Genomic DNA, 72,089 nt, shown 5'->3' on the forward strand with positions numbered 1-72,089 from the left:
AGGTGTGAGTGGGGTATTAAAGTCTCCCATTATTATTGTGTTATTGTTAATTTCCCCTTTCATACTTGTTAGCATTTGTCTTACATATTGTGGTGCTCCTATGTTGGGTGCATATATATTTATGATTGTTATATCTTCTTCTTGGATTGATCCTTTAATCATTATGTAGTGTCCATCTTTGTCTCTTTTCACAGCCTTTGTTTTAAAGTCTGTTTTATCTGATATGAGTATTGCTACTTCTGCTTTCTTTTGGTCTCTATTTGCATGGAATATCTTTTTCCAGCCCTTCACTTTCAGTCCGTATGTGTCCCTTGTTTCGAGGTGGGTCTCTTGTAGACAATATATATAGGGGTCTTGGTTTTATATCCATTCAGCCAGTCTTTGTCTTTTGGTTGGGGTATTCAACCCATTTACATTGAAGGTAATTATTGATAAGTATGATCCCATTGCCATTTACTTAATTGTTTTGGTTTATACATCCTTCTGTGTTTCCTGTCTAGAGAAGATCCTCTAGCATTTGTTGGAGAGCTGGTTTGGTGGTGCTGAATTCTCTCAGCTTTTGCTTGTCTGTAAAGCTTTTGATTTCTCCTTCATATTTGAATGAGATCCTTGCTGGTTTCAGTAATCTGGGCTGTAGGTTATTTTCTTTCATCACTTTAAGTATGTCCTGCCATTCCCTTCTGGCCTGAAGAGTTTCTATTGAAAGATCAGCTGTTATCCTTATGGGAATCCCCTTGTGTGTTATTTGTTGTTTCTCCCTTGCTGCTTTTAATATTTGTTCTTGATGTTTGATCTTTGTTAATTTGATTAATATGTGTCTTGGAGTGTTTTGTCTTGGGTTTATTCTGTTTGGGACTCTCTGGATTTCTTGGACTTGGGTGATTATTTCCTTCCCCATTTTAGGGAAGTTTTCAACTATTATCTCCTCAAGTATTTTCTCATGGTCTTTCTTTTTGTCCTCTTCTGCTGGGACTCCTATGATTCGAATGTTGGATCGTTTAACATTGCCCCATAGGTCTCTGAGATTGTCCTCATTTCTTTTAATTCTTTTTTATTTTTTCCTCTCTGCTTCATTTATTTCTACCATTCTGTCTTCTACTCACTTATCCTATCTTCTGCCTCCGTTATTCTACTGTTGGTTCCCTCCAGAGTGTTTTTGATCTCATTTATTGCATTATTCATTATATATTGACTCTTTTTTATTCCTTCTAGGTCCTTGTTAAAACTTTCTTGCATTTCCTTGATCCTTGTCTACAGGCTATTTATCTGTAACTCCACTTTGTTTTCAAAATTTTGGATCATTTTCACTATCATTATTTGGAATTCTTTATCAGGTAGATTCCCGATCTCTCCCTCTTTTGTTTGGTTTGGTGGGCATTTATCCTGTTCCTTTACCTGCTGGGTATTTCTCTGCCTTTTCATCTTGTTTATATTGTGTATATTTCTGTATTCTGGCAGTTGGTGGTTCCACTTTATTGTGGAGGTTCCTTGCTGTGGGTGGGGTTGGACGGGTGCCTTGTCAAGGTTTTCTGGTTAGGGAAGCGTGTGTCAGTGTTCTGGTGGGTGGAGCTGGATTTCTTCTCTCTGGAGTGCAATGACGTGTCCAGTAATAACTTTTGAGATGTCATTGGGTTTGGTGTGACTTTGGTCAGCCTGTATATTGAGGCTCAGGGTTATGTTCCTGTTTTGCTGGAGAATTTGCGTGGTATGTCTTGCTCTGGAGCTTGTTGGCCCTTGGGTGGTTCTAGGTTTCAGTGCAGGTATGGAGGCGTTTGATAAGCTCCTATCAATTAATGTTCCTGGGATTCAGGAGTTCTCTGGTGTTCTCAGGATTTGGACTTAAGCCTCCTGCCTCTGGTTTTCAGTCTTATTCTTACAGTAGCTTCAAGATTTCTCCATCTATACAGCACCAATGATAAAACATCTCGGTTAATGATGAAAAGTTTCTCTACAGTGAGGGACACCCGGAGAGGTACACAGAGTTACATGGAGAAGAGAAGAGAGAGGAGGGAGATAGAGGTGACCAGGAGCAGCAAAGGGGGAATCAAAAGGGGAGAGAGCAAGCTAGCCAGTAATCACTTCCCTATGTGCTCTCCACAGTCTGGATCCCTCAGAGATGTTCATGGAGTTACACAGAGAAGAGAAGAGGGAGGAAGGAGACAGAGGTGGCCAGGAGGAGAAAAGGGGGAATCAAAAGGAGAGAGACAGACCCAGCCAGTAATCAGTTCCCTAAGTGTTCTCCACAGCCTGGAACACACAAAGAGATTCACAGAGTTGGGTAGAGAAGAAAAGGGGGAGGGGGTAGATAGAGGCGACCTGGTGGAGAAAAAGGAGAGTCAAAAGGGGGAGAGAGCAATCGGGCCAGTGCTCTTGCTCCCAAGTAAAAATGGGTACTGAAGATTGGGTTCCTAAAGGTACAAAGTTGATAACAAATACCAAAAAGCAAAGATTAAAAATCTCGAGTAGAGGTTAGGTTCTCAAAAATGCAATATTGAAAAATAGAAAAAAAGAAAAGAAAGAAAGAAAGAAACAAAAAAAGAGCAGTCACAGAAATTATAAAAATTATATATATGAAGTTTGCTTTAAAAATAGGGTCTTTCTTTCTTTTGCAAGGTAATAGGTTATAAAAATGAAAATCAAAGGAGTAATGGGGACTTAAAAATTTAAAAAATAAAATAAAATTTAAAAATTTTTTAATTTAAAAAATGATAATAGTAAAAATATATCTAAGACTTTCTCTGGAGCTGTTGTGGACAGTGTGGGGTCAGTTCATTTGCAAATAGTTCCTTGGTCTGGCTTGTACTTCTTAAGGTCTATAGCTCCCTTCCTATGTAGTTGGTGCTAACTCTAGGGTTTTAATCTATTGCACCTGTCACTTCCAAAGCAGTTCCCTCTGTTTATTTTAGCTTCTGTTTGCTGGTCTCTTCAGTGTCTAATTTCTGCCCTGACACAAGGGGCGTGGTGGTGGTCACTTTTTTATAGGCTCACTTGTTCAGTCGTGCCTTGGGGAGGGAGGAACACTGCGAACAGATATCACTGGCATTTGCTCACAGTGATTCAGCTGCACTGGGTTTGCCCCCGCAGGATAGCTGTCCCACAGTCTGGATTGCTATCTCAAGCTAGTTCCCTCAGATTGCCCTCAGGGCATTCAGGCCTGGTCCTTACCCTAAGCAATGCAGCCTGCGCCTCCCTGTCCCTCCCCCGCTTGCTAGTGGGGGATGTGAGCGTCTGGGCTGCTGCTCTGCTGGGAGTTGCTGTTAGTCACGTAATCTGTGGGTTTTAATTATTTATTTATTCTTCGTCCTGGTTATGTTGCCCTCTGAGAGTCCAAGGCTTGCCACAGACCCGCTGGAGAGAGTGTTTCCTGGTGCCTGGAAACTTCTCTCTTTGTTAACACTCCCTTCCTGGGACGGATCTCTGTCCCTACCTCTTTTGTCTCTCTTTTTTATCTTTCATATTTTGTCCTACCTCCTTTTGAAGACAATGGGCTGCCTTTCTGGGTGCCTGATGTTCTCTGCCAGCATTCAGAAGTTGTTCTGTGGAATTTGCTCAGCGTTCAATGTTCCTTCGATGAATTTGTGGGGGAGAAAGTGGTCTCCCCATCCTATTCCTCCACTACCTTAGGAGTGCCTCCCCCAGCCTTTTCTTTAGTTGTGAGGGGTGGGGACCACTCTCTAACTGCAGTATGCATAGAGGTGACCTCCCTTGATGCAGAGCATGGTTTCCAGGGCACAGGCTCAACAGTTGAGGCATGTGGGCCTAGTTGCTCCTTGACATATCAGGGATCCAACTCGCATCTTCTGCATTGGCAGGCAGATTCTTCACCACTGAGCCACCAGGGAAGACCTAGTTTTATATATGCTGCATGGGATATACTGGGGATCTTAATCTGAGGAGTGTTACCTTTCACTTCTTCTAGGAAGTTCTTAACCATTATCTTTTCAAATTCTACCCCCCAAAGGAAAAAAAACAAACAACCCTCATACTATTTTTTCATTATGTATTTCATGTCTCTTAACTTTCTGTCTCATATTTCTACCCTTCTCTCTACTGTGTCCTGGGTAATATCTTCAGATCTATATCCTATTTCACAGCTACAGTCTTTATCTCTAATTTCCTGTTTAACTTATCCACAGAATTTCAATTTTAATGACTGTATTTATATTTTTCACGTCTAGAGGTATTGTTTACCTCTTTTACAAATCAGTGTGATGTTTTTGTTGGTGACTTCTTCCTTTTTCATGTATTTGATTCTATTTTGTGCACCTTTAATAATTTTAACTGCTTATAGCCTTTAAAGGTAACTCTCATCTGAAGTTCTTGGAGGTCTAATCCTATGATTTCTTCCTAATGTTACATGGTTTTCTTGTGTTGTTGTGTAATTCTGAATGGTGAATCATTATGAATGGGGACTTTACAGTGGGAATTCTGTGTGGTTTAGTTTGAGTTTGTGAACTCAGAAAGAGCTTGCATTTGTTTCTGTCAAGTTCCCCCAGGGAATTAGCTCCAGCTTGCTTGTTTATTTATTTACTTAATTATTGGATGAAAATTTCCTGAATTGAGCAGGCATTATGGATTAGGATTTAAGATCTTTATCAAGGCAGGTCTGTGCTTACTAACTCTTAAGGGGAGATTTCACCTTCTTTATTAGTCTAGGACAAAACAGACAAGCTTCCTGTCATCTTTTGTCATCAGAACTATATATATATATAGTTCTCCATTTCTCTGGAAGTAGCCCTTTGAAGGCTAGGCTTATGCAGGAATTTCAGGCCCCTTGTCTCCTGTTTGAAGGAAAATAAGAAACTAGTGAGGCTGGAGGGTAATGAATGAGGGGCAGTGATGGTAGAACATGATACCGGAGAGGTAATGAGAGGCAGGAACTTGTAAAACTTCGTGAATCATGGCACGATATTTGGCTTATACTCTCAGTGAGATGAAAAATCTTTGGAGGGTTTTGAGCAAAGGTATGACATTCAAGAATGTGACTCATATGAATGTGATTCATAATTTAAATGGGTTTGTCTGGTGGCAGTTGGAAAATAAACTATGGGGTCCAAGGATGAAAGTAGGGAGACAAAGTTGAAGACAACTGTGGTATTGTGGGTGAGAGGTGATGATGGTGTGCACTTGGGTGATTATGGTCAGAAATGGTAAAATTCTGGGTATGGTTTGAAGGTGTTGTCAGTTCTTTTGGATATATAAATGTAAAAGAGGTATTGCTAGGTCATTTGGTGATTTTAGTTTTAATTTTTTGAGGAACCACTATACTGTTTTCTATCATGGCTACATTATTTTACATTCCTGTCTGTTGTGTACAAGGATTCAAATTTTTCCACAGCCTTGTGAACACGTGTTATTTTCTTAAAAAATTTTTTTTTCTATAGCAGCCATTCCTAATGGGTGATATCATTGTGGTTTTGATTTGCATTTCTCTAATGTTTAGTGATATTGAGCATCTTTTATATGCTTGCTGGCTGTTTGTATATCTTTTTCAGAGGAATGTCTTTTCAAGTCCTTTGTTCATTTTAAAAATTAGGTTCTTTGGATTTATGTTGTTACTGAGCTATAGGAATTCTTTATATATTCTAGATATTAACAGATATTTGATTTGCAATTATTTTCTCCAGTTCCATAAGGTTGCCTTTTTATTCTGTTGATTGTATCTTTTGATGCATAGAAGTTTTAAATTTTGAAATAGTCAGATTCACCTATTATTGTTTTTGTTGCCTGAGCTTTGGGTGTTATATCCAAGATGTCATTGCCGAATCCAATGGCATAAAACTTTCCTTGTTTTCTCCTAAGAGTTTTATAATTTTAGATCTTATATTTAGGGCTTAGATTGATTTTGAGTTAATTTTTTTCATGGTGTAAGATAACTTCATTCTTTTTGCATATGAATATCCAGTTTTTTCAACATTTTTTGTTGAAAAGACTGCCCTTTATCCATTAAATTGTCTTGGCACCCCTGTCAAAAATTATTTGACTATATATGTGAGGATTAGAAGTATATTCTTGATCCCTCCATCTCACTGACTCTCCATTAACTACATTTGCTCTATTTTGTCTCCTAAATACCTTATGAATCTGTCTGCTTCTTTTTATTTCTGTCACTGTCACCCTGGCTTATATTGCCATTCAGGTTGTAAGAATAGCCTAAAAACTTGTTTCCTCACATGTACTTAAGAAAAAAAGCAAGCAGTTATATTGTGGTATAATTCACATACCATTAACTTACCCATTTAAGGTGTACAATTCAGGAGTTCCCTGGGGGCCTGCTGGTTAAGATTCTGGGCTTTCACTGGCAGGGCCCAGGTTCAGTTCAGTCCCTGGTTGAGGAACTGAGAGTTGTGGCCAAAAAAAAAAAAAAAACCAAACAAAACAGAAACGTGTACAATTGAATGGTTTTTAATATGTGCAACCACCACTACAATCTAACTGTAGAACATTTTTCTTCTGCCCCAAATCACGAATACTCTTGACCCCTTCTATCCTGTTATCCAATTTATAGCTAGATTGATCTTTTTTTAAAAAAAATCTTATCTGATTATGTTCCCTTTCCCCATTGTCCAACATAAAAGCGTCAGTGGTCTACTATCTCCTTGAAAAGTGAAAGTGAAGTCGCTCAGTCATGTCAGACTCTTTGCGACCCCATGGACTGTAGCCTACCCGGCTTCTCAGTCCATGCGGTTTTCCGGGCAAGAGTACTGGAGTGGGTTACCATTTCCTTCTCCAGGGGATCTTCCTGACCCAGGGATCGAACCTGGGTCTCCTGCATTGTAGGTAGACGCTTTACCAAAATCTTTGATGTGGCTTTGATTCCACACCCCTCCGCCCCAGATCTCTGTATCTTCATTTCATATCACTCCTGTAATATGGCACTATGTTATAACCACAACCATGCTCTTCCATTTTCATGAGTTTTTACATGCTTTGCTTTTTCTCTGCTCCAGTCCCGTCTCTATCATCTACCAAACTTTTCTATCTCAGCTCAAATAAAGGCTCCCATGAATCCTTCCCCTCCCCCTACCCCCACATACCCCGATGAGCTTAGGGTCCCTCTGTTTGCCTTGGATTCCTCCTTTGGAATATAGGCTCCATGAGGCCAGGTGCTGGCTCACTACTGTATCTGCATTGCCTCGCATGATGCCATTTTTCAGACATTTCATTTATTCAGCTGGTATTATTGGGTGCCCACTATTTGTCAGGCATCCTTCTAAGTAAAGACATGCAAAAGAGCATGGCTGGAAGTCCGAGTCCTTGACTGTAACTACTTCCAGAAACTGCAAAACACGGGCTGTGCATCAAGTCTGGTGTGGGAAGGAGGGTAGCTTTCCCCGTGAGACCTGTTAGATAAAGTCTTTGTAATTACCTATGGTTGGGCCTGAAAGATCACACGTAGGATTTTGGACAGGAGCTGGATCCCTCAGAGATTAGAGAATGTTTTTCTCTTGAGAAACTGAACAGGCCAAGAGAAAAACTTTCAGATACTGGTATTTGTCTGTGTGTGTATTTCATTGAATCGGCCTGTTTGCTACCTTATCGCTGCACAGTGAGATTGCCTTGTTGACCAGCCCCGTCCATGCATCTCGAGCATCCATGTCGGTTTTTAAAGTGCACGAAGAAAAGATATGATCAGACATCTAAGAATGTCAGGCATGTGATGAATACTCCCTACTTGAAAGAGAGACTGAATAATTGCACAGGTAAGAGAAACGCAGAATAAACAGAGACAGTGTAAAGAATGAATTAAACTTGAAAAAAAATTATCACATAATAATAATCTGAATGTTTCCATCATATAAGAGAAAACATGGCACCCAGGAAACAATGGGATGCTGTGAAAACTCATCTCCAGAGAGAACAATTAGGAACTCTAAAAGGAAAAAGAAAATATGACTGAAGGAAAAATCAACAATAGGTGTGCCAAAAGATAAAATCAGGAAAATCTTGCAAAAAATATGGCAACAGATATAGTGGCATAAAATAGAAAATTTAAGAAGTTTAGAACATAAATCCTTGAGATGTAATATTAGGCTACTAGGAATTTTAGAAGGAATATAAAGAAAATAGCAGGGAAATACAATATTTCTGAAATTAAAGAGCACTTGTCTCCAGTTTGAAAAGATCCAGGGTGTGTCTGACACAATAAATGAAAAAAATTCCCTACTCCTACCCACCTAAAATCGAATAATCATAACACCAGGGTATAGAGATGATTTGAAGAAAAGGGATGAGAAGAGAGAAACAGATGACACAGCAAATGTTATGAATCACAATGGCACCAAACTCTGTAGTTAGAGAAAATGGGAAAATAATGGACTTTAAAATTCTAAAGGAGAATCAGTGTTAGCTCAGAATTCTAAATCCAGCCAAACTATCCAACTAATGCCAAGGTAGAAGAAAGCTATTTTAGATATGCAGGAAGTAAAACTTAAATTTTCTTTTTCTTTTCCAAGAAAGTTTTTGAAAGATAGGCTAGAGCCAAATGAGCAGTAAATTCAGGAGACAGAAGATGCAGTACAGGAAGTGGTGAGGAGCTTCCTAGGTCATTTTCTTCCCCGTACAGCAGGTGGAAAAGTCATTTCTGACCAGAGTAGATGGACAACGGGCTCTGTGCAAGAATTCTGCAGGGATAAAGATGGACTTGAAACCTTATTTGCTTCTGTCAGTGTTTTGAAAATAAGAATGGAAGAACTTTGACAGTTATTATGGAGGATGTGGACGAATTAAAGATAAATACCTAGAAAACTAAACAAATGAAATTTCAGCTAAACCAAAAAGAATTGTTTTCTTTCTTTCTTTCTTTCTTTTTTTTTTTTAAGGAGGAAGGGAAGGTGTACTACTTGGCTGAGCAGATAGCAGAATTTAATTAGCCATACCAAGCACTACCAAGTTAACTTAAAATGCCCTTGTGTGTAGTTAGACAAGATAGTAAAGAATGAGCTGTGATGTAAGAGAACAAAATCTTTTACAGCCAACTCAAGGAATTAGTATAAAATGCCAAAATGGAAAAAGCGAGGCATAGCAGTGCTGCAAACACTGCTAGAGACCTACTGGGGCCCTTTCTTCTCCTTTCCTTCCTAACAAAACATAGGATAGCAACATGCTTAGCAAAAAAATTTTATTACCTTACCTTTCTTGTCAGTAAGAGTGGCCATTTTATACCATTCTGGCCAGTGATACACGATTAGAAGTCATAGGGTGGCAGATGCAGCCGAAATGTGTTCTTTGCCCTTTTTTTCTTGTCTGGAATACAGTTGAGTTGCTGGAGATGCAGCATCCATCTTGAGACACTGAGGTGACAAGGATGAGAGAGAGAGTCACATGCTAATGAGGGAAGGCAGAGCAGAAAGATCTCAGATGGGTCTTTGCTGGCATACTGGGTCATGTGATAGCCTGGCTTTGCCTCTGGGCTTCTTCTACCTGAGAAAAATAGATCCCTTGTTTGTTCTGAAAATGCACAAGCATAGTATTTTTAAAATATGGTGGTAAGTAGAGTTTAAAACAGTTAAAAAATTTGGAGTGATTGTTTCTGGGGGTGGTGGGGAATGTCATAGAAATTTCTGGATTTTGGTATGCTTGATACTGTAGTGAGCTCAATCTGATGTTTTGGACAGTGCATATGCATAGTTTAATAAGCTTTTTCATTGTTCAGTTGCTCAGTTGTGTCCAACTCTTTGCGAACCCATGGACTACAGCACGCCAGGCTTCCCTGTCCTTCACTATGTCCCAGAGTTTGCTCAAACTCATGTCCATTGAGTCGGTGATGCCACCCAACTATCTCATCCTCTGTCATTTCCTTCTCCTCCTGCCCTCAATCTTTCTCAGCATCAGGGTCTTTTCTAGCATCAGGGTCTTTTCCAATAAGTTGGCTGTTTGCATCAGGTGGCCAAAATATTGGAACTTCAGCTTCAGCATCAGTCTTTCCCATGAATATTCAGAGTTCATTTCCTTTAGGATTGACTGGTTTGATCTCCTTTCTGTTCAAGGGACTCACGGGTCTTTTCCAGCAACACAGTTTGAAAGCATAAATTCTCTGGCCCTCAGCCTTCCTTATGGTCCAGCTCTCACATGCATACATGACCTCTGGAAAAACCATAGCTTTGAACTATGTGAACCTTTGTTGGCAAAATGATGTCTCTGCTTTTTAATATGCTGTCTAGGTTGGTCATAGCTTTCTTCCAAGGAACAAGTGTCTTTTAATTTCATGGCTGCACTCACTGTCCACAGTGATTTTGGAACCCAAGAAGATAAGGTCTGCCACTGTTTCCATTGTTTCCCCATCTATTTGCCATGAAGTGATGGGACTGGATGCTATGATCTTAGTTTTGTTTTTTTTTTTTATCTTACTTTTTTAATGGTGAGTTTTAAGCTAGCATTTTTACTCTCTTCTTTCACCTTCATCAAGAGGCTTTATTTCCTCTTCACTTTCTGTCATTAGGGTGGTATCATCTGCATATCTAAGGTTATTGATATTTCTTCTGGCAATCTTGATTCCAACTTGTGCTTCATCCAGTCCAGCATTTCATATGATGTACTTTGCACATAAGTTAAATAAACAGGGTGACAACATACAACCTTTATGAACTCCTTTCCCAATTTTGAACCAGTCCATTGTTCCACGTCTGGTTCTAACTGTTGCTTGTTGACCTGCATACAGGTTTCTCAGAAGGCATGTCAGGTGGTCTGGTATTCCCATCTCTTTAAGAATTTTCCACAGTTTGTTGTGATCCACACACTCAAAGGCTTTAGCATAGTCAATGATAAAATACAGATTGATAAAAAAGACAAGTGTCTTCTTGCATGGAACACCTTGATAGCTTCCCATTTTACTTAAGATAAAATCCATCTTAGGGCTTCCCTGTGGTCCAGTGGTTAAGAATCTGCCTGTCCATGGAAGGGGACAGGGGTTTGATCCCTGGTCCAGGAAGATTCCACATGCCATGGAGCAACTAAGCCCAAGCACCATGAGTACTGAGCCTGTGTTGTAGAACCCACAAGCCACAATTACTGAAGCCTGTGTGCCTCAGGCCTGTACCCCGCAAAAAGAGAAGCCACCACAGTGAGAAGCCTCACACTGCAGTGAAGAGTAGCCCCTGCTCGCTGCAACTAGAGAAAGCCTGCATGCAGCAGTGAAGACGCTGTGTAGCCAAAAATAATAAATACATAAAAACCTCTTTTAGCAGATTCTTTGTGATATGGCTGGCACTGGCCACCTTCTCTCTTCAGCTTTCATCCCCTTCCTCCTTGTCTAACCCCTAACCACATTATCTTCTTTCCATTTTGTGGACACCCTTTTGGTAAATTTGCCCATGGAGTTTCCTCTGGTTCCATCAAGAGCCCAGGAGAAAACATGGCAGGTGCAAACTTGGTGATCCATGATAGTTTAATAAAGGGTGAGATTTAAGGGAGCCAACCAGGCATGCTGCAGGGAGCCACCCATTTCTGGGCCCACAGGACCTGTGTGGAGACAGTTACTGATAGAACCGTGGCCTTTGGAGGTCAAAGATGGTAGTAGGTATGTGGACACTGAGAGTGCAGTGCTCCCTATTCGTTAGGATGACTGGAGTGGTTAGTATAGGGAAATGTGTCATTGCACATTAGCCTGAAGGCTTGCTTGCCTTATGTAAAAATCTACCCCTCTTCAGAGTCACTGTTGATCTTGTGGTCAGGACCTCACAGAGCATGTGATGAGGCCTCATATAGTAAAAGATTTCTTTTTTAAAAAAAAAATGTTATTGAAGTATAGTTGATTTACAGTGTTGTGTTAATTTGTGCTGTCTAGCAAGATGATTCAGTTATATATTCTTTTTCGTTATGGTTTATCACAGGGTATTGAATATAGCTCCCTGTGCTATATAGTAGGACTTTGTTGTTTTTCCATCCTAATTTTAATAGTTTGCATCTGCTAATTCCAACTCCCAATCCTTTCCTCTATGCCCCTCATCCCCCACCCAATCAACCACAGCTCTGTTTTCTATGTCTGTGAGTCTGTTTCTGCTTTGTAGATAAGTTCATTTGTGTCATATTTTATATCTCTCATATAAATGATATCATATGGTATTTGTCTTTCTCTTTCTGACTTACTTTGCTCAGTATGATAATTTCTATGTCCATCCATATTGCTGCAAATGACATTATTTTGTTCTTTTTTATGACTGAGTAATATCCCATTGTGCTGTGTATGTATGTGTGTGTGTGTGTGTATACATTTACACATGTGTCTTGGCTATTGTAAATAGTGCTGCTATGAACATTGAGGTGCATGTATCTTTTAAAATTATGACTTTATCTGGGTATGTGCCCAGGAGTGGGATTGCCAAATCGTATGGCAACTCTATTTTTAGTTTTTTGAGCCAACTCCTTGATTGTTTTCCATAGTGGCCACACCAACTTACATTCCCACCAATAGTATAAGAGGGCTCCCTAACTCCACAGTCTCTCCAACATTTCTTATTTGTAGACTTTAGTAGAAAGCTTCTTGGTCTCGGGTATCCAGGTAGTCACACGATTAAATTTTGTATTTAAAACCAAGACACAGGTGATTTAGTGGGTAAAGAATTCGCGTGCAGTGCAGGAGACGCAGGTTTGATCCCTGGGTCAGAAAGATCCCCTGGAGGAGGAAATGGCAACCTACTTCAGTAATTTTGCCTGGAGAATCCCATGGACAGAGGAGCCTGGTGGGCTAAAGCCTATAGCGTCACAAAGAGTCAGACGCGACTGAAGCAACTGAGCATTCATGCACAGTCAGTACTGACTGGGGAGGGGCCTCTGTTAAAGTGGCCTGTGAAGTTCACCCTGTCGTAGCCTTGGTTCCTGGCCCTCCAGAGAGCCGACACCCCTTCACTGGGGTGGATGAGCAGGACAGACACCCGGCCCTCCCAGAACAGGGTGAAGCTCACGAGGTAGGTGCCGTTGTTGAAGTCTGTCACCTTTCCTGAAGCACCCGCCTTCAGGGCTGGGGAGGACATCCTGGCCCTGAGGAAATCCCCACCATATTCCTTCCTGCGTCCCAAGTGGTCCCTCATCTCCAGCAGGACGTCCAGCCGGTCCCCCCTGCAGTGTGTGTCTCGAGGGCTGAGGAGGGTGGCTCTGCTGTGTGTGGCGCTGGTGGTGGAGCTCACGTTGGTGAAGGGTCTGGGTGGGATCAGCTGGTCTAGTTTCTCCACGATCCTCTTTATCCTCGGCTCAGTCTCTGCTGGTGAAACTATTGGATTCAGTGGTGCTTCATGGTGTCAGACCATTTTGAATGTATTTCTGTGCTGCACAAAGGTAGGCAGCTCTTATTCACACCAAAATTGAAATGACAAAGGCAGCACACAACTGAACTTGTCTCTGTTAACCTTAAGGGTGGATTTATATCTTTATTAATATAGTGTCACCAAAGAGTCAAATCCAGGAACTTCTATAATCAAAGTGCAGAAAGCTTTTGGTAAAACATATGTGTCAATTATTCCATTTTTAACTTCTGTCACTTCTACCCATAGGATATTAATGCCCATTAAAAATTAATGATCCTAGGTACATATACACAATGGAATATTACTCAACCATAAAAAGGAACATACTCAAGTCAGTTCTAAAGAGGTGGATGAACCTAGAGCCTATTATACAGAGTGAAGTATGTCAGAAAGAGAAAAACAAATATATTAACACATATATATGGAATCTAGAAAGACGGCACTGACGAACCTATTTGCAGAGCAGCAGTGGAGCTGCAGATATAGAGAACAGACTTATGGACATGGGGCAGGGCAAGGGGGAAGGAGAGGGTGGGACGAATGGAGAAAGTAACATGGAAACATACACGCTACCATATATAAAACAGATAGCCATTTGGGAATTTGCTATATGACTCAGGGAACTCAAACCAGGACTCTCTAACAACCTAGAAGGGTGGGATGGGGTGGGAGATAGGAAGCAGGGTCAAGAGGGAGGGGACATAGGTATGCCTATGGCTGATTCATGCTGCTGTATGGCAGAAACCAACACAGTATTGTAAAGCTGTTATCCTTTAATTAAAAATAAATAAATTTAAAAAATAATGGTCCTAAAATATGTATGACTAAGACATTTTGATTAAGAAGTGGTTACAACTGTATATTGAAAGAAGTAAATATTAAGGAATATTTCACTATGTCCAAGTCCTAATAAAATGAAAGGAAAAATCATAATAAGCAATACATTAAAAAATTTTTTTTCTTACAATAAATATTTTTAACAGTGAAATATCAAGCTTTTGTAAAAATTTTCTAATTTTTAACTAGGTACCATGTAACCATGGTAGCAGAGTTGGTAAAGAATCTGCCTGCAGTGCAAGAGACCTGGGTTCAATCCCTGGGTCAGGAAGATCCGCTGGTGAAGGAAATGGCAACCCACTCCAGTGTTCTTGCCTGGAAAATCCTATGGACCGAGGAACCTGGCAGGCTACAGTCCATGGGGTCGCAAGAGTTGGACACAACTTAGTGACTAACCCATCACCAAACATGGTACAAAATTGAAAAGATACAAAGTGGAAAGAGGTATGAAAGAAGCCTTCCTCTTTCATTCCTGTCTCCTGTCACACAGTTTCACACCCAGCATTAGTCACTCTTATAAATATCTTTCCAGAGCCTATGTATATATACACATGTGTGCACATGCAAGCACACTACATATATTCTCTTTTTAAATAAATGATAGTATTATATGCATTGTTCTGTGCCTTGCTTTAATGTCAGGATGTATTTTGAATCTTCATTTCAGAACATATTGAGCTATGTTCATTAAGATGGATGCAAAATATTTCATTCATTCATTAAGATGGCCACAATATCTTTCATTGAATGGATGATGGACACAAAATATTTCATTGAATGGATGTATCATTCTTTAACCAGTTGCCTGTTGGTGGACATATAGATTTCCCCAAATTCTGCTAATATAGTGTTGAAATTAATAATCTTGCACATATATTCTGGAAATGGAGTTACTGGGTTGAAATTTAAGGGCATTTTTTTTTTTCTATTTATTTATTTATTTTTTTTATTAGTTGGAGGCTAATTACTTCACAACATTTCAGTGGGTCTTGTCATACATTGATATGAATCAGCCATAGATTTACACGTATTCCCCATCCCGATTCCCCCTCCCACCTCCCTCTCCACCTGATTCCTCTGGGTCTTCCCAGTGCACCAGGCCCGAGCACTTGTCTCATGCATCCCACCTGGGCTGGTGATCTGTTTCACCATAGATAGTATACATGCTGTTCTTTTGAAACATCCCACCCTCACCTTCTCCCACAGAGTTCAAAAGTCTGTTCTGTACTTCTGTGTCTCTTTTTCTGTTTTGCATATAGGGTTATCGTTACCATCTATCTAAATTCCATATATATGTGTTAGTATGCTGTAATGTTCTTTATCTTTCTGGCTTACTTCACTCTGTATAAGGGGTTCCAGTTTCATCCATCTCATTAGGACTGATTCAAATGAATTCTTTTTAATGGCTGAGTAATATTCCATGGTGTATATGTACCACAGCTTCCTTATCCATTCATCTGCTGATGGGCATCTAGGTTGCTTCCATGTCCTGGCTATTATAAACAGTGCTGCGATGAACATTGGGGTGCACGTGTCTCTTTCAGATCTGGTTTCCTCAGTGTGTATGCCCAGAAGTGGTATTGCTGGGTCATATGGCAGTTCTATTTCCAGTTTTTTAAGAAATCTCCACACTGTTTTCCATAGTGGCTCTACTAGTTTGCATTCCCACCAACAGTGTAGGGCATTTTTATATGTACTAAAAAATGGAAACATTTATGCTTTTGTTCTAGTATTGTCTTTAACAAATATGTGCAGGAGATTTATGTAAGGCATTTAATCTTCTTCAACAGTATCTCTTGATTTGTGACCCCCAAAATTGTAGCCTCCCAGGCTCCTCTGTCCATGGAATTTTCTAGGCAGGAATACTGGAGTGAGTTGCCATTTCCTACTCCAGGGAATCTGCCTGACCCAGGGATTGAACTCAAGTCTCTTGTATCTCCTGCATTGGCAAGCGGATTCTTTACCACTGTGCCACCTGGGAAGTCTATGTATTATCTCTAATGGGTAGCATATCATACTATAGTTTAGTTCAGTTCAGTCACTCAGTCGTGTCTGACTCTTTGAGACCCCGTGGACTGTAGCACTCCAGGCTTCCCTGTCCATCACCACCTCCTGGAGCCTACTCAAACTCATGTCCATTGCGTCGGTGATGCCGTCCAACCATCTCATCCTCTGTCGTCCCCTTCTCCTCCCTCCTTCAATCCTTCCCAGCATCAGGGTCTTTTCCAGTGAATCAGTTTTTTTAATCAGGTGGCCAAAGTATTGGAGTTTCAGCTTCAGCATCTGTCCCTCCAATGAATACTCAGGACTGATTTACTTGAGGATTGACAGGTTGGATCTTCTGGCAGTCCAAGTTACTCTCGAGGGCCATCTCAAACACCATAGTTCAGAAGCATCAATTCTTCAGCACTCAGCTTTCTTTATAGTCTAACTCTCACATCCATACATAACTACTGGAAAAATCATAGCTTTGACTAGATGGACCTTTGTCAGTAAAGTAATGTCTCTGTTTTTTAATATGCTGTCTAGGTTGGTCATAGCTTTTCTTCCAAGGAGCAAGTATTTTCTAATTTCATGGTTGCAGTCACCATCTGCAGTGATTTTGGAGCCCCACAAAATAAAGTCTGTCACTGTTTCCATTGTTTTCCCATCTATTTGCCATGATGTGATTGGACCAGATGCCATGATATTAGTTTTCTGAATGTTGAGTTTTAAGCCAACTTTTTCACTCTCCTCTTTCACTTTCATCAAGAGGCTCTTTAGTTTTTCTTCTCTTTCTGCCATAATGGTGCATCTGCTTATCTGAGGTTATTGATATTTCTCCTAGCAATCTTGATTCCAGCTTGTGCTTCATCCAGCCCAGCATTTCACATGGTGTACTTCGTATACAAGTCAAATGAGCAGGGTGACAATGTACAACCTTGATGTACTCCTTTCCCAACTTGGAACTGTTGTTCCATGTCTGGTTCTAACTGTTGCTTCTTGACCTGCATGCAGATTTCTTAGGAGGCAAGTCAGATAGTCTGGTATTCCCATCTCTTGAAGAATTTTCCACAGTTTGTTGTGATCCACACAAAGGTTTTGGCATAGTAAAAAAAAAGCAGATATAAATGTTTTTCTGGAACTGTCTTGCTTTTTCGATGATCCCATGGATGTTTGCAATATGATCTCTGGTTCCTCTGCCTTTTCTAAATTCATCTTGAACATCTGATGTTCATGGTTCACATGCTGTTGAAGCCTGGCTTGGAGAATTTTGAGCATTACTTTGCTAGCGTGTGAGATGAGTGCAATTGTGCAGTAGTTTGAACATTTTTGGCATTGCCTTTCTTTGGGATTGTAATGAAAACTGACCTTTTCCAGTCCCGTGGCCACTGCTGAGTTTTAAAAATTTGCTGGCATATTGAGTGCAGCACTTTAACTGAATCACCTTTTAGGATTTGAAATGGCTCAACTGGAATTCCATCACCTTCACAGCGTTGTTTGTGGTGATACTTCCTAAGGCCCACTTGAGTTCACATTCCAGAATGTCTGGCTCTAGGTGAGTGATCACACCATCATGGTTATCTGGGTCATGAAGATCTTTTTTGTACAGTTCTTCTGTGTATTCTTGCCACCTCTTCTTAATATCTTCTGCTTTTGTTAGGTCCATGCCATTTCTGTCCTTTATTGTGCCCGTCTTTGCATGAAATATTCCCTTGGTATCTCTAATTTTCTTGAAGAGATCTCTAGTCTTTCCCATTCCATTGTTTTCCTCTATTTCTTTGCATTGATCACTGAGGAAGGCTTTCTTATCTCTCCTTGCCATTCTTTGGAACTCTGCATTCAAATGGGTATATCTTTCCTTTTCTCCTTTGCCTTTAGCTTTTCTTCTTTTCTCAGCTATTTGTAAGGCCGTGTTAGACAACCATTTTGCCTTTTTGCATTACTTTTTCTTGGGGATGGTCTTGATTCCTGCCTCCTGTACAGTGTCATGAACCTCCATCCATAGTTTGTCAGGCACTCTGTCTATCAGATCTAATCCCTTGAATCTATTTGTCACTTCTACTGTATAATTGTAAGGGATTTGATTTAGGTCGTACCTGAGTAGTCTAGTGGTTTTCCCTGCTTTCTTCAATATAAGGCTGAATTTGGCAATAAGGAATTATGATCTGAGCCACAATCAGCTCCCGGTCTTATTTTTGCTGACTGTATAGAGCTTCTCCATCTTTGACTGCGAAGAATATAATCAATCTGATTTTGTTATCGACCATCTGGTGATGTCCATGTGTAGAGTCTTCTCTTGTGTTGTTGGAAGAGGGTGTTTGCTATGACCAGTGGGTTCTCTTGGCAAAACTCTGTTAGCCTTTGCCCTTCTTCATTTTGTATTCTGAGGGCAAATTTGCCTGTTACTCTATGTATCTCTTGACTTTCTACTTTTGCATTCCAGTCCCCTATAATGAATAGGACATCTTATCCTTATCCATCGAGGGCAGACAGAATGAAAACCACAATCACAGAAAACTAACCAAACTGATCACATGAACCACAGCCTTAGCTCAATGAAGCTATGAGTCATGCTGTGTAGGGCCACCCAAGACGGACGGTGGCAAAACATGGCCACTGGAGAAGGGACTGGCAAACCACTTCAGTATTCTTGCCTTGAGAACCCATGAACAGTATGAAAAGGCAAAAAGGTGTGACACTGAAAGATGAATTCCCCAGGTCGGTATGTGCCCAATATGCTACTGGAGAAGAGTGGAGAAATAACTCCAGAAAGAATGAAGAGATGGAGCCAAAGCAAAACAACACCCTGCTGAGGATGTGATAGGTGATGGAAGTAAAGTCTGATACTGTAAAGAGCAATATTGAATAGGAACCTGGAATGTTAGGTCCATGAATCAAGGCAAATTGTAAGTGGTCAAACAGGAGATGGTTAAGAGTGAGCATCAACATTTTCAGAATCAGTGAACTAAAATGGACTGGAATGGGTGAATTTAACTCAGAAGACCATTATATCTACTATTGTTGGCAAGAATCCTTTAGAAGAAATGGAGTAGCTATCATAGTCAACAAAAGATTTCTAAATTCAGTACTTGGGTGCAATCTTAACGACAGAATGATCTCTGTTCATTTCCAAGGAAAACCATTCAATATCATGGTAATCCAAGTCTATACTGTAGTATAATGTAGTATATACTATGTATTGTCATATATAATATGTAGTATAATATATATAAGTAGTATATGTAATAAATATATACAGATGTATTATGTATAACTTGTTTATTAAAACATTTTTAATGTATGTGTATGTGTGTGTGTATGTACTTATTAGCTTTAAAAAGTATCTTTAAATGAATTCTTTTTAATGGCTGAGTAATATTCCATCGTGTATATGTACCACAGCTTCCTTATCCATTCGTCTGCTGATGGGCATCTAGGTTGCTTCACCAGCCCAGGCTGGATGCATGAGACAAGTGCTCGGGCCTGGTGCACTGGGAAGACCCAGAGGGATTGGGTAGAGAGGGAGGTGGAAGAGGGGATCGGGATGGGGAATACATGTAAATCCATGGCTGATTCATGTGAATGTATGACAAAAACCACTACAATATTGTAAAGTAATTAGCCTCCAACTAATAAAAAAATGAAAAAAATTAAACAACAACAACAACAAAAATAAATAAATAAAAAGTATCTTTAAATAACAGGCTAAAAAACGATAAGGAAATCTCTCCTCTTCCATCTTTTGCTTTTTATAACATTTCTGTGTTATTGCAATTTATTTATAATATTTGTATGTCAGAACACACACAACATTTATGGTTTCCCAACCATTATTTCTATAGTTGTTTTTTTTTTTTTTCTTTTTTTGGCAGGTACTATAGTTTAGTGGAATCAGTAATTGTCCTTTTTGTGAGTGATTTTATTGTGTGTCTCTTTTTTAAGTTGGTCTTCTACATTTTAAAGAGAAGGGTTTATAGAGAATAAATCCCCTGTGTTTGTTGTAATGGTTGGATTGAAAAAAAGTTTGAATCTATAAATAACTGGAGATTCATTTGATATGTGGTATAAGGTGAGAATACAAATTAACTTGTAACCTCCAGGATGATATCTAGTGAGTCATTTTGCTTATTACTTCTGTAACCTTCAGAAAGATGAAACTGTCCAAGGGACAAATGAAAAATTTAAATATGCTTTCCTTCTAGGAAACTGAGACTTCAAACAGCAAAACATGTGTTCAATGATTTTGAGGATTTAGGGAAGAAAACAGTTCAAGTAATTAGCTACAGAACCTGTGTTGGGAAGAAAAGGAAATTGGGGCCAGATAGGGTCTTATGAGTTGAAAGAAAATGAAAAAATCAAGGAAGCAGTGCCTGGGACATAAAAGGCATTCAAAACACTTCTGTTTGCTGCATTTGTGTGATTTCAAGGTTTTGGGGAGGTGGAATGAGAGTGAGAACAAACGTTGTTGTTGTTTAGCTGCTAAGTCATGTCTGGCTCTTTGTGACCCATGGACTATAGCCTGCCAGGCTCCTCTCTCCTTGGGATTTCCTAGGCAAGAATATTGGAGTGGGTTACTAGGTCCTTCTGTGGGTGATCTTCCTGACCCAGGGATCGAACCAGCGTCTCCGGTGTTGCAGGCAGACTCTTTACCGTCTGAGCCGCCAGGGAAGCCCTGAGTACAAGCATGTTGCATACTTTGGAGATACTGTGGGTTTGATTCCAGATAACCACAATAAGCAAATTTCAAGTTAAAGTGAGCCACACGAAATTTTTTGTTTTCCCAGTGCATATAAAGTTATCTTTACACTTTAGTGTAGTCTATTAATTGTGCAATAGCATTATGTCTAAAAACACCAATGACCATACCTTAATTAAAAGATACTTTATTGCTGGAAATTGCTAACCATCATCTGAGCCTTCAGAGAGTTATCTTTTTGCTGGTGGAGGGTTTTGCCTTGATATTGATATCTGTGGACTAACGAGGGTGGGCTTATTTTTTTTTGGCTGTACTGGGTCTTCATTGCAGCATGGACTTTCCCCTAGTTGCAGAGAGCGGGAGCTACCCTCTAGTTTCGGTGTGAGGGCTTCTGATTGCGGTGGCTTCTTGTTGCAGAGCACAGGATCTAGGGCACTTGGGCTTCAGTAGTTGTGATACACAGGCTCAGTAGTTGTGGCTTCTGGGCTCTGGAGCACAGGCTCAATAGTTGCGGCACTCGGGCTTAGTTGCTCTGAGGTATGTGGGATCCTCCTGGATCAGGGATTGAAACTGTGTCTCCTTCATTGGCAGGAGGATCACCACTGAGCCACCAGAGAATCCCCAAGGTGGACTTATTAATTGTCCTAATTTCAATATTGTTGTGTCTCAGAACAGAGCGGTCTAAGGCGAGGAAGAGAGGGAAACAGCTGGTCGGTGTAGCAGTCAGAACACACACAACATTTATCAGTTAAGTTCATTGTCTTATATGAGTGCAGCTTGTGGTGCCCCCAAACAATTATAAGAGTAATATAAAGATCACTGGTCACAGATTACCATAACCACTAAAATAATATGTAAATGTTTGAAATATTGCAAGAATTACCAGGATATGACACAGAGATACAAAGTGAGCAAATGCTTTTGGAGAAATGGCAATAGATTTGAGCAATAGATTTGCTCAACTCAGGGTTGCCACAAACCTTCAGTTTGTTAGAAGATGCAATATTTGCAATGTCTAAAAAAGTACGATAAAGCAAAGTTCAATAAAACAAGATATGCCTGTGTAAGAAATGTGGAAGATTTGTGGAATGTGTAAGAAATGTGGAAGAAGTGTGGCTGTGGTTAAAAAGTGTGAGATGTCGGGTGGTAACAAGGTTCAAGGTGTGACTTTTAAAGTGGGTTGTCAAAATATATTAGACATGAAATTTCCTGGTACTTAGAAAAAATTGCCAGAAGGCTTGAAATTTGAATTGGTTTGAATGTGAGATCTAAGTGGTTTCTGGGCAATGGAAGGATTTTGGGGAGAAGATGAAGACTTAACCAGCTACATAATTATTTTGTGAATATGGGGAAACAACTTTATAAGGGAGGTCCTATCTTATATTTATTCCATAGATTAGGAAATGAAGTGTATTAAGTAATATCAATATTACTAATTTTACTTAATCGATATTAAATAATTTTCCTATCGCCATAGAATGAGTAACTGCCAGAGTCAAGATTCAAGTCCAGCCAGTCTGACTCTCAAGCTTGTCATCTGATCGTTCTGTAGCCCCACCTCCAGGTGTCTGGGTGGGGAGGGTTTATGTGTGTACATATACACATATGTGTGTGTGGTGGGGCTGGGTTGTTAGTTTATGTGACTACAACCCTTGGGGATGGTACAGAGGCTGAGCAGGACTCAGAACCTGTCCTATGGGGCAGCTTGGGGAGCTCTGGAGTCTATTTTCCATCTATAAGAGAATGGAATGGAATGCATTGTGGAGTGGAAGGGGAATTTTCCATTCTTATTCCATGGTTACCCTCATTCTCCAAGACTGAGGTAGTTCCCAAGGAGAAGAGACTTAATTAAAAGAAAAAAAAGAGCAAACCTTTTAAGCACTTCAGAAACTATGATATTTCTTTAAAATACACTGAGCAATTTATGCATTTGTTCAACACACACTTTAGTATCTGTCTTGTACTAGGCAGAGTATGTGTTTGTGTCTGACTCTTTGAGACCACATGGACTGTAGCCCATCTGGCTTCATTGTCCATGGGATTTTCCAGGTGAGAATACTGGAGCGGGTTGTCATTTCCTTTTCCAGGGGACCTTCCCGACCGAGGGATTGAACCTGGGTCTTCCTGTGCCTCCTGAATTGGCAAGCGGATTCTTTACTACTGAGCCGCCTGGGACCCCTCTAGGCAGAGTAAGGGGCATTCAAATCAAGATCTCTACTCGAGAGTAATATAAAATGTAGTTGGGGACACAAGACAAAGCGAGTTTAACTCTATCCATCGCATTTGCTTGTGTTTCTTGGGTTATAAAGTTATGGCTATACTGAGGAAATATTAAATCTTTCCCAATTAAAAATTCCCACCCTCAGTACATCACCAGGTAATTTAATGCTATGTTCTTAGTCTGACCTGGGATAGACTGAATTCTGAGAGAGGTTTTATTGAATAAGTGGAGAACTGAAATTTAAAAAAAAATTGTGGAACACTTGCAGTTATGAACTTATTTGAAAACAAGAGAGCAGACTCGGGAGGGTCTGCTTGCTAAAGTGAAGTGAAGTGAAGTTGCTCAGTCGTGTCCGACTCTTCTCGACCCCATGGACTGTAGCCTACCAGGCTCCTCCATCCATGGGATTTTCCAGGCAAGAGTACTGGAGTGGGTTACCATTTCGTCACACGGAAAATTGGCCCTTTTGTATATGCTGTGCCTTCCAGAAGGCTTTACCTCTAGGTTGCTCCCTTTGTACTTCCTCTGTTGTGTCCTTGAATCCTACTCATTTTTCTCTGTCTTGTTTCAGATATCACTTCCTTCAGAAGTTTTCTCTGGACTCGATGCTGGGGGGTTTCCCCCAGCATCCTTTCGTGGCAGGTATCACAGAGTATTGCAGTAGTTTGATACTGATTGGTATTCTCTCTTGTTTAATGTTGTGTTCCCATCCTGAGGTCACCATATAATAGTTGTTGAGTGAACAAGTGTTGTTTAATGAATGATTCTCAGAACAGAGTCTTCTTCTTTATAATTGCTTTAATATCTTCTCTGTGGGGATCTTTGAGGTTCTCAGTATGTGTCATTAGCATAAACAAAAAGGAAGGAAAGAAAAAATAAGGTGGTTAGTGACTGCATGCAATTTTTTGGAGACCCAGGCTTCCTCCTTCTTCTATTGTTTCTTCTTTATACACTCTACATTATAATGTCAGCTCCATGTCCCTCCTCCCTCACCCAGAAAACAGGTGTAAAGAAGTGTCAGCAATTATTCTCATTGTAAACACAGAATTTTGACCCTCACCCCCTTCTTCAGGCTTTCCAGGTGGTGCTAATGGTAAAGAATCTGCCTGCCAACGCAAGAGATGCAACAGAGGCAGTTTCAATCCCTGGATTGGGAAGATCCCCTGGAGTAGGAAACGGCAACCCACTCCAGTATTCTTGCCTGGAAAATTCTCTGGACAGAGGAGCCAAGCTACAGTCCATGGGGTTGCAAAGAGTTGGACATGACTGAGCACATACACATACACACACAGACACTCTTCTTCATAGATGATCATGGCGCTTTGTTTTATCTTGTTTCTTCCTCTTCTAGGCTCGTAGAAGATTTCTTATTGATTGTCTTTTTAATTTTTTTATATTCTTCCTATAATTTTATTTTATATTTTTTAATGTGGGATTGATCTGTAGCTTTAGTTTTAATTGAAGTATAGTTGATTTACAATATTATGTTAGTTTCCAGTGTACAGTGTATTGATTCAGTATTTTTGCATATTATATTCCACTATAGGTTATTACAAGATAAGACAGTGGGTATAATTCCTTATTTCTTATCAGCTTTATATATAGTAGTTTGTATCTGTTAGTCCTATACTCTTAATTTGTCCCTCCCCACCTTCCTTCTCCCTTTTAGTAACTGCAAGTTTGTTTTCTATATCTGTGAGTCTGTTTCTGCTTTACATATATATTCATTTGTATTATTTTTTAGATTCCACATATAAGTGATATCATACAATACTTGTCTTTCTCTGTCTGACTTATTTCACTAGGCATAACGTTCCTAGGCCATCCATGTTGCCGCAAGTGTTGATTAGTTTTTAAAATGTGCTATGTCCCTTTTCTGTGTACATGACTAGTTAGGTCCTGTTCTATGTCACGTGTGTGTATTTAGGGATGCAGCACCCTTCATTTGGCAAATACGGTTTGGATGCTGCTATGTGCCTGGTCCTGTTTGATAAACTAGGGATGAGTTCCAAGGAGGCACTGGGGTCGTGGCTGGCATCTCTGTGGAGGGTGGGGAACACATAACCTAGGGGTTGGGGAGAGGGAAATGGGGGAGAAGGCATCTTGGGCAGAAGAGAAGTTGGTGCCAGGGCAGCATGCAGCACTCAGGGGCCTCTGGATGCCTCGCCCTGCCCGAGGCCCCAGCTGCAGCGCTGGTGGTTCTACTGCAGCTTTCATGTTTCTTAAAGTGAAAGACAAAATAACCAGAACAATTACTTCTGTTCTTTCTGACACAAACTGCCTCTACACTGTTGAACAGAGGTAGGGATAGGCATTCAGGTTTTCTTCCTGATATTAGTAAGAAATGTTTATTATATTTCATTCATTAAATGATATTTGTTATAGTCTTCTGATAGATAAGCTTTCTAAAGTTATGAGAGCTTTCTTCCCTTCCAATTTTGTTTCTTTTCTCCTCCAAAGAAGTTGTGTTCATGTCTATCAAGATTTTTGTTTTAAACGAGGTGTTGGCAAACTGTGGTCTAGAGGTCAAATGTAGTTCACCACCCCACCCCACCACCCTTTTTAGGGCCCATCAGCTAAAAGTGGACTTTGCACTTTTTAATCATTGGCCAAAAAAGTCAAAAGAAGAGTGAAACTATATGAAATTCAAAATTCCATGTCCATAAATGAAGTTTTATTGGAACACAGCCATATCTTTCATTCATGTGTTGTCTTGACCGTTTTCAGGCTACCATGGGAGAACTGAGCAGCTGTGACAGAGGAAAATGGCCAGCAAAGCCTAAAGCATTTGTCATCTAGCCCATCGCACTTTCAAAAAGTTTTGATGACTCCTGTTTTAGCCCATCATTATGATCACGTTTATTCTCTTTTGCCCTCTCGAAATATCAAAAAGGATGCTTTCAGCCACAAGCAATAGAAATCGTGACTCAAAGGGCTTATTTAAAAAAAAAAAAAAAAACTTATTTGTTAATTTATTTGGCTGCCCCAGATCTTAGTTGTAGCATTGTGGAATCTTCCATTTTTGTTACAGCATGCGAACTCTTTTGTTGTAGCATGTGGGATCTAGTTCCCTGAATAGGGATCAAACCCAACCCCCTGCATTGGAAACAGGTAGTTTTAGCCACTGGACCACCATGGAAGTCCCAAACCAAACTTAACTAAAGAGTCAAAGTGTTCACACGTAGACAAGCTCTAGACACAGTATAATCATTCTTCACATCTGATTCTCTTGTATCTTATATTGGTTGTCTTTGTTCTTAAGTGTCCTGCCTGCCCAGATGAAATCTTTTAAATTTGATTTTCTTAGTCCCTAAAATAAGTAAAACTTCGCTGACAGTACAACTAGGATGATTTGTAGAGACTGGTCTGTAGGGATTTTGTAAACTGCTTTAGCAAATATAATTTGAACATATGTTAATCTGCTTTTCAATCACATGGTCATGTGTGTGGTTACTCTGGGTGCCATATGCAAAGATCATGGCTCAGGTATCAATGATACCTACACTGAGACTTAAAAATGTCCTTCATGGTAAGATGCTGAATGTAACTGTGGAAGTCTCCAAACCTCTCTGTGTCAACGTGTATCTCCCTGATGTTTTCTATCTTAAAGAGTCATTTTAGTGACTGGGCCTCTTAGGAGTTGTCATTCTGTAGCCTTTCTGATCCTGATGACCTGAGAATGAAAATGTCAGAGGGGAAGGGTCTGAAATGCTAGCCAAGTATGATGGTGATGGCTGACGTTTGGTCAATTGCCTGGGGGATATAATCTACATCTATGACAGAGTAGGAAAGTCATAAAAGAAGACCTGAATTTTCCCCACTAATGCCTAGTCTTCCTGCATCCAGAAGGAATTGTTTCTTAACAATTTTAGTTCCATGAAGATAAAAAATTTTAGTGCTGATAAAAAATATATAAACCTTGAGACTTCCCTGGTGGTCCGGTGGCTGAGACTACATGTTCCCAGTGCAGGGTGCCCGGGTTTGATCTCTGGTCAGAGAACTGGATCCCACATGCTGAAACTAAGACCTGGTGCAGTTAAATAAATAAAAATTAAAAAATAAATAAACCTTTTAACTAGAAGGAAATGATGAATATTTCTAAAGAGAAGCAGTTCAGTTCAGTCACTCAGTCGTGTCCGACTCTTTGACTCCATATACTGCAGCATGCCAGGCTTTCCTGTCTATCACCACTCCCAGAGCTTGCTCAAACTCATGTCAATCGAGTCAGTGATGCCATCCAACCATCTCTGTCGTCCCCTTCTCCTACCTTCAGTCTTGCCCAGCATCAGGGTCTTTTCCAATGAGTCAGTTCTTTGCATCAGGTGGCCAAAGTATTGGAGCTTCAGCTTCAGCATCAATGAATATTGAGGACTGATTACATTTAGGATTGACTGGTTTGATCTCCTTGCAGTCCAAGGAAATCTCAAGAATCTTCTCCAACACCACAGCTCGAAAGCATCAATTCTTCATTGCTCAACTTTTGTTATGGTCTAACTCTCACATCCATACATGACTACTGGAAAAACCATAGCTTGGGGTAGATGGACCTTTGTCGGCAAAGTAGTATCTCTACTTTTTAATATGCTGTCTAGGTTGGTCATAGTTTTTTTTTTCCAAGGAGCAAGTGTCTTTTACTTTCATGGCTGCAGTCACCATCTGCAGTGATTTTGGAGCCCCCAAACTAAAATCTGTCACTGTTTCCATTGTTTGCCCATCTAATTGCCATGAAGTGATGGGACTGGATGCCATGATCTTAGTTTTCTGAATGTTGAGTTTTAAGCCAGCTTTTTCACTCTTCTCTTTCACCTTCATCAAGAGGCTCTTTAGTTCCTCTTCATTTTCTGCCCAGGGTGGTGTTATTTGCATATCAGAGATTATTGATATTTCTCCCGGCTATCTTGATTCCAGCTTGAGCTTCATCCAGTCTGGCATTTAGCATGATGCACTCTGCATAGAAGCTAAATAAGCAGGGTGACAATATACAGCCTTGACGTACTCCTTTACCAATTTTGAACCAGTCCATTTTTCCATGTCTGGTTCAAACTGTTGCTTCTTGTTCTGCATAGAGATTTCTCAGGAGGCAGGTTAGATGGGCTGGTATTCCCATCTCTTTAAGAATTTTCCAGTTTGTTTTGATCCCCACAGTTGAAGCATTTACCATAGTCAATGAAGCAGAAATAGATGTTATTTTTTTAATTATCTTGTTTTTTCAATGGTCCAGCAGATGTTGGCAATATGATCTCTGGTTCCTCTGCCTTTTCTAAATCCAGCTTGAACATCTGGAAGTTCACGGTTCATGTACTGTTGAAATCTGGCTTGGAGAATTTTGAGCATTACTTTGCTAGTGTGTGAGATGAGTGCAATCATGTGGTACTTTGAACATTCTTTGGCATTGCCTTTCTTTGGGATTGGAATGAAAACTGATCTTTTCCAGTCCTGTGGCCACTGCTGAGTTTTGCAGATTTGCTGGCATATTGACTGCAGCACTTTCACAGCATCATCTTTTAGGATTTGAAATAGCTCAACTGGCATTCCATCACCTCCACTAGCTTTGTTTGTAGTGATGCTTTCTAAGGCCCACTTGACTTCACATTCCAGGATGTCTGGCTCTAGATGAGTGATCATACCATCGTGATTATCTGGGTCATGAAGATCTTTTTTGTATAGTTCTTCTGTGTATTCTTGCCACCTCCTCTTAATATATTCTGCTTCTGTTAGGTCCATATCATTTCTGTCCTTTATTGTGCTCATCTTTGCATGAAATGCCCTTGGTATCTCTAATTTTCTTGAAGAGATCTCTAGTCTTTCCCATTCTATTGTTTTCCTCTATTTCTTTGCATTGATCATTGAGGAAGGCTTTCTTATCTCTCCTTGCTATTCTTTGGAACTCTGCATTCAGATGGGTTTATCTTTCCTTTTTTCCTTTGCCTTTCACTTCTCTTCTCTTCTCAGCTATTTGTAAGCTCCTCAGACAACCATTTTGCCTTCTTGCATTTCGTATTCTAAAAAGTATATCCTATCATTTAAAAGGCTCAACCATCAAGATTATTTCTGACTGGATCTTCCCTAGGGTCTAGGGTAGAGTACCTGTTTGTATGTGTGAAGTATCAATCAAAATGTAAAGTTTTCATTGGGATTTATAAATAAGAACAGCATTTCTTGTGAAAGAGGGAATACGATATATTTTAAATTAAAAGGCTCAAATCTAGAAAGATAAGTGAAGTTGAAAAGAAAACAGTCAAAAGGTGAGAATAGAGGCCTCATTAAAGATATTTTAAAAGCAGCCTAAATTTCTATAAGAATATAAAATAATTGCATGCTTTTTTACAACTTGGAGTTAAGTAGTGCAGTTATTGCCCCAGTATAGAGTCTCCCAGGAGATAAATGAGTTTTCCTTTCAAACAGTCATTTATCTTAATTGTATTAACTGAATTCTGGTTGTGAAATGTAATCTACTTCCTTCTAAAGTATAACCACCAGGGACAGGAGTCTTCATTCCAACTTGGCATTTCTCTTTCTTTCTTTTTTATTTTTTTTGGCATTTCTCTTTCACCTTTCACTCTCTGGTAACAGATAAACTGGTGGTAGGTTTATCCATTGGGATAAGTTAAATATCCAGCTTCTTTCTTCTGCTGACTCCTACTTCCTAATTCCTCCCTTCCAAGTACTATTCTTTGATCATTTGATTTGTTTTAGACCCTTCTCCTCTGTCTTTCTTTTAAGAGATTCTGAGTCATCTTGACTCCTTCCTGGTCATTTTCTCCCAAATCGGGTTATTAGCTGAGTCCTGAGGTTCTGTCATGTCTTTGGCATCTCTGCTGATGCTGTGCTGACATAGGCCTTGGTTTCTAACCTGAGTATCACTGGTCTGACAGTTGGTGTCCTTGTATCAAATCACTTACCCTTGTTTTATTAATTAAGCAGTAATTTTATTTTTTCTATGAGCCTTTTTATAGGAATTTTTTTTAATTTAAAAAATAGCTTAAAAATAGCACATCTACATTTTAAAAACTTGAAAAAGTTTAAAATCTAACTTGAATTCATGTTTTTAAATGAGATTTTGCTAAAAGTGACATGCCAATATTCTGAGATGTTTTTTCAGTGAGTTCCACTAGAATTACAAGCTCTCTTGGCACAAGGTCTTCCTTCCAAGGTATCTCAGGTAGCAGGCACCATGATCTTTGCTTTGAGGTAACTTTAATCATCAAATTCCTCACCTGTCAAGCCTCCTTGTCACTCACTGTGTCACTCACCTACCATTAGACCAATGCATTGTATTTTGATTTGGTTACATTAGCACTTCTGTACTAATATCACATTCTGTATTAGGTGGGAAGAAAATAATAATGACCAAAAAATGCAAATGTATTTATCCCTCCCATAACAGTCATAGGGTGAGCAAGCCAGGGCTAATATGATGTTACATGGTGTCAGGGACTCCAGTTCCTTCTATGTGCTTGTTCAGCTGCTCTTTTTTTTTAAAGAGAGGCTAGCATGATGCTCTTAATTTTGTTGTTTCTTTTACAGCTTTGCTGGGATTTAATTGGTGTATAAAACCCCATATACTTAATGTGTACAGTTTGATGAGTTTGAGCATTATGCATAAACCCCTGGGCTTCCCAGGTGGCACAGTGGTAAAGAATCCACCTGCCAATGCAAAAGATGCAGGTTCAAACCCTGGGTCGGAAAGATCCCTGGAATAAGAAATGGCAGCCCACTCCAGTATTCTTGCCTGGGAAATCCCATGCACAGAGGAACCTGGTGGGCTACAGTCTATGGGGTTGCAAAGAGTTGGACATGACTGAATGACTGAGCATAAACCCCTGATGTCTTCACCACAATTAAGGTGCATTCTTAATATATGACTTCAATCCCACAGCCTAACATGGCTTTTTCATCTCTCATCATTGTATTTCAGTTCAGCCAATAGGAAGGGGGGAGCAAGTTGTTTCACTTTTAAAGGCATGCCCACAAGTTTCCCATATGACTTCCACCCACAATCCTGGCAGAAATTGCGTCATGGCCATAACCAGCTGCAGGAAGGCTGTGGCCTTTAGCTTGGTGACACTGGACCCAGCTAAAATTATGGGGTTCAATTACTAAAGAGGGAGAGGGGAATGGATTTTAGGAGGCCACCCACAGTCTCTGCTTCACTCTCCACGCTTAGCCTCTGGTTGTCTGTGTCCACAGAAGAGTTCATCAGCATGGTTGTTCTCTGCGTGTAACCAATAAAAACAGTGCAAAATGGCACTGATAGCAGAATTGAAAAAAATTCTGGAATAGCTCTTCCATGATGACCTGGAAGAGTTGTTAAGTCCTGGTCATTTTGGTCTGCTAAAGAGAGTTTTCATAATCCTATAATTATGTTGGAATTTCCATGTGACAGGGTTGGCCTTCTATGATGTTTGACAGCATCACATTCTGGATGGTTGAATATTCTGACCCTGGAAACTTAACATTCCTACCCCCATCCTAATAATGCACTGCTATCCTTTGGTGAGGATACAGTCTTTCAATTTATTATTATTATAAACAATATCTTGTATAATAGTAATGTGTCAGGATATTCATTTTGCTAAGTGTCAGAGGAAGTGCTCTGCAGGAACATTTCGAATATATAAAAAATCTCTTATGATCGGTCTTACATGTTTATTTTACTTGATCATTTTAGAATAGTGAAAGTGTTAGTTGCTCAATCATGTCTGATGTTTTGTGACCCCATGGGCTGTAGCCCGCCAGGCCTCTCTGTCCATGAGATTCTCCAGGCAAGAATACTGGAGTGGGTTGCCATTCCCTTCTCCAGGGGATCGTCCCAACCTAGGGATTGAACCCGGGTCTCTTGCATTGCAGGCAGATTCTTTACCATCTGAGTCACCAGGGAAGTCATAATTTTAATTTTTATTTAAAAATTAAACAATTTTGGTTGCACTACACAGATTGTGGGATCTTAGCTTCCCCAGCAGAGATTGAACCAATGCTTTCTGCACCAGAAGCTCAGAGCCCTAACCACTGGACGGACGGACTGCCAGGGAAGTCCTAGGCTTGAGTATTTTAAACAGTATGTTAATAATGTTACTAAGATTCCACTGTATTTATTGATTAGTTTAGAGATTGCTGCAGGCAATGATTCCCCAAAGATTTCTTCTTTATAATCCCTGGGGCCTGTGAATCTGTTACCTTCCATGACAAAGGGGCTTTCCAGATATTGAGATGGGAGATATCCTGGATTATCTGGGTGGGACCAATCTAAATCTCCTTAGTTCTCAAAAGTGGAAGAGGGAGGCAGAAGAATGGTTCAGAAAGATGTGGTGTGAGGACTTGACCCACCATTGCAGCTTTGAAAACAGGAGGAAGGGGGCTTTGAGGAATGTGGACAGTTCTAGAAGCCTGAAAAGACAAAGAAACAGATGATACTCCAGAGCCTTCAGAAAGGAATTTGGCCCCTGCCACATGTTGGTTTTAGCTTATTGAGACAGAGGTTGAGTTACTGAACCACAGAACTGCAAGATGATCCACTTATTGTTCAAACCACTTTGTTGCAGCAACAATAAGAAAATATTAAAGAGATGGTTGGCATTTTTTCAATATTAAATCATCCCACCTAGAAACAATAGTATTTTTTTTCTTCTGTTTATATAAATTTTATTTTATATCACATAGTAACATTTTAAATTGTCTTTCTATAGGTCATGCACATCTTGTTAAATTGTGAATTTGCTCTTTGGAGCATAAAGTGGATTGCATCACTCTCTTCCTTTAATTGGCTTTTGTAGCTTTCAAAAACTTATTGAATAAACACTAAAATCCTCAGTTTCATACTTGAGAGCCTCCATAATTTAGTTTCTTCCTCTTTTTAGCCTCATTCTTCCCTACATTCCACCAATTGCTCTCAATCCTTTGGACTGTTGAACAAAGTTCATGATAATTTTGTTCCTGATTAGAGTTATTAGATAAAAATACAGAATAAATTAAACTTGAATTATTTCTAATGAGCAATAATTTTTTAGTGTCAGTAGTTCCCATGCAATATTTTCCCTTTATCTCATGTAATATGCATAGGCAATTAGAAATTATCGAAATTGAACTGATACATTGTACTATTGTTTGCTAAACCTGGCAAACTTATTCATGATCTTTATGAGTTTTCTCTTTCACTCCATTCCCTGTCTACAGATATCCTTAGGGGCTAAGTCAAATACCACCTTATCATAAGCCCTTCTGCGTTTTTACTTCCTTCATAGAATTGGTAGGTTAAATGTCTTTCAGATTGCAACCGTGCTGAACATTTATTTTTCTCCATTTGCCCTTAATGCCTCATATCTGTTAGAATCTCAATAAACATTTGCTGAATAAATGAATAAATATTAGGCAATAAATCAGTTGAAGTAAATCTCAAAATGATTGTTATTGGTAAACTCATAGGCTTTAAAGAAAGTTCTATTAAAGCTAAGTATAAACATTGTTCTTTCCTAAGTAGCGTGGCTTTGTGTTTGCCGCTAAAACACATTTAATGAAATGGAAAACACAATATAAAACTTTTAAGTGCATCCACTAAAGGTTAGGAAGTTATGCCTACAGAGAATTAGGCTAACTAAATCAAAATGTTCCTACTCTAAAGCTGTGGGTATCCATCAAAGATTTGCCCAGAATGTTCCCCATATAGAATCATTGACTCTAGGAGATACACTCCTGGGTTTAAATCTGGAGACAGGATTTGAATCCTCTCCCCTCTGGAAAAAATTGAGATGAAATCTGTTATCAAAGGAGCTTGAAATAATTTCCTTGAATTGATTTTTCTCTTTAAAATTCAAGGTGATCGACCTCAGAGACCCCTGCTAGGAATTGTGCCCTTGGAAAATCCTGATTGCTAGGGTTGATGCTGATGAAGTTTCCTCTGCATCAGAATGTCTCTTAGAAGATGTATGCTACATACCACCTACCACAGAACAAAGCAAACTTACTGTCACATCAGGAGAGATCAATGTGGTTAAGATGCATCATCATTTCTGCTCCATACTGGGCCTTCACAAGACAAAAATGATTGTTCACACAATATAGGTAATGGAAGCTACTTGCTTGTGAGTGAAGGATAATTTAAAATTTCCTATAACTGCGAAGTATTGCCATTATAAATTTTGTATCTATTGGGCGTTTGTGTGTGTGTGTATGAATTGGGATTTTGTATTTATGTGTGTGTATCCACTGTATATGCTTTAGGAAAAATACCTTTCTAAGAGAGCCTTGAGTTCAGGGCAGCTCTGTTCTTCTGTCATGTGCATTCACCGTGTCTGGAATTTTAGATTCAAAGTATTTATCTAACCTGCAAGTTCTCTTCTCTTTTGCTACCTTTGCATCATTTATTCAAGTTCATATAATATTTTTCTTAGATCACTATAAGCCACTAGCCAGATTGCCTCTGTTTTATTCCATCTAAATTCTTCAACACAACCGCCAGAGTATTCTTTTGAATTGCAAACGCAACTTCATTACTGCTTAACATCCTTTATTTTAAAGTCCTTTATTTAAAATTCCCCTCAGGATGGAGTTCAGGCTCCCCAACAGGGCATGAAGACCTCTTATCACAGGGTTCCCTCTTTATATATGTTATTTTTTATGTTTACCTTTCATTTTTTCTAGAAACTTGCTTTCTGAGGATTGTGAGCTTCCTCAAGGAAAGTAATACATTTGCTTGATCCACTGCTGTGTCCCTAATACCTCTCAAAGAGCTGGCAGAAAGTCCTGCTTAGTCTGTGTGTGCCTGCTAAGTCACTTCAGTCTTGTCCGACTCATTGCAACCCTGTGGTCTGTAGCCCACCAGGCTCCTCTGTCCATGGGATTCTCCAGGCAAGAATACTGGAGTGTGTTGTCACTCCCTTCTCCAGGGCATCTTCCCAACCCCACGTCTCTTATGTCTCCTTCATTGACAAGCAGGTTCTTTACCACTAATGCCACCTGGGAAACCCTGCTCAGTCTGATGCATGAATAAATATATATTGCATTTCTTTCCTCCAGTTGATGAAAAGCTTCCTGACTTCCTGCTTCAAAGCTCTTATCTTCCCTTTGATTCACTCTTTGTTCCAATCCTGTGTAGGTAAGTGGTAGCAGGCAGAAAGGGAACATGGGTGAATGGGGACCCAGGAGTCCAGCAGATATAAGGGGTACTTGATTCTGTGCTATGGGTGTCTCTTCAGGTTCATTGCAGAGAAATGAAGGGATCAGCACATTTTCATCCTTACTGGGACTCAGGCATAAGGGTAATTAGTGGACAGGAGGAGATCTGGTGAGGTGTACCATCACAGATCAAAGGGAAAGAGCAGAAACCCAACTGTGCTTTTACTTGTTTCAGAAGAGAATCAAGGACTATGGATCAGGAACCAACATTTGGATAACTATGTAGGATCTGGAATGCATGTTTTTTTTCCATGTTTGCTATCCACACTTTACTTCCTCTTGGCATATTTTTTGGAAACTTAAGGGAAAAGAACTCTAAGCTTGACTTTGAAAACTGCTATGATTCTACTCAATACTCTGTAATGATCTATATGTGACAAGAATCTAAAAAAAGAGTATATATATGTATATAAGAATATATACATATATATATATGATTCACTTTGCTGTACATTTGAAATTAACACAACATTGTAGATCAACTGTACTCCAACAAAATTTAAAAAATTAAAAAAAGAAAACTGCTTAGAAAGGGAATCTAGCATTCCACTCTGTGGCCAAGCTTAGAGAAAGCGAATCCATGGGAAAAAAATGGATCCCTAGGGGAAAAAAGGAGTGGAAAGGGAAAAGGAAATGGATTGAGTCCCCAAGACTTAACAGTAAATTAGCAAAGGAGCAAAAGAGTTTGAAACTGATAGGTGGTCTCAGGGATTGGCCCCCAGGTTCTGGGGTTTGTGGTGGCATTTAAGTTACCCTTTGCAAATTCCAAAGTGGCTCAGGACGTGTTTTGCAGCTGAGTGTAAAGCTGGCAGACCAGGAAGTGAACATCTGTTTGTGAACAAGGGGAGAGAGCCTTGGCTTCAACGACTGATACGAGAAACCCGTGTACACCCCAGTCTGTGGAGGCCTGCTCAACTTGTGGTTTCCGAGAATTGCTAGATCACAACCCAGGGAGTATGAAGGACTCCTCCAACCAGAGACCTGAGAATAGTTGAGAATACTTGATCTTGAGATCAGTTTGAGATGGGCTTCCCAGGTGGGCCCAGTGGTTAAGAATCTACCTGCCAATGCAGGAGATTCAGGAGATGCAGATTTGATCCCTGGGTTAGGAAGATCCCCTAGAGAAAGAACTGGCAACCCACACCATTATTCTTGCCTAGAGAATCCCATAGACAGCAGAGCCTGGTGGGCTACAGCCCATGGGGTCAAAAAAGAGTTGACTTCTACTGAGTGAGTACACACATAGTAGGAAGAAGTTGAATTTTTGGAAACATGACTCAAGCTGTAATGTAAACAGTGGATTAGAGAGGATAAGAGAGGCAGAAAGGAAGCTGTGACAAGTAATCTAGATGAGATAATGATGACCTGAACAGGGGTAAGAACACTAGACATGGAGAGAAATGGGTAAATGCAAGAGATACTTAAGAGGCAGTCTACAGAAAATGATATGAGAGATGAAGAAGCATAGATGTTGTCATGTACTTATCAAGGAGAACTTTTCCAGTATAAAATCTATTAACACATAGCAGAATGCTTCTCCACTGAACATATTTTGTAAAACCTAGGTCTACAGTAAAAGACATGACTAGATCTGAGATTATCATCGGGCATGATGGAAAAGGACATATATAATACACAATTCCACCTCGGGGAGTCCTTTTTTATTGAACATCTGAGTGAGAATGGCAATCTTGGTGGTGGGAGTCAAGAGTAGGGGGGCTCAGGAAGACACCACATACCTAGTCAGACCTTGAGTAGCAGAGGTATCTGAGTGGGTCATGCCCATTATTAATTGAGGTGGGCAATGTAGTTTTCTTCTTGGAAGAAAAGCTATGACCAACCTAGACAGCATGTTAAAAAGCAGAGACATTACTATATTGACAAAGGTCATCTAGTCAAAGCTATAGTTTTTCTAGTAGTCATGTATGGATGTGAGAGTTGGACTACAATGAAATCTGAGCACCAAAGAAATGATGCTTTCGAGCTGTGGTGTTGGAGAAGACTCTTGAGAGTAACTTGGACTGCAAGGAGATCAAACCAGTCAATCCTAAAGGAAATCAGTCCTGAATATTCATCGGAAGGACTGATGCTGAAGCTGAAACTCCAATACTTTGGCCACCTGATGCGAAGAACTGACTCATTGGAAAAGACCCTGATGCTGGGAAAGATTGAAGGCAGGTGGAGAAGGGGATGACAGAGGATGAGATGGTCAGATGGCATCACTGACTCTATGGACATGAGTTTGAGCAAGCTCCAGCAGTTGGTGAAGGACAGGAAAGCCTGGCGTGCTGCAGTCCATGGGGTCGCAAAGAGTCGGACATGACTGAGCGACTGAACTGAACTGTATGTAGCAGTGTCTGTTGTCACCTCTCAGGTATCCAAAGGTATACTTACCTGTGAAAAAAGGGCTTTCTTCATTGACAGTAAGGTAAGAAATTTCTCAATTACTGGTGGTTATACCAGTCAGCACCTCACAGCATACATGTTAAGACCTCAGAAAGTAGAAAGCTTCTCTCAAGTGTCATAATTCAGCACTTGGGCTTAGAGTTAGGTCACATTCAAGGAAGTTATGGGTGCAGCTATTAACAGTCCTGCCTTTGAAAATCACCCTGTCACAGTCTTGGTTCCTGGCCCTCCAGAGAGCCGACACCCCTCACTGGGGTGGATGAGCAGGACAGACAGGGACACCCGGCCCTCCCAGAACAGGGTGAAGCTCACGAGGTAGGTGCTGTTGTTGAAGTCTGTCACCTTTCCAGAAGCACCCGCCTTCAGAGCTGGGGAGGACATCCTGGCCCTGAGGAAATCCCCACCATATTCCTTCCTGCGTCCCAAGTGGTCCCTCACCTCCAGCAGGACGTCCAGCCGGTCCCCCCTGCAGTGTGTGTCTCGAGGGCTGAGGAGGGTGGCTCTGCTGTGTGTGGCGCTGGTGGTGGAGCTCACGTTGGTGAAGGGTCTGGGTGGGATCAGCTGGTCTAGTTTCTCCACGATCCTCTTTATCCTCGGCTCAGTCTCTGAGCTGACTGGTGACTTTAACAGGCTTGGTGGTATTTTAGGGCCTGGGGACTTTGTGGAGCTGTTCCAGGACTTCCCTGGTGGTTCAGATGGTAAAGAATCTGTCTCCAATGGGTTCGATCCCTGGGTTGGGAAGATCCCCTGAAAGAAGGGCATGGAAATCCACTCCAATATTCTTGCCTGGAGAATTCCCTGGTCAAAGGAGCATGATGGGCGAAGTCCATGGAGTCTCAAAAAGTCGGACATGACGGAGCAACTCACACTTTCACACTTTGACTCCAGTGGTGGAGGGAAATGGCTAAGTTAGAGTGGACCAAAACTGGAATGGCAAGGAATGTGACATACTCTGAAATGAACCTGTCCAAATCATTTTTACTTATTATGCATTTGAATATTTATGTACATATTATCATCAATTTTATTTAAACTCTGGCAATTTTGAATAAGATGTAAATATTTATCTTTAACCTCATTGTTTTAGCAGAGAAGGCAATGGCAACCCACTCCAGTACTCTTGCCTGGAAAATCCCATGGACGGAGGAGCCTGGTGGGCTGCAGTCCATGGGGTCATGAAGAGTTGGACACGACCGAGCGACTTCACTTTCACTTTTCACTCATGCATTGGAGAAGGAAATGGTGACCCACTCCAGTGTTCTTGCCTGGAGAATCCCGGGGAAGAGGGAGCCTGGTGAGCTGCCGTTTATGGGATCACAGAGTCGGACATGACTGAAGCGACTTAGCAGCAACAGCAGCGGCATTGTTTTAGAGAATGCCTCAACAGTTTTAGATAAACATATTAAATCCAAAACACAGAGCTCAGAGAATTCTTATGAATAATAAATTGATTCCAGTGTATTTGCTCTTACTCTTCTTAGACATCTTATCACCAGTCATCATTACTCTATGTTAGTTCTACTTATATACATCTTTTGCCTATCTGTAACTATAGTACAGTTCAAGTTACCATCATTGATTGCCTGATTGTAGTGCTCATCCCAAGGGTCAGGGCTTCCATCCTGCTTTCTCTCCAATTAGTTTTCTCCATTGTTACTAATCAGTCCTCAAGCAAGACTCTACTCATGTCCTTCCCTGCTGAAACCCTTTCAATGGCTTCTCATTACTCTTGGGGGTAAAGTTCAGTCTTAATATGGCTTTATTCTATGGCCTCTGTTTTAACTCTCTTGTTCCTGCCACTCCTTTTCTTCATTTTACATTTTCATGAGTAACTGTTTGTATTTTTCAGGAAGTGACCTTCCTTTCCTTCAGCTCTTGGCTTCTACTAATGTGATTTCCTCTTCTGAGATGACTTACCATCTACAGATTTTCCCCCAAGCCACCTAAACATCTGTCAACTTCTTACTGAGAAATCATTAGAACCTTAGAGGTTCCTTTTTATCCTTTTCACACTAGACCATCTTTTTATAGGTACTCAAATTCAGTGATATCTAAATCCTGCTGATGGTCAGAGATGCCTGCAAACTTTTCCAAAAATATGGATTCTCAAGCTGCAGCCCAGATAAACTGAATCATAGTTACTAAATGCCTTGTCCAGGAGTTTATTTTTTTTTTTTTCAAAAGTCTCACTTGCAGTCAAGTCCGATAAGTATGAGAACAATGGTTATAGACTGGTGGTTGTCAACCCTCTTGTACTTTGGAACACACATAAAGCTTAAACAAACAAACAAAAAAAATAGGTCCACTGCACCCCAGCATCAATCAATAAAGCCCCTGTGGTTTGTACAAAGCAATAGAGTAAAGCAAAAGGGACAAGAAACAAGAAAATGAGATATGATTAAAAATAAAGATTAATAGAGCCCAAGTTCCTTTCAAGGTCAGGAATAAGACAAACATGTTTGTTACATTAGAAGTCCTGAACAATAAAACAAAATGAAACAGACAAATAATTAAGTGTATGAGAATTGTATGGAAAGAAGCAAACTATCTTATTTTTCATTTTTCTTCTCTTTTTCATTTTATTTTTTTGCAGATGTTATTGTCCACCAAAAATATCCCCACCAGAGTTAGCAAATTATTAGTATTAAAAGAGTCAACAAGGAGCTGGATACAAAATAAACTTGTAAAAATAGCATTTATCTGTAACAGTGATAATCATCAGAAACTACAATAGAAGATAATCTCTGACTGTGATGAAGGCATTTTGAAAACTCTTTTGAAGAACACTTTTAAAGACCTTGAGTGAAAAACTTTAACATTTTAAAAAATATTAGAGCTTAATGTTAAAAATTTGTTAATTTTCCCACAAATAATTTAAAATTCTATGTATTTCTTTTTAATTGAATTATAATTGACTTACAATATCGTATTAGTTTCAGGTATACAGTTAAATGATTAGGTTATATCCATATACATATATTTCTGGTTATTTTTCACTATAGGTTATTACATTACACTGAATAACGTTCCCTATGCTATACAATGGGGCTTCCCCAGTGCCTTAGTGGGTAAAGAATCCACCAGCAATGCAGGAGACACAGGAGAGATGGGTTCAATCCCTGGACTGGGAAGACCCTTGGAGGAGAAAATGGGTTTTTCTTGCACAAGAAATCCCATGGCCAGAGGAGCCTGGAAGGCTATAAATAATCCATGGAGCCGCAAAGAGTCAGACACAACTGAGCACATGGCACGTGCAATAAACCTTTGTGGCTTATCTACTTGATCTATATCTGTTAACACCATATTTCTAGTTTATCCCTCCCCCATCCCTCTTTCCCTTTTGGTAACCAAAGTTTGCATTCTATAATATGTCTGTAAGTCTGTTTCTGTTTTGTGTATAGATTTGCTTGTATTATTTTTTAGATACCACAGATAAGTGAGATCATATAAATTTGTCTTTATCTGACTTAGCTCACTAAGTATAATAATCTCTAGGTCCATCCATGTTGCTGCAAGTGGCAATATTACCTTCTTTTTTTTATGGCTGAGTGATACTCTATTGTGTACTCACATTCCACCTCTTCTTAACCCATTCATTTGTTGATGGGTGCTTGGTTTTGTTCTGTTTTGGCTATTGTAAATAGTGTTGCTATGAACATTTTCTAATTAGAATGTTCTCAAGATATATGCCCAAGAGTGGAGTTGCTGGATTGTATGGTAACTCTATATTAGTTTTTTAAGGAACCTCCATACTGTTTTTCATACTGGATGCACCAATTTACATTCCCACTAACAGTGTACTAAAGTTCTCATTTCTTAAATCCTCACCAACATTTGTTATTTGTAGACATTTTTACGATAGCCATTCTGATATGTGTGAGGAGATATTTCATCATGGTTTTGATCTCCACTTCTTTGATTGATTAGTGGTACTGAACATCTTTTCATGTGTCTGTTGGCCATCTGAGTCTTCTTTGGAATAATATCTATTCATGTCTTGTGTCCATTTAAAAAAAGTTTTTTTTTTTTTTTTTAAAATATTGAGTTGTATTAGCTCTTAATATATTTTGGATATTAACCCCTTATCACTCATATCTTTGTAAATATTTTCTCCCATGCAGTAGATTGTTTTTTGGCTTTGTCGATGGTTTACTTTGCTTTTAAGTTTGATTAGTTCTGTTTGTTTATGTTTGCTTTTGTTTCCTTTGCCATAGGGGACAGATCCAAAAAGTACTGTTCTTATGTCAAAGAGTGTTCTGCCCATGTTTTCTTCTAGGAATTTTTTGGTTTCTTGTCTTGTATTTAGATCTTTAATCCATTTTGAGTTTATTTTTGTATATGGTGTGAGAAATGTTCTAATTTTATTCTTTTTCACATGGCTGTCCAGTTTTTCCAGCACTACTTATTGAAGAGACTGTCTTTTCTCCATTATATATTCTTTCCTGCTTTATTTTAGACTATCTGGTCATTGCTGTGTGGGTTTATTTATGGGCTCTCTATTTTGTTCCATTGATCTATATGTCTGCTTTTGTGCCAGTACCATACTGTTTCGATGACTGTAGCTTTGTAGTATAATCTGAAGCCAGTGTGATAACTCCAGTTTTGTTCTTTTTTCTCAAGATTGCTTTGGCAATTCTGGGTCTTTTGGGGTTACATATAAATTTTAGGACTATTTGTTCTAGTTCTGTGAAAAATATCTGGGTGTTTTGATAGTGAAAGTCACTCAGTTGTGTCTGACTCTTTGTGACCCCCATGGACTATACAGTTAATGGAATTCTCCAGGTCAGAATTCTGGAGTGGGTAGCCTGTCTCTTCTCCAGGGGATCTTCCCAACCCAGAGATTGAACACAGGTCTCCCTCATTGCAGGCAGATTTTTACCAGCTGTGCCACAAGGGAAGCCTGTATTTCGATAGGGGTTGCGTTAAATCTGTAGATTGTTTTGGGTAGTATGGCCATTTTAATGATGTTAATTCTTCTAATCCATGAAGATATATTTCCATTTCTAATCCATGGGATATATTTCCATTTATTTGTATTGTCTTCAATTTCGCTCATCCATGTCATAGTTTTTCAGAATGTAGGTCTTTCACCTCCTTGGTTAAGTTTATTCCTAAGGATTTTAGTTTTTTCAGTGCAATTGTAAATTGGATTGTTTTATTGATTTTTCTTTCTGTAGTTCAGTATTCCTGCATACAGATTTCTGTATATTAACTAACCTTGTATCCTACAATTTTACTGAATTCATTTATCAGTTCTAATAGTTTCTTGATAGAGACTTTATGTTTTCTGTATGTTGTATTATGTCATCTGCAAGTGGTAGTTTTACTTCTTCCCTTCCCAATGTCTTTTATTTCCTTTTCTTGTCTGATTATTCTGGTTAGGACTTTCAATATTCTGTTAAATATAGGTGGGAAGCATTTTTATCTTATTCCTCATTTACAGGACATGTTGAAGCTTTTCACCACTGAATATAATGTTAGTTGTGGGTTTGTCATAAATGACCTTTATTATGGTGAGATATGTTCCTTCTATGCCAACTATGGTGAGAGTTTTTATCATGAATGGATGTTGAATTTTGTCTAATGCTTTTTCTGCATCTTTTGAGATGATCATAGAATTTTTATGCTTCCATTTGTTAATATGGTATTTTACACTGATTTATTATTCCTTGAATCCTTGGAATATATCCCATTTGATCATGGTATATTATCTTTTTATATATTGTTGAATTTGGTTTGTTAATATTTTGATGAGGATTTTTGCATCCATTAGGCATCAAAGATGTTGGCCTGTAATTTTCTTTTTTGTAAGGTCTTTTCCTGGTTTTGGCATCAGGGTAATGGTGGCTTCATTGAATGTATTGGGAGTGTTTCCTTCCCCTTCAAGTTTATGTAATTGTTTGAGAAGTGTGGGTATGATCTTTCGTTTATATGTTTGGTAAAATTCCCCTGTGAAGCTGTCTGGTCCTGAACTTTTGTTTTCTGGAAGGTGTTTTTTATTTTTGTTTATTTTTTTCCTTTATTTTTTATTAGTTGGAGGCTAATTACTTTACAATATTGTAGTGGTTTTGGCCATACATTGACATGAATCAGCCATGGATTTACATGTGTTCCCCATCCTGAAACCCCTCCCACCTCCCTCCTCATCCCATCCCTCTGGGTCATCCCAGTGCACTAGCCCTGAGCATTTGTCTCATGCATCCAACCTGGACTGGTGATCTGTTTCACACTTGATAATATACATGTTTCGATGCTATTCTCTTGATCATCTCACCCTCGCCTTCTCCCACAGAGTCCAAAAGTCTGTTCTATACATCTGTGTCTCTTTTTCTGTTTTGCATATAGGGTTATCGTTACCATCTTTCTAAATTCCATATATATGCGTTAGTATACTGTATTGGTGTTTATTTTTCTGGCTTACTTCACTCTGTATAATGGGCTCCAGTTTCATCTATCTCATTAGAACGGATTCAAATATATTCTTTTTAATGGCTGAGTAATATTCCATTGTGTATATGTACCACAGCTTTCCTATCCATTCGTCTGCTATGGGTATCTAGGTTGCTTCCATGTCCTGGCTATTATAAACAGTGCTGCGAGGAACATTGGGGTGCATGTGTCTCTTTCAGATCTGGTTTCCTCAGTGTGTATGCCCAGAAGTGGGATTGCTGGGTCATATGGCAGTTCTATTTCCAGTTTTTAAAGGAATCTCCACACTGTTCTCCATAGCGGCTGTACTAGTTTGCATTCCCACCAACAGTGTAAGAGGGTTCCCTTTTCTCCACACCCTCTCTAGCATTTATTGCTTGTAGACTTTTGGATAGCAGCCATCCTGACTGGCATATAATGGTACCTCATTGTGGTTTTGATTTGCATTTCTCTGATAATGAGTGATGTTGAGCATCTTTTCATGTGTTTGTTAGCCATCTATATGTCTTCTTTGGAGAAATGTCTGTTTAGATTTTTGGCCTATTTTTTGATTGGGTCATTTATTTTTTTGGTATTGAGCTGCAGGAGTTGCTTGTATATTTTTGAGATGAATCCTTTGTCTGTTGCTTCATTTGCTATTATTTTCTCCCAATCTGAGGGCTGTCTTTTCACCTTGCTTGTAGTTTCCTTTGTTGTGCAAAAGCTTTTAATTTTAATTAGGTCCCATTTGTTTATTTTTGCTTTTATTTCCAAATTTGTTTATTTTTGCTTTTATTTCCAATATTCTAGGAGGTGGGTCATAGAGGATCTTGCTGTGATTTATGTCGGACAGTGTTTTGCCTATGTTCTCCTCTAGGAATTTTATAGTTGTTGGTTTTACATTTAGATCCTTAATCCATTTTGAGTTTATTTTTGCGTATAGTGTTAGAAAGTGTTCTAGTTTCATTCTTTTACAAGTGGTTGACCAGTTTTCCCAGTGTTTTTTTTTTTTTTTTAACTTACAAATTCAATTTCACTATTAGTGATCAGTCTGTTCAGATTGTCTATTTCTTCCTGATTCAGTCTTGAAGATTGTATGTTTATCGTATGTTGACAAGTAGAAACTTGTCAATTTTTCCTAGGTTTTCCAATTTATTGACAAATAACTTTGTATTCTCTTAGGATTGTATGTCTGTGATATTGGTTGTTGTTTATTCTCTCTTTTTCTTCTTGTTTTAGTTATTTTGGGGTCTTCTCTATTTTTTTCTTAATGAACCTGAGTAAAGGTTTATCACTGTTTTTTGTTTTCAAAAAATCAACTCTTGGTTTCTTTGATGTTCTCTTTTGTAGTGTTGGTTTCTGTTTTATTTATTTCCTCTCTTATCTTTATTATTTCTTTCCCTTTGTTGGATTTCATTTGTTTTCCTTTTTTGAATTACTTTAGATTTGGTTTGGTTGTTTGAGATATTTCTTGTTTCTTGGTGTAGGCCTGTATCACTATAAACTTCCCTCATTGAACTGCTTTTGCTGCATCCCACAGAATTTGAAAACTTGTGCTTTTATTTTCATTTGTCTCAAGATATTTTCTGATTCCTATTTTGATTCTTCATTGATCCATTAGGTTTAAGTAGCATGTTGTTCAGTCTCCCAATGTTGTGTTTTCCCCACTTTTCTTCCTATAACTAATTTCTAGCTTCATACTGCTATAGTTGCAAGAAAATGCTTGATATAATTACTGTCCTCCAAAGTTTATAGAGACTTGTTTTGTGGCTATCATGTGATCTGTCCTGGAGAATGTTCCACGTGCACTTAAAAAGGTGTATTATGCTATTTTTAAAAAATTTAAATTATTTATTTATTTTACTTTACAACATTGTATTGTTTTTGCCATATATGCTATTTTTGGATGGAATGTCCTATAGATACATGTTGAATCCAATGGGCTAATGTGTCATTTAAGACTGCTGTTTCCTTATTGATTTTCTCTTGGATGATCTGTCCATTGATGTAAGTGGGGCATTAAAGTCCCCTACTGTTATTGTTTGTCATTTTTTCATTATGTCTATTAATATTTGCTTTATATATTTAGGTAATCCTATGTTAGGTGCATATATATTAATGAGTGTTGTATCTTCTTATGTTGATGCCTTTATCATTATATAATTCCCTCTTTGCCTTTTTTTTTAGCCTTTCTTTTTAAAGTCTATTTTGTCCGATACAAATATTGCTACCCCTGCTTTGTTGTTTCTGTTTGCATGACATGTCCTTCCCCATCCTCATGCTTTTAGTCTGTGTCTTTAGCACTGAAGTGAGTTTCTTCTAAGCAGAATATGGCTGGATCTTGTGTTTTTCTTTTTTTCTATCCAATCAGCCACCTTATCTCTCTTGATTGTAGTCCATTGACATTTAAAGTGATTATTGATAGGTATGTACTTACTTCTGGTTTGTTACTTTTTTCTGGTTGTTCTTGTAGTTCTTCTGTGTTCTTTTCTTCTTCTTTTAATTTCTTCCTTGGTAGTTTGCTGATTTTCTGTAGTGGTATGAGTGTGTTTCTTTCCCTCTAGTATTTGTGTATTTATTATGGGTTTTTAAAAACATAATTAATTAATTTTTGGCTGCACTGGGTCTTCATTGCTGTACTTGGGCTTCTCTCTAGTTGTGGTGCTCAGACTTCTTGTTGTGGAGCATGGGCTCTAGACTGTGGGCTCAGTAGTTGTGGTATACAGGCTTAGTTGCTCTGTGGCATGTGAAATCTTCCTGAATCAGGGATCAAGCCTGTGTCCCCTGCACTGGCAGGCAGATTCTTAACCACAGGACCACCAGGGATGTCCTATTGTAGATTTTTGATTTGTGGTTACCATGGGGTTTAATATATGTTGACCTATAGCTTTATCTACTAATTTAAAACTGGTAGTCATTTAAGAAGACTACATTGTAGAAGATCTACAATTTTTACTTCCCACCATGTTTTGTGTTTTTGATGTCATATTTTAATCTTCATGTTTACCCCCTAATTCTTTCTTGTAGTTACAGTTGACTTTATAAATTTTTGTCTTTTAATCTTTGTACTAGCTTATTTAAGTGGTTGACCCACAACCTTTACTATATATGTGCCTTTACTAGTGGGATTTTTCTTTCCTATACATTCTTACTTCTAGTTGTAGCCTTTTCTTTCACACTTAGAGATGACCCTTTAACATTTCTCTGAGGATAGCTTTAGTATTGAGGAACTCTTAGTTTTTGCTTGTCTGAGAAGTTCTTTATCTCTTTCAGTTCTAAATAATAATATGCCTGGGTAGAGTATCTTAGGTTGCAGGTTTTCCCCTGTTAGTACTTTGAATATATCCTGGCATTCCCTTTTGGCCTACAATGTTTCTACAGAAAAATCAGCTGATAGTCTATAAGTTTGTTTGTATGTGATTGTATGCTTTTCTCTTATTGCCTTTAGAATTCTCTATTTTTAACTCCTGCTGTTTTAATTATATGCCTTTTTGTGAGTCTGTTTGGGTTTGTCTTGTTTGGGACCCTCTGTGCTTCCTGTACCTGGATATGTTTCTTTCTTCACATTTTGGAAGTTTTCAGCTATAATTTCACCAAATACAGTTTTGATCCTTTTTTCTCTCTCTTCTTTCTGGGCCCCTTAAAATACCAATGCTAACATTCTTGGTGTTGTAGCACAACTGTTCTCATTTTCTTAATTTGTCCTTTTCTTCTTGTTCTGATTGGGCAATTTCCATTACCCTGTCTTCCAGATCACTTATGCATTCTTCTGTATCACCTGCTGTTAATTGCTTGTAGTGTGTGTGTGCATGTGTTTTCATTTCAGTTATTGTACTCTTCAAGTTTGATTGGTTCTTTTTTCTTAATATTTTCCAATTCCTTGTCACAGTTTGGTGCTCATATATACTCTCTATATATTAGTGTTTTAATTACTAACTCTTTGGCTTCTTTATCTGGTTAATTATTTATTTCTGTTTCATTAGTTTTTTTCATTATTCCCTATATTTTTAAAAAATATTTTTTAAAATGTTTATTTACTTTTTTTTTGCTTAATAAATTTTATAACTTTAATGTGCTTATCTATACTTTCTATCATTTCCTTTCCTATTCAACTGTCTATTACAAAGATTAAGATAATGAAAATTTTAAATATTATTGTATGAGATGAGATGTGGCTAAAACTAAGAAGGAAACAAATATTTATTTACTTTTAAAAACATTTTTAGTTGCACTGGATCTTTGTTGCTGCACACGGGCTTTCTCTAATTGTGGAGAGAGGAGATACTCTCTGGTTGCAGAGCACAGGCTTCTCTATGTGACGTCTTCTCGTGTTGCAGAGCACAGGCTCTAGGCACACAGGCTTCAGTAGGAGTGGCATTTGGGCTCAGTAGTTGTCTTACCCAGGCTTAGATGCCCATAGCAGGTGGAATCTTTCGGGACCAGGGATTGAACCTGTGTCTCCTACACTGGCAGGCGGATTCTTATCCACTGTATCACCAGGGAAGTCCCTGTTTCATTAGTTTTTTAAAAAGTAGTTTCTCTTGTTCTTTCATTTGAAACAAATTCCTTGTCTTCTCATTTTCCTTATCTTTCTTTATCTCTATGAAATTAGGTGAACCAGTTAGCTATTTTGATCTTGAAGCAGTGTCCTTTTGTGGAAGTAACCTTATACAGTCTGTGTGTTCCCAGTGGCTTTGGTCAGAGCGCTGGATCTGACATAAGCATGAATCATGTTTTCCCCCAGGGTTTGCTGGCAGCTATCACCTTGGTAGGAGGCGGGGCCAGAGACGGAAGGTCCAGAGCCAGAGCCCTCATGAGTCAGGGTTTCTCCTCTGCTCCATGCCAACACCTCCTTACTGGGTGTGTGGTCTCCTCTCCAGATGCTGGAGCAGCAGCTTTCAGGGGTGGGTGTGTGAGCTGGCTCTATTCCCTCTAAGGGTGTGCTTCCCACTCGGCACCCTTCCCCTGGAGGTGAGGGGATGTTGCAGGCAGCTGGTGTAGGCAGGGGCCTGGGCTGTGGAACTCCTGGCCCCGCCAGAGCTCTGCCCAGCTCCATCTATGCTGCCTCCACAAGTGCCGGCAGTGGCCACCCCGACCCCGTTCAGATGGCATGCTGGGTCTGTGCTGGGTCTGCTCTTCACAACTGTACACTCTCAGCTGCGGCAGCCCCACTCCACTGTGGAGATTTGCCAGAGGGCAAGAATGGCTAGAACGGGTGCTCATCTCAGGCTGGGGCTCACACTGGGCTTTGTTGGACGTTGGCCGGAATCCTGGGCAGTTTCAGCCTGCTTCCTCCGCCTAGTTTTGGGAGTAAGCAAGTGTATGCGTGTGTGCTCTTTACAAACAGAGTCTAGGTTTCTTACAGTCCTCCTGTTTGTCCCACTGGTTTTCAAACCAGCGAAGGGGACTCATCTTCCTGGTGTCAGACCCTTGGTTTGGGTTGCCCAATATGTGGCTCTACCTGCTTACCCCCAGGGAGGATCTTTCAACTTGTGTAATCCCACTCCTTACCTGTGTCCTCTACTGGGGTGCTGGTCCCAACTTGATCGCTTCTCCTCCCTCCCTACCTGACTCCACATGGATCTTCCTTACAGCCTTGACTGTTCAAGAGTCTTTCTGCCAGTCTCCAGTGTGTTTTCAGTGAGAACTGCTCCATGTGTAGAGGTATTTTTGATGTGTCTGTGGGGGGCGGGGAGGTGAACCCCACATCCTCCTATTCTGCCATCTTAATCTCCCCCTGATTAGAATTCTTAATCCTTAGCATCTTTAAGTCCTCTTGGAAACTAAGAAGTTAGCAACTGTGGACTGTCTGTTACACTGGCACTCTATTGATTGCCTAATTTATAGATACATTTAATAATTTCTAGAAGTACATTCTTCCTTATAGTAAATTTTTTAATGTCTCAAAAACTTGTTTGCTAATAAGCTCAAATATCTTTAGTTCCTCTATAAAATGAAGCCAAAATGAATAAACCTATGTTCAGTAATTAATATTTCAGTGTTTTATCTTAGTTGAAAATGATCTAGCTATTCAGTGAATAGCCATCATTTAATTTATGTCAATATAACTCTAAGATTTCAAGTTTTAAAAATGATTTAGAAACCATTCTTATGTAGACTTATCATAAAGCATAATTATTGTTGAAAAGTTCATTTATAAAGTTTTCCCTTACTTATATCTTTTTAACTTACTTATTCTTGACAGTGATGTTTAGATTACTCATACAAGCCTTATGAGACATTAAATGCTAACTATCAGCTTAAGTTATCTTTCTTGCTGGTAAATTGTGCAACAGAGATAATGTGAGCTTATTTAGCTTTCAGTAAACTTAAGTAGAATAAAAGTTATATGTCTGCATTATATTTGAACACTGAGAACTCTAAAGATAGTCCTGTTTCAATTGAACCAACACTTAAACTAGCTTTTATTTATTAAAGATTATCCTACATCATGTGAACTTGAAAAACATTCTAGTTTCTATATTCCTGAGAGTACACTTAATTTAAGTCAATTAAATAGAGCTCTTGACAAATTAAGTTTGGCAATACCTCCCAGAGTAGAAACAATATCACATATCTATACATAGACATACATAAACATACAGACAGATTCTGTATCAAAAGCTTTTGATGCCAAAAGCTCAGCTTCTCTGTACACTAGTGCTGAATCAAATTTCAGAGACACAGTTTTGGGTGAGTAGAAAATGGTATGCGAGAAAGGGGATGTGAGACCAGGCAAAGGGGCACACAACAGGCTAATGCCCTCAAAACTATGCATCCCAACTTAAGGAAGATAGTGAGTTTTAAGTGAAAGTGAAAGTCGCTCACTTTCCGATTCTTTGTGACCCCATGGACTATATAGTCCAAGGCCAGAATACTGGGGTGGGCCTTTCCCTTTTCGAGGGGATCTTCCCAACCCAGGGGTCAAACCCAGGTCACCCACATTGCAGGCAGATTCTTTACCAGCTGAGCCACAAGGGAAGCCCAAGAATACTGGAGTGAGTAGCCTATCCCTTCTCCAGCAGATCTTCCCAACCCAGGAATTGAACAGGGGTCTCCTGCATTTCAGATGGATTCTTTACCAACTGAGCTATGAGAGCTATAATGTTTATGTTAATAGTAGTTGTTTAAAGAGGGTATGATCAGCTCCTGGACATTCTTCTAATGGGTTGGTGGTGAGGTAAGTAGGAGTCAGTATCATCAGCTTTCAGGTCAACTGATCTGGGGTCTACATGCTTTTGGGCAGCATGCCATCATTAATCATTAGCTTCTCCCACCTGGAGGGGCTTTTAGTTTCTGTAAAGTAGCTCAAAGATATTGTGTGTATACATTGATGGGGAAATAGGACCTTGTCCCAAGGCTGTTCTTGACTGTTTCTCCCTGGTCTTGTATCCCGTCCCTTCGCTAGTTAACAACTGCTTGAATCTGCCCATTGGAAATCAGGGAAGGTCATGGAGGCTGAGTGAAGGCTGTTTCTTATAATGGGGGGACACAGAAAGCCTTTGTGCCCAGGAGGCCCAAGGGGCCCTGCACAATATCACTTTCATTTTAAAATTTTAGCCATGAAACAGATATGATAATGCAAAATTTTTATAAACTTTAATTTATAAAAGGACAGATCCCAAATGTGTATCTGGCAGATGGAATAATTCAGATTACTTGTTCAAGAGGCTTAGACTTTTTGCTAACATTTGTAGTGAAGATTTTTTAAGATTTTTCATTTACTTAGCTTACAAATAGCCTTTTCCCCCTTTTTTCCCCCTTCTGATAAGGATGACCCCCTGAAGTTTGCATTTTAAAGAGATGACTCTCAGTTCTTAGAGAAGACAGAGTATAATATTTATATCTCAAGGGAATAGAGAAAGAAAACAAGTTCCTCCTAGAAGGACTTTGGTTTCCTAAAGGCAGAGATTTTTCAATACCTACAAGCCTTTTGAGATGAGTAGGGGAGGTTTGGGGATTGGTAAAAAGGATAGGTGATCTTTTTTGTTCTTGCAAAGTCTCAATTTGTAGGACAAGTTGTACAAGTTGTCCTCAATTTGTTGGAGATTTGTTTTAAATTCCTCAAAGATTTGGGTTGAAAACTGAGTGATATCAAGGTGGTAACCTACCCATATAAGTACATTATATTCAGTTTATTTCTTTATGTCTCAGAGGTCTTTATGAACTCATTATTGACCAAAGACATGTTAACACACCTTTTGTTACCTGAACCTTATTCACCGGAGACATTTCAATATTCGCCTATGTAGCAAATTGTTAGCCACAGGGATTAGTTTCTGCAAAAATCCTTGGCAAGTAATGTGCTAAGAGAGAAGTGAAAAGATTCCTGTGTTCTAGATTTAGAGATGTTTGTCTTTGGAGTATTTCAGTAGTTCCTCCCACAAGGGTTCAGAATGTTTTTCTTTTTTTCTGGGCATGTAGTTTCATTTTAGCTTAGGGGCATGGCCTAAACAGAAAGTTCCTCTTAGGTTCTGAATATCAGCCTTTAATTTGGCCAACTTCTGACCATAAAGCTACTTTAAAAAATGCTTTCAAATAACTTGTCAGATTTCAGTCAGGACAAATAGTAAATACTCCTGACAGTACTGAACGACTCCACGAATGTAAGAGATGTCCCCAAAGAGGGTGCAAGATACTACTTTCCCAATATCCAAAGATAACTGAGAGAAAGAAAGACTTAGACAACTGCCCTGAGAGCTGGCAGCAGTTGGTTGGACCCTAGCTGTAATGCAAACCCATGTTTCTGTCCAGTCACATCTATTCAGTGGAGAGTGAGCCACAATTCTGTCTGGCCATATTTTTTTGGCCCCAATCAGACAGTTGCTAAGCCAGGTTCTCAGGACACAAAACAAGGGACAGGACAGGTGCTTATGACACAAAGCAAATATGAAGGCTCAAGCTGTGCCTGGGAGAGAAAGATAGACAGTGAACAAATTGTTCAGTTGCTAAGTCATGTCCAGTGCTTTGCGACCCCAAGGACTGTGGCATGCCTGGCCCCTCTGTCTTCCATTGTCTCCCGGAGTTTGCTCCAATTCATGTCCATTGAGTCTGTGATGCTGTCTAACCATTTCATCTTCTGCTTCCCCCTTCTCCTTTTGCCTTCAGTTTTCCCCACTATCAGGGTCTTCACCAGTTGGCTTTGTAAGTGAGTCAGTTCTTCACATCAGGTGGCCAAAGTATTGGAGCTTCAGCTTTTGCAACAGTCCTTCCAGTGAATACTCAGGGCTGATTTCCTTTAGAAGTTAAATTCATGAGCCACAATCCAAAGATCTAATTCTTTTTTTTTTTTTAAGATTTCTTTTTTTTATGTGGACCTTTAAAAAAATCTTGATTGAATTTGTTGCAGTATTGCTTCTCTTTTATGTTTTGGTTTTTTGGCTGCAAGACATGCGGGGTCTTAGCTCCCTGACCAGGGATCAAACCTGCAACCCCCTGTGTTGGAAGGCAAGGTCCTAACCACTGGACAACAAGGGAAGTCCCTAAAGATCTAATTCTTACAAATTTTTTTTTGCCTCCAATCTGAATTTGGAAAGAAAGGAACAGTGTGAAAATTTATGTTTCTTTTGACCAGGCACCACAGATAGAAATCTGGGAGAGCTAACTTTGGGAAGAATTCTCATCCTTTGCTGGCTTCTGCTAGTTTTCCTAGGATCCCGTCTGCAGTCTCAAGAGTGAGTGGGGTGTTCCAGCAGGTCTCATCCTGGCCATCAGAAACTGTGGAGGAGGAAAACTAATTTCACCTCTACCTTTTTATGCTTATTGCTTGTCTGAGACTCCTTTTATCTAGGGTACCTGATAAATAAACTTATGTAGATTAAAAGTTTTCCATGGTTGCCACTGTAATTCAAGATTATCCCTGGTGGGGTTAACCTGATCAGCCTTAAAACAAAATATCATTCATCTGAGGCTTCACACAGGGCTCGATCTAGTTTAAGTTGAACCCAGTCTGACCCTATACCTAGTCCAGTTTTTAAATCAGACCTAGTCTAATTCTTGTCAGTTTCTGAACCCAGTCTGGAAGAGGAAACACTCAAAGAAGCCTAGAAGTTCATCATACAGAAGCCGGGGAGCTAGGGTGCTAGTTTTTGGTATGTCACCCTCCACTTCCAGGGGCAGCAGGAAAGGAATGAACCCCAGGGCCTCAGTGGGTACCTCTGCCTTTCCCTAGCTGCTCCTTGCTCTTGGAGGCCATCGGGGGTCTCCTTTGGTTCCCTCTTCTGAAACTAGAACTGTTGAAAGATAAAGGAGACATATTACAAACTTTAAGATTTTATTTGAGCAAAAATTATGAGTTGAGCAACACCCAATCTAGCAGATAGGAATTCTGAGGAGCTGTACCAAATGAAATTTTCAGACAGACGGGAGAACAGGGGAAGTTATACTAGGCAAAAAAATTAGGTTGGTTATTGCAAGGTTACTTTTCTTTAGGGATGGCAGGGTCTACCAAGCATATTACCTAACTAGTGCTAATCAGGTGATTCCTGATTGACTGGTTTAAGATTTCATTTCTGGGAGAGCTGAAAATGTAATTAAGTTTATATAGATTTAAAACGAAAAATAATTATGTCAAAGTATAGTTATCAATATTTGAAATAACATAATTTGTTTTGTGGGGCTTCCCAGGTGGTGAAGTGGTAAAGAATCTGCCTACCAATGCAGGAGATGGGGGTTTGATCCCTGGGTCACAAAGATCCCCTGGAGAAGGAAATGACAACCCACTCTGGTGTACTTGCCTGGGAAATCCCACGGGCTGAGGAGCCTGGCAGGCTATTGTCTATGGGATCAAGAAGAGTTTGGATATGACTTAGCCACTCAGCAACAACAATTTATTCTATAGTTTTTTGGTTTTTGGTTTTTTTTTTAGGTTGGTCTTTTGCTGTTGCTGTTCAGTCGCTCAGCAGCCAGGTCTAATATTTTATAATAATTTTAAGTGACATTTGCAGATTCTGTAATGACTGTACTGTGATATGAAAATTCATGATTTCCATTGACTGTTGAGCCGCAGGTAGTGTTAATTGAGCCACAGGAACTGTTAATGCTACTGTGATTTGTTGTCACTATTCATAATTGAAGAGATGAGTAAACGTCATGTAGGAGGTAGTGAACATAAAGGTGTCTTTTTTGCCATTCAGGTTCACAGACTTCCTAATTTCTGTCCATAGGTCCATTTGAGGGCCCATCGACCCCATGTTATGAACACAGGCAGAGGGTGACAGAGCTTCCATGAAGGATGCCCGGCCTCCTGCACAGTTGTAAGGAGAAGAACCCAGTACCACTTCTGAGTCAACCTGTCCCCTCCCTGCCACCTACTGTGCTTTAGCGCTTTTATAGTGTTTTTGTGTCAGCACTATATTGAGAACAAAGACGATTAGAAGTGACCATATTGGGCGGCTTTGATTTGTTCCCATTGTTAATTTTAGTATGTCACTGTGCTGATTGAATGTATGATGTTTGATATTTGCTGTGTTTTAAATGTCTTCTATTAGATTAAGGAAGCTCTCTTCTAAAAATCAGTTTGCTGGTTTTTTTTTTTTTTTTGTCATTAATAGAAGTTGAGTAATTGTCAAAGGCTTTTTATGATTTATTGAGGTTATATAATTTTTCTCCTTCATCTTTAAATATATTTAAAGTTAAACCACACTACCTTGCTGGCTTACACCCAGCTGGGTCATAATATATATTGCTTTTTTTTATGGAACTCTGTTATACTGCTGATGAAAATACAAACGCGCACAATCATATTTGAAGGCAACGTGACAGTAGTTTTTGTTTCTGTTTGAAATTATGTATACCTGTGTCCTAAGTTCAATCAATTCAGTTTGGGCATATCACAGAGGACTTCTTCGGTCTACAAAGAATCATGCACAGAAGTTTTTTCAGTTGCTTGTATATCTGTATGTATAGTTCTACAAAATTAGATGGGGTCTTTTAAAATCAGTACCAAGTGAAAAAAATAAGAAATATTACAAATCTTTATTATAAAACTGTTTACATAAATGATAAACATACACACAAAATGCTTTGTAAGGATACATGCATATTCAGACAATAAACAAAAAAACTTCCTGCTTTTCTGACTTGGTTTATGACGTACCCAGCTTCCCACCTGGGATGGCTTGTCCTGCACCCATCCAAACTCTGTAGTCACACGGTCCCAACTTAGGACCCATCTCCACAAAAACCTTTCCAGAATAACCCAAGACCACATTGATCTCTCCCATATTCTGAATTTCTGTGGCATAATCGTATGTTTTCCACCCAGACAATGTCACACATAGATGGCAGTATAATTCCACAGCCTCTGCTAACTGGGTGTTTTCCCAGAAATTCTTTGAGATTCCTGTTTCTCTCCTCATATATGACCAGACACCCTTGAGAATGGAAATCTCTTAGTTCTAAGACAGCTAAGGTCCTTGTGGTCATAGTGTAAAAATACTCCCAGTGGTTCTACTGCGTGAGTAGACTTTCCTCTGAAAACCTGGGATGTTTTTTTCCCTTTGGCTGCGCCGTGGCATGCAGGAGCTTAGCTCCCCAACCAGGGATTGAACCTCTGCCCCTGCAGTGGAAGTATGGGGTTTTAACCACTAGACTGCCAGGGAAGTCCCCTGAAAACCTGAGTCTTAGGACAACTGCAAATAAGAGGACATATTGTCTGTGGACACCATGCAGAAAACTGATGGATGGCTGAGATATTTCTACCAGTTTGAGAAGGACCGAATAAAAGGGGAAGGATTATTTGCTCTGTAACTTAGTGAAAGGGGGAGTGTAGTTCACTTTTCTGCTGAGGAGGCCCCTCTCTCATGCTTCAGACCCTCCCACCTTAGTATGTTCAGTTTTGTCGTGTGACTATTACTTCAACTCTCTTGCTATGCCTGGGTGCCTAAACCACGAGCCAGTTTTTAAGATTTGGTTTCAAAGATCACAAGTGACATTTATTTAGCAAACAGCCTTGATGTAAATCCTCTCAAACTACCTGTGATGAAGGACAAATTATTTCTTTCCGAACTGTCATCTACTATGACTTAAAAAAAAAAAAGATTTATTTGTTTATAATTAATTAGGCTGCATTGGGTCTTAGTTGCAGCAGGCAACATCTTTGTTGCATCATGCGGGATCTTGCCGTTGGGGCACGTGGACTCTCTGCTTGTGGCTCGTGGGCTCCAGAGGGTGTCGGCTCAGTAGTTGTGGCATGTGGGCTCTGGTTGTGGTCCACAGGCTTGGTTGCTTCGTGGCATGTAGAATCTTAGTTCTCCAAGCAGGGATCAAACTCACATCCCTCACATTGCAAGGCAGACTCTTAACCACTGAACTACCAGGGAAGTCCCTTCCATGACTTATAAAAACACAATAAAAACCTGCATGAATGTTACAGCAGTGTGAAACTGTCTAGAAAGTTTCAAATGCTTACTCTCAATTTCTGTATGTATCTTGATGAGGAGCGGTAGAAAGTAGGCCATGCTCTGGCACATGGTCTGTATGTGTGTGTTGGTAGAACATCCTTTGAGAAGCATTGCTGTAGAGAAGAGGCTATGTAAGAAAAGAGGTGTTAGAAATATATTTCAGGAAAGGGACGACAGTAGAAAAATGGGAAGTATGAACAAGTGCAGACATGAGAAGCCAGGGTAGTGCTTATCTGGGTGCTCTGATAACCTTATATTCCTTTGCCAGTCATAGGCCTTTGGTACAGAGAGAACACAGCAATATTTTTGTATTGAATTTGACAGTGATAATCAAGAGTTAAATTATTATACTGTACTATGTGATGAATCAATTCACTCATTTATTCATCCAACATTTACTAAGTACCTATGATGTGTTAGGTGCTAGGGATTCAAGCATGAATAATAAAACACTGTTCTTTTTTCTTGTATTTTTATTTTAAAACTTTTTATTTTATATTGGAGTGACAATGTCGTGATAGTTTTGGGTGGACAGCAAAGGGACTCAGCCACATATACACATGTATCCATTCTCCCCCAAACTCCTTTCCCATCTAGGCTGCCACATAACATTGAGCAGAGTTCCCTGGGCTGTGCAATAAGACTTTGTTGGTTATCCATTTTAAATGCATCAGTGTGTACATGTCCATCCCAAGCTCCCTAATTGTCACATCCCTCCATCTTTTCACCCTGGCAACCATAAGTGTGTAAAACACTATTGTTGCTCTTAAGAATCTCAAGGTCTAGTGATCCCAAGGTTGTAATCTTTACAGTATTAACAGGCTTGTCTTAAGACATCCCATCTTACCCAGAGCTTCACCTGCCTCCTGGGCACCGTATTCTTGTGTCTAGACATTTCCTGAGGACAGTGGACCCTCTGGTGACTCATCTTTCAGATGCTAGATCCAGAATGGCAGATGTTCTAGTCTTGGTCCTTGATCCAGGAATATGGTCTGAGTAGAAGAAACTGTTAGAGGACAGCAAAATTAATGAGTCATTATGTTCTCCCAAGATTTCGTCTTATGTTGAAATAGATATTTCAGCATTGCTTTTGTTTATATTTACTAGTTTTCCACTCCTTGGCTTTCTGCCTTTCTTTGTCATTACGTTACTGATGTATCTTTTGAACATCTTAAAAAAAGAATTTTATTTTTTAAATTCTAATTTATAAGTCACTGACAATTAGCATGAGAAATTTGGTCCATTTAAAGTTATGATTTTGATATATTTGAATTTATTTCCACCAATAAAAATAAATAAAAAATATTTACCTTACTCTTTTTTCCTCTTCTTTTCTGCCCTATTGGAATGGTTGAAAAAGTAGAGCAGTTTTATATTCACAAAACTGAGCAGAAAGTACAGAGATTTTCCACATGCCTTATATCCACATGTGTGCATAGCCTCCTCTACTATCAACATCATGCACCAGAGTGGTACATTGTAACAAATGATAAGCCTGCATTGCCACATCATTATCACCTAAAATCCATAGTTTATGTTAGTTTTCATCAGGGTATGGTGTATTCTCTGGGTTTTGACAAATATATAATGATGTATATTCATCATTATGATATCACACAAAATAGCTTCACTGTCCTAAAACTCCTTTGTGTTCCAATTATCCATTACCCACTTCGCCTTAACTCTTGATAACCACTATATCTATATCTATATCTATATATTTACTGTCTCCATAGTTAAGCCTTTTTCAGAATATCTCATAGTTGAAATCATATAGTCTTTTCAGATTGGCTTCTTTCACTTAGCAATTTGCACTTGTTTCCTCCATGTCTTGTCATAACTCATTTCTTTTTAACTCTGAATAATATTCTATTGTCTGAATGCACCACAGTTTATTTATCCATTCACCTACTGGTGGACATCTTGGTTGCTTTCAGATTTGAGCAATTATGAATAAAACTGCTATAAACATCCATGTGCAGATTTTTGTGTGGACATATGTTGTCAGATAATTTGGGTAAATAGCAAGGAGTGTAATTGCTGGATCATATGGTAAGAGTATGTTTAGTTTTTCAGGAAGCTACTAAACTTTTCCATAGTGGCTATACCACTTTGTATTTCTACCAGCAATGAATGAGAGTTCCTGTTATTCCACATTTTCCTTAGTATTTGATGTTGTCAATGTTCCATTTTGGCCATTCTAATAGGTATATTGTGGTGTCTCATTATTTCTTTAATTTTCAATTTCCTGATAACATACCATGTTGAGCATCTTTTCATATGTTAGTGAGGTGTATGTTCAGATTTTTTGATCCATTTTTAAAATAAGAGTATTTTTCTTATTGTTAAACTTTACAAATCATTTGTATATTTTGGGTAATAATCTTTTATCAGATATGCCTTTTGCAAATATTTTCTCTCAGTCTGTGGCTTATCTTCTTATTCTGTTGATGATTGTGTTTTCATTGTCCTTTTATCTTCTTCATAGTTTTAGAAGTTTTATTTTATATATATGTATAATATATATTTTATATATATTTATTATATACATATACAGTTAATGGAATATTATATATATTTTACATATACAATTAATGGAATTTTGAAATTTAATATCCATATTTAACAAAACTTAAAATCTGTATCTTAAATTTTAACATAAGTTAAAATTTGCTTTCTTCTATCTAAAAAACCACTTAGCTCCCATTTTATATATATTGCATTTTATTGTTTATCTGTAGTATTTACTTAATGTTGTTTTAAATTCTCCTAATTATGCACTATTATTATAATTTTCTAATTTCATTTCATTAATCAAATGTTTTTTGCAGACTTACCAAGTGCCAGGCATTGTTCATACATATGTGAAAACAACTTCTTTGTGTCCTAGTGTCATTAGTTTCCGCTTATATAACTCATAGGGTTGCTAAATGAATTAATACATGTACAATATTTAGAACAATGCCTTACACTTAGTTTAAGCTTGATTCATAGGAAGTTGTAAAAATAGTACAGAGAGGTCCTCTATGTCTTTCATCCAGTTTTCCCTAATAGTTACAGCTTACATAACTGTTACATAATAGTTACATAACTGTTACATAATAGTTACAGCTTACTTAACAATATAAACACTAAGTGTCCAGATGTATAGAGCTAAGTCATTTTATCACATGTAGATTTGTGTAACTACCTCTACAACCAAGATATAGAACTGTTCTATCACCACAAAGCTCTCCCTTGTGCTACCCCTTTATCATCCCACTCATCCTCCCACCATCCCTCACCTCTGGTGATTGCCACTGTTTGCCCTCACTGCAATTTTGTCATTTCAAACTTGCTATATATAAGTGGAATCATATGCTATGTGCTGTTAGGAGATTGACTTTTTCACTCAACCCACTGTCCTTGAGATCTATCCAAGCTGTCTTATATATCAGTAGTTTCCTCCTTTGCATTGCTGAGTAGCATTCTGCTGTATGGATGGACCACAGTATAACCATTCATCTATTGAGGATCTTTGGTTCTTTCCAGTTTTGGGGGGTTGCAAATAAAGCTGCTAAGAACAATCATATATAAGTTTTTGTGCAAACATAAAATTTCCTTTCTCTGGGCTAAATGCTCAGGAGGGCAGTTATTGGGTTGCTTAGTAAGTACATGCTTAGTTTTATATTTTAAACTGCTCTCTCTTTAGAGGAAAAATTTATAATATGTACAAACTTATTTCTACCATCTTATTTTGTAAGTCTTAGTTTCTCCCCATTAAAAAATTGTGTTTCCTTTGTTACATTTTTCTCTTTTTTGTTTTAAAATTAACTATTTCTTTATGGGCTGCTCTTAATTTCTTTTAGAGCAGTATGTTTAAACTTATAATGTAAAAGGTACACCTAGAACTTAATAGGACTTCCCTGGTGGTCCAGTGGATAAGACTCTGCACTTCCACTGCAAGAGATACAGGTGTCAATCCCTGGTCAGGGAACTAAGATACCATATGCCACTCAGTAGAGATGACACCACCCTTCTCACAGAAAGTAGAGAAGAACCTAAAGAGCCTCTTGATGAAGGTGAAAGAGAAAAGTGAAGAAGCTAGCTTAAAACTCAACATTCAAAAAATGAAGATCATGGCATTTGGTCCCATCATTTCATGGCAAATAGATGGGGAAACAATGGAAACAGTGACAGACTTTATTTTCTTGGGCTCCAAAATCACTGCAGATGGTGACTGCAGCCATGAAATTAAAAAATGCTTGCTCCTTGGGAAGAAAAGCTATGACCAACCTAAACAGTGTATTAAAAAGCAGAGACATTACTTTGCTGACAAAGGTCCAAATAGTCAAAGTATGGTTTTTCTAGTAGTCATGTATGGATGTGACAGTTGGACCATAAAGAAAGTTGAGCATCACAGAATTGATGCTTTTGAACTGTGGTGTTGGAGGACTCTTGAGAATCCCTTGGACTGCAAGGAGATCAAACCAGTCAATCCTAAAGGAACTCAACCCTGAATATACATTGGAAGGACTGATGTTGAAGCTGAAGCTCCAATACTTCGGCCACCTGGTGTAAAAGACCTGAAGAGCTGACTCATTGGAAAAGACCCTGATGCTGGGAAAGATTGAAAGCAGGAGGAGAAGGGGACGACAGAGGATGAGATGGTTGGATGGCATCACCGACTCAATGGACATGAGTTTGAGAAAACTCCAAGAGATGGTGAAGGACAGGGAAGCCTGGAGTGCTGAGCCCACGGGGTTGCAAAGGGTCGGACACAACTGAGTGACTGAACAACAGCAACAGAACTTAATAGCATGTACGCTTTTCCTGTTGCTACACTGTTATCACTCAAATCTGTATTATTTTGCTAGAACTTCCATTACAAAATGCTATAGACTAAGTGGTGTAAACAACAGAAATATATTTTCTCACACTTCTGGAGGCTGGAAGTCCAAGATCAAAATCTCAGCAGGCTTGGTTTCCCTCTCTCCTTGGCTTGTACATGCCCACCTCCTCACCATTTCCTCACATGGCATTCCTCTGTGTCTGTGCGTTTCTGATGTCTCTTCCTTTCTTATAAAGACAGCAGTCCTGTAGGATTACGGCCCCACTCGGAGGGCCTCATTTCAGCTTAATCACCTCTTTAAAGTTGTATTTGGGGCTTCCCTGGTGGCTCAGGCAGTAAAAGTTCTGCTTGCAGTGTGGGAGCCCTGGGTTCAATCCCTGGGTCGGGAGGATCCCCTGGAGAAGGAAATAGCAACCCACTCCATTACTCTTGCCTGGAAAATTCCGTGGACAGAGAAGTCTTGTAGGCTACAGTCCATGGCGTCGCAAAGAGTCGGACACGACTGAGCGAATTCACTTCACTTCACTTCCAAGTACTGCATTCTAAAGTCCTGGGAGTTGGGACTATAACATATGAATTTTGGGGGGATACAGCTGAGTCTATAATACTACATGGACTAATATGCTAATATTATCTGGAGTTTCCATTTATAGATGTGCTGTTTATAGTTTCACGTATCAGCTCTCCCACCTACTAGCTCTGTGACAAATGTAATTGGCTCAACTTCTCTATGCTTTAGTATCATCAATTTCCAATTGCTCATAGGGTTGTTATAAGGATTAAATGAACACATTTAGAACAGTGTCTTGCACTTAAGCTCAGCAGTTATCACCACCTACTACATTCACCACTCATACTACGACTATATATAGTTAAGAGTAAGTTTCACATATTCCTTCACTCACAACTATAGCAATATTCTTTGTTTTTCTGGGTTTTTTTAACCTATATTGCTTCTAAAATCCACTCCTACATACTGGACTCATTTCTCATCTTGTCAATTCTTTAGTAATTCTTTCAGAAAGGGACACTATAGACTGACTATGGTTTTGCTTTGTCCCCACAAATAGTTAAGTTTGTGTAGTATAGAATTCTAACGTGAAAAATATTTTTCTCCTAGCTTTGAAGACAACGTTCCAGTTTCTTCTTGTATCTAAAGTGGCTGATAAAATATTAGATATCAAAGTTAACATCATTCTGGAACTCTTTAGGATTTTCTCTGCATCCTTGATCTTACGAAATGTATGTAGATCTTTTTATCTTCATCTTGCCTGATGCTTTTAAGGACTCATGGCCCTTTAAAGCTGAGATCTAATATCTGTGAACTTTTTTCATAGTTTTGATTCCATTTCTGTTTCATTCTATATTCTGGAGGAAATCTTGAGTTATTATTTCATCCCACTACTTTATGGTTTTCATTTTGATTTTCAGTGTATCCCTCAAGTTTTTCCTTATTTCATCCATCCCATGTTTAGTTTAACAAGCATCTGGTTAACTCTAAGTATAGCTGCAACATCTTCCCATGTCACTCTGGAAATTAACTGTATTTATTTTAATATTTGACTTGCTTTGTTTCCTAGGTGTATAAATTTCTTCTGACTGTTGTGCTTAATGCCTTTCTTTCAAGTATTAGCCATTTTCAAATGATTTTATTTTTGGTCATGTGTTCATCTTTGAAATTGAGGTCCCCTGCTAGCCTCCCTGTAAATGTTCTGTGTACTGCAGTTTGTTTCTGGGAGAGTTGTTAGAAATATTGTCTGATGCTGTGTGCTAACATCTCGTCTTTCAAAGAGTCCAGGCTGCCCTTTCTTCTTAGATGTCATGCATGATGCTCCTTTGTCTTTCTGACTCAAGCACAAACCTTCAGTGCTTTCATATGAGATGTGAAGGGGGGGTCAGACTTCTTTGCTTCTCAGTCATCCTCCTGACCCTGGTGTATGAAATTTCTGTGGCAGTCCAGTCCTGAACTCATCTTGTACTGTAATTGCATACTTTAATCTCTTCCAATTTCAGTCTTTTAAGATTTTCTCCCATTCTCTGTGGGTTTCCCAGGTGGCGCAATGGTAAAGAATACATCTGCCAATGCACGGGGGTACAAGAGATGCGGGTTTGATCCCTGGGGCAGGAAGATCCCCTGGTGTAGGAAATGGCAAGCCACTCCAGTATTCTTGCCTGGGAAATCCCATGGACAGAGGAACCTGGTGGGCTATAATCCGTGGTGCTGCAAGAGTCAGACATGACTGAGCACGCATGCACATTCTCTGCTCTGGTGAAGGAAGTTCTTCTCCTTTGGCACTGTAATGAAGTTTTATCCGTCTCCTTCCAGAAATTTCTGTGGACTTATTTGAGAGGTAAGGCTCTATAGTTTTGAATAAATTCCATTCCCTGCTCCTCCCCTCCAACTTTCTACTTTGTACTGTTAATCTCTTTTTATCTCGTTGTACTGTTAATCACTTATTTATCTTTTATTACTAGAATCTCTTTGATACTATTATCCAATGGCTGATAATGTTCTCAATACATTGGCTTTAGAATCTTAGACAAGATCTTAACTTTCTAAAGTGGAACTTGCCTGTGTGTGTGCTCAGTTGGTCAGTTGTGTCCAGCTCTTTGGGAACCCATGGACTGTAGCCCTCCAGGCTCCTCTGTCCATGGGATTTTCCAGGCAAAAATACAGGAGAGGCTTGCTGTTTCCTTCTCCAGGGGATCTTCCAGATCCAGGGATTGAACCCACATTTTCTGCATCCCCTGAATTGGCAGGTGGGTTCTTTATCACTGAACCACCTGGGAAGGCCAATGCAGAATTTACTCATCTATAAAATGGGATGTTTTAACAATACCAACTTTTTAGGCCTTGGGAGGATTAAATGTAAAAACATATATGCAGGTGCTTAGTAGTTCTTTTAATCTGTTTCGTTAACTTTCTGTCAGAAGAAATCTGTGAAATAAAATCACTCAGTCTCCTTACAAACTCTGTGTCCATCTTTACTCATTTCTGTAAGATTCATAGCAAAAGATACAAGCACTCTCATTTCAATTACTTCCCATCAGGGTATGCAGAAAGTTCTCTTCGGTGTCAAACATAAATCCTGGGACTGTTTAATTCTGCTAATTTCCTATGTTGTGATGACTCACAGCTGCATCTGTGATTTCTCATATTTATTACTCTCCACAGGCAAGTTGACTTCACAGAAACGCATCATCCAAGACTCTTCCAGTTGTAGTTTCCAATTCATGCTAGTCGTTTCCATGCCAATTCAAGGAAGAAAAACATTTAATGACTCATCTAGGGGTTCAAATAAGGGTAATCAAACTCTCTAAGCCTCGAGGCTCTACTGTTCTCTTTTCTTGGATCTGTTCTCAGACTGATCCTTTCCAAACTGTTTCTAAGAAGCTTAAGCCATACACAATCTTGTGTTCAAGCTCTCGCAATGAGAGAGACACCCATATCTCTTCAAAATTTATATTAAGTCACTCCAAAAACAAGTCTTAGACTCTACTAGGACCAATCACTTAGCAGGGTGAAGAGTCCTTTGGATGAGTATGATTCAGAGGGGCAGAATCACGTGGTTGACAGTTTCACTCATAGGATATAACTTTGGGAAGCTGCAGTTCTCCTGGAAAAGAGGGGCTCTGTTATTTGGAATATTGTTCAGGACAGAAATAGCAGATTTTCAGTACAAGAGACAATACAGATGAAGGCAAAAAGAGAGGGAATCATGTTTCTGTCATTATCCGTTGTCTCTCTTTTTATCTTGATGAAAGATTTATCTGAAAACTTGCCTTCTCCCCATATGAGTCAAATAGGGTGCTTATTTATTCACTCATTTGTTTATTTATTTAGCCCCACTCATGTATTACATGTCTGCAGTTGCAAACTTAGAAATAACTTGGAGTCCGAGTATAGTCTGTCAGCTTTGAAGATCTGGGATTGTTCGTAAGTGATAAAGATATTCCCTGCCCTCATAAAACATACAATTTATTTCAGTGCAGTCTGAATTTGAAATATATGATTTAGTTTCAGTATGTTATCAGACACATACAGAATTATTTCTAACACAATCTAACATGGTAGCCCTATGAGAATGTTGCTATGAGTGTACAGAAGAGGGAATGATTGAGTATAACTCTATGGATCTGGGACTTGAAAGATGACTGAGATCTCTTTACTGGAGAAAGCTTTGAAAGCTGTTCTTTCCATTAAAAGGAATGGTTTGCACAGTGAAGTGAAGGCAGGAATATATATTACAGTCAATATGATCCTCATGTAGTTCTGGAAGTGGGAAATCCATGAAAAAGGGCTGCTCTCAGAGCTTGATTTACTGTGAGATATGGAAGGTTTTCCTGGTGGTTCAGATGGTAAAGCGTCTGCCTGCAATGCAGGAGACCCAGGATCGATCCCTGGGTCGGAAAGATCCCCTGGAGAAGGCAATGGCAACCCACTCCAGTACTCTTGCCTGGAAAATTCCATGGACTGAGGAGCCTGGTAGGCTACAGTCCATGGGGCTGCAGAGTCGGACACGACTGAGCGACTTCACTTTCTTTCACTTTCTTATGGAAGGTTAGGCTATGCTGGCAGACCCTGATTTCATTTGTAAGTTAGTTCTATTACGAGTTCTTTCTGGTCAGGCGTCAAATCTTATTATTCTTTCCCGTTTCTCTAAGTGTGTTAAGCCTTTTATGGGAACCACTTGTATTAATATCATTGTTTACGTTCCAAAGGAGGAAATCTTCTCTGGCAACACAAAGAGTACAACTCATATGTCCATATTCTCTTTTCTTTTTTAAAGCTGAAGTCATCAGTAGATAAAGATGAAAAATATAATCTCGGTCCCTAAATTCTTCATTTCTGTGTCAGAGCATCAAAATATTTTATGATGCGCTAATCTTGTGGACTTTGGCAGATATGATGAATCTTGGACGCTCTCTGTCGTATCATGGATACTTTGTCCTAAAAGAAAACATGTCTTTATTACATGCCATGTCATTTACGTGGTTGTTTAGTTGCTATGTCGTGTCTCTTTTGTGACTCCATGGGCTGTAGCCTGCCAGGTCCTCTGTCCATGGCATTTTCCAGGCAAGAATGCTGGAGCAGAGTGCCATTCCCATCTCCAGGGGAACTTTCTGACCCAGGCATGGAACCCACATCTCTTATGTCTCCTGCATTGCAGGTGGATTCTTTACTGCTGAACCACCGGGGAAGCCCATGTCATTTTGTCTATCTTCCTAATACTAAATAGGTTAGCAGTGTAGAGCACAAGCCCAACTCAGATGTGTTTACAGAGAAGAAGAGGTATTGTGGACATTTTCAAGATGGTTTTATGGAAAGAGAAGAAGATACATGTGTCAATCTCTGAAGAGATAAATAATATCAGAGGATGTGTATAATTTCTATTTACCTTTGTTTTTTTAAAGATGCAAACTAGTATAGCCATTATTAGAGCATGGTCATGTTTGTTTTCCTAAGGAAATGGCCCGATAAAAGGAGTGGGTTGATGACTGTGACAGTTAGCAATGTATTGCCCCTCAAGTCCAAATTCACCCCTCAATATATATTTTTTATTGGTGTGTAATTTCTTTACAATGTTGTGTTCATTTCTGCTGTTCAATAAAGTGAACTAGCTACATGTGTACATATATCCCCTCCCTCTTGATCCTCTGTCCCACCTTCACCCCCACCCCACCCCATTCCTCTAGGTCATCTCAGCCTTGGGGAGAGCCGCTTCCAAGCCCCATCTGAGCTCGCTGTGAAATACAGCAGCTTCCCACTGGCTATCTATGTAACACATGATGAAGTGAAGTGAAGTTGCTCAGTCGTGTCAGACTCTTTGTGACCCCATGGACTGTAGCCTACCAGGATCCTCCATCCATGGGACTTTCCAGACAAGAGTACTGGAGTGGGTTGCCATTTCCTTCTCCAGGGGATCTTCCTGACCCAAGGATGGAACCCGGGTCTCCCACATTGTAGGCAGATGCTTTACCCTCTGAGCCACCAGGGAAGCCCCCATGATAGTGTATTGCTATGATAGAATTCTTCTGAGCATCTCTCCTTACAGTGAGCACATTGCTGAGCTTTGTCAGCAGAGGGCACTGGAGGGACATTGCGGGAGGAAGGTGCTATCCTCTTCCGGTGGCCGTGCTGAGAGTGGGTGTTGTGGTGTGGAGACTTCTGGTGGTGCACTTCCTGTCTTGTTCCTAGAACCAGGCGATTTCTTGGTGACCTTGTAGGCTTGTCCTGGCCCTGCGATAACCTTCCCTGGCCTTTGCTGCATGGAGAATGACAGCTTGTGGCTTCCTGTTGGTGGAAGTTTCCTGCTTGCGCAGGCACTGGTTCCCTCTGCAGGTCACCGGGCCACTTGGCTGTCTTGGTCCTGCTCTGCATGTCCACACACCTGCTTGCTGGTCACCTGTACCCCACTCACACCACAGAGGGTCGATTTCTGCTTGCCCAGCAATTGCAGACCATCTGTGACCTGGACAAGCCAGTCATCTTCTGCTGCCCTTTGGGCTGAACTACACCTTCCCCAGCAAGGTCTGAATTCCAGCCTCGGGGAGAGCCCCGCACAAGTTGCTCCTTCCTTGGATACCCACCTTCTTCCCTAAGGGAACCAGAAAAAAAATTCCTTCTATCTTAGTCACTTGTTTATCTGAGTTATTCATTTTTTGTATCAGATTTTCCCTGCTTAGCCCACTATGTGGTTTCTATGTCCTATCTGAATCCATAGGATGACATGAGAGATTATAACTTCAAGAATTCAGCACCCATGGATACTTGGAATATAACACTTTTTGAAACCTCCTTGGAAAGATCCTTATACATGTAATTCTTAATCGTCTGTTTCTTCTCATTCTGCTCTTTAATATCCTTGCTTCGTGATAATAATTTCCCTTGGAAATATTTACTTCTTTGTTTCCTTTAGGAATATTTATCTGTCTTGTCTAAGAGTCCATTCTGTCCAAGAGGCTGTGTGCCAGTCTTTTTTACTTGTTTCTCCTGTTGGAAGATCAACTTGTGCTTGCTATAAACAGACTGGGTGATCATCTCAGACAGGAAATGACCATCACACATCAAGCAGACATGGCAGTAGTTACCTCTGTGTTTATAATGATTCATTTTGGGAAGAACTGCTCACCCTTCATGGATTTCCCCAGGAAGTGCCAACTTCTGAGAGATGTCATTCCAAATGCATTATCCTGAGCTTACACTTCTTCTTAGGGTTCACACATTACAATGTATATTTCTCCTTTGTTACTTTCTCAAAAAAAAAAATCTGTGGGTCACCTTCTTATTTTTGTCCTTCTTCTAAAATGATAGTCCTCTGTGTTCTTAAAAAAAAAATCTGCCCTTTTAGCAAGACCTTCAGTGACCCTTATCCAGCCTTACCCAGTTGGAGAGTGGTAATGGAAAGTTACTTTATTAATAGAAGAAAACAGATGCTGTTCCAAAGTTCCATAGTTTCACAACTCTTATTCATTCTGACCTTGGCAACTATAGCAGTCTGTGGTGATGCCTGAGTTGAGTTACCAGTCCCTCACTCCCTCCCCTCCTTCCTTTCTTTCCTTCTTCCCCCTCTCCCTGTATTTCTTGCTTTCCCCCTCCTCCCCTCCCCTTCCTTCTTTCCTTCTCTTTGTTCCTTTTTTCCTTCTTTTCTTCCTTCTCTCTTTCCCACCCTCTCTCTTATTTTCCTTCCTTCCTTTTCTCCCCCCATCAACTGCCTTCCTATTATAATTAGGAGTGCTCAGTGACATCCGACTCTTTGTGGCCCCATGGACTGTAGCCCACCACACTCCTCTGCCCATGGAATTTTTCAGGCAAGAATACTTGAGTGGGGTGCCATTTCCTACTCTATGGGATCTTCCCAACCCAACCCAGGGATTGAACCTGCATCTCTTGAATCTCCTGCATGGGCAGGTGGATTCTTTACCACTAGGACCACCTGGGAAGCCCATTGTAATTAGGATAGAATTTGAACTCCTTGCCATAGGCTACAGAGGCCACATGTGACCTGGCCTGTGCCTTCCTCTCTAACTTCTTTTCCTTCCACTGACAATACTCCAGACATAATGGTCTTCTAATAAGTCAAGCTCTATCATGTTTCAAGGGTTTGGCACTTGCCATTCTTTCTTAAAGATCACTGTTTCCACTTTGTCTCATGGATGCCTACTTTCCATTATTTTGAAATACCTTATCCTCTGACTTGCCTCTTCTAACTGCTCTAACTAGTCATCTCCTTCACCAGCATGCCATCACTCTCTGTCATATTGCCCTATTATATACTTTGTTCTGCTATTTTGTAGTATACCATATACTTTGTTCATACTACTATGGTATTATGAATTTTTTTATATCTTTTTTTTTTGGTTTATCTTTTTCCTTGTTACCATAAGGGTTCTTTGATGTCAGAGAATTCACATGCCTTTTGGCTAGTGTATCCCTAAAGATTAGAATAGTTCCTGGCACATGATAAGAGACTTAATATTTCTGACCATCTGTTTACTGTACGCTGAACTGTGAATTGTGGCTCATGGGCAAACAAGTAAAAAAATTATCATCCCTTTGCTGGAGGAAACTGAATAAATGGATTTAAGATGTTCCTATTGTAATTGTCTTTTCCTAGATGCAGCAAGAGTAGGTCAGGGGCCCAGTGACAGCTGAGGCATGGTTAAGAGGGAAAAATTAAGGAAGAATATAATACCAAGTTGCTTTGTAATAATTGTATTGCCCCATTCAACTGAAATTCTCAGAATTCTATTAAGCTGAATTCAATATCATTCTTTTTGGGTCAAATTTTGGGAAGGCCTATTAAAATGCAAGTGAGAGTGACTGAAATAGTAACCTATATGTATAGATTACAGAAGTCAGTGTTGTTGATGATCATAATGGTTTCCTAACCTATTTTAAGCAGTGGAACTTTTTTCAAATCAAAGGCCACCCAGAAGCCCAACACAGAGCTTGGTAAAAATGGCTGATGCTCCAACTGAAGTGGCATGGAAAAACTGGTACCCAGCTCACCAAGCACGTCTCCCAACTCCTGTCCTTCCAGGCAGCACCTGGAGACCACCTACGGTACCCAAGCTGTACAGAGCAAGGTTTGAAGATCACAAATCTCACATTAACCCCTTCATCTGAGAAACTGAGCCCAGAGAGCTGAAGTGACTTATCCAAAGTTGTAAACTTATTGTCAACGCAAGGACTGAAGCCCAGCTCCCCGAATCCTAGAGCACGGTGCCTTTGACTGTTTTATCCTGTATTTCTGAAGGACAGATTCTATAGAATGGATTAATTCCTAGCAGGGGAGTCTCTATAGGGAGAGAAAAGTCAAAGACTTTACTTCAGAATTTGCAGTTCCTCTGTTCCTTCAGGACTCTGCACATGGAACATGGCCTCATAAGACTTCTCTTTTACTCATTGTTATTTAGTCACTGAGTTCTGTCCGACTCCTTTTTAACACCATAGACTGTAGCCTGCCAGACTTCTCTGTCCATGGGATTTCCCAGGCAAGAATGCTGGAGAAGCTGCCAGTTCCTTCTCCAGGGGATCTCCTTGACCCAGGGCTTGAACCTGTGTCTCCAGTGCCTCCTGCGTTGGCAGGTGGAGTCTTTACTACTGAGCCACCAAAGAAATAGCCCTTCTACTTAAAAGTCATCCTGTTTTTTCTGCCATGCCTCACGCTTGTGGGATCTTAGTTCCCCAACCAGGAACTGAACCCATGTCCCCTGCATTGGAAATGCAGAGTCTTAACCACTGGACCACCAAGGAAGTCCTGGAAATCATCTTGAACTTGTTTTGGTGATGGAGGTGGTTTAGTCACTGAGTCTTGTCCAACTCTTGTGACCCCATGGACTGTAACCTGCCAGGCTCCTCTGTCCATGGGATTTTCCAGGCAAGAAG

The 72,089-nt window shown here is 39.6% G+C and overlaps 1 protein-coding gene and 1 pseudogene across 1 annotated transcript in view; both read right to left on the reverse strand.

Annotated features, from left to right (window-relative positions):
* Positions 1–12,737: 12,737 nt before the first annotated feature.
* Positions 12,738–38,473, reverse strand: LOC122701699 (annotated as a pseudogene).
* Positions 38,474–71,855: 33,382 nt separating this feature from the next.
* Positions 71,856–72,089, reverse strand: part of LOC122692304 (NXPE family member 4-like) — a 14,189-nt gene continuing 13,955 nt past the window's right edge. The window contains exon 6 of the mRNA XM_043899761.1: positions 71,856–72,089. This exon is cut by the window's right edge and continues 1,002 nt beyond it. The gene's annotated coding sequence lies outside the window, so the exon portion shown is untranslated.

This window comes from Cervus elaphus, chromosome 1, assembly GCF_910594005.1.
Source record: "Cervus elaphus chromosome 1, mCerEla1.1, whole genome shotgun sequence".
NCBI lineage: Eukaryota > Metazoa > Chordata > Mammalia > Artiodactyla > Cervidae > Cervus > Cervus elaphus.